General features: G+C 45.2%; 1 protein-coding gene across 1 annotated transcript; it reads left to right on the top strand.

Moving 5' to 3' along the window:
- Window positions 1-22,827: 22,827 nt before the first annotated feature.
- LOC115320819 (negative elongation factor B) lies at window positions 22,828-58,453 on the top strand. The gene is made up of 9 exons (XM_029981037.4): window positions 22,828-23,594; window positions 28,323-28,631; window positions 31,610-31,758; window positions 37,185-37,287; window positions 44,793-44,888; window positions 51,328-51,387; window positions 52,125-52,278; window positions 54,274-54,578; window positions 57,883-58,453. The coding sequence occupies exons 1-9, from the start codon at window positions 23,175-23,177 to the stop codon at window positions 58,003-58,005; spliced, it is 1,719 nt and encodes a 572-aa protein (XP_029836897.1). The 5' UTR covers window positions 22,828-23,174; the 3' UTR covers window positions 58,006-58,453.
- The last annotated feature ends 13,636 nt before the right edge of the window (window positions 58,454-72,089 follow it).

Genomic DNA, 72,089 nt, shown 5'->3' with positions numbered 1-72,089 from the left:
AATGTGGGTTTGCTTCGGCATTAAAACCCAAAGCGTGATTCACTTCCCTCTTCTCTTGCGCTTTGCTCCGAGGCTTGTTTTTTTTGTACTGCCTTTGTAGTGTATGTCCGCCTATCACTTGGTCTTTGTTCCGATGGTTGTTTTCTGTGTTATATGTTTTAGGGGGTTGGGGTTACAAGCAAGCTAGCGGATTCCCGCTCATTTCCTTTGACTCTAGTCTGCATACTTCGTTTCATCTTGCGATGGACCGCTGCGGACGCTACGAGTCACCCTAGGCAATCCAGCACCGTGAACGGGACTGCAGGGTCACGCGACACTCAGAAGGCACTGGATTGGTTTCGATGGCTCTCGTGCTGTCTGTTGAGGTCCATCGTAAGGTGAAGTAGACTATCGTCGCCGCTCTTGGTGTGACCAAACTGACTAGACCTGCCGAAAGACCGTCCCGCGCCAGACGAGGCGCGACCGTTGCTGTGAGGGCAACTGAGAAGGAGAGCTGGGTGCCAGCTGCTATTGAGGTTTTGGCTTCCGCTCGTCTCGGCTGTCCGGTCTGCATTCGTGCTGTTGCACGGTGTTGATGAGGAAACACGGGGAATGTCAATTCGAACGGTGCGGTATTACCCCGTTAATTGCATCTTGATGTGAAGAGCTTTGTCAACGCTGACTTCCCGACCCGTCGCCACTACGCGAACAACCGACACCGAGGTAGACGAATGAATCGGTTGGTACCGTCTGCTGCCTGAATCCCCCACTCGATCAGCGCGAAGAGGAACATCACAATTCGGACGAAAAGACAAGATAAATACAAATCGAGTCATGTCATCGTAGAAGACATTTTTCTACATTAGTCGCGAAGAAAAGAAACAAGCTGCACGCTGAAAGTTGTGCAACGAAACTATACACGGTGCAGTCGGCGTATATCATCGAACTTTATTCGCCACCTGAAGAGGAAACACGAGAATGAGTATCCGAAGGGTGCAAAAGGGCAGGCGAACCAGCCAAAAATCGAATTGAATATGGTAAGGAATATTTGAGATTCGTAACGCAAGCGTGAACTTATGCGTTTTAAAACAGGTTTCGTGACATGATCTATAGTGTCCCTCGTGCTGCGCCGCAGAAGTTGCATTTTGTCAGAGGATGTGTTCTTGCCGCTGTGCATGGAGTCGCTTGCAGCAGTGTACTAGCCGTGTTGCTGTATTTGAAAGATACAGTAACATAGCTTATTCCTGCGCCACTCACGAACTGGATATTTTTATGGTCTTATCAAACAAACACGCTGGCTGCGTATGTCTTGAAAGTCAAATGGAGAAAAGTTCAAAAAAGAAAAGAAAATTAGTGGATTTAAGTTTTGCTGCTTGTTGCGAGCCACAAGGTCGCGAGATCGATGTCTTAAACAAGCATTGACATATCAAGGGGCTTTCTCGATGTTTGCAGTACATTGTAAATAAACACTTTCTGCCACCAGCGGTCCGCTATGTAAAACTCAGTGCTTTTTTTAGGAATTTAGCTTTTTTTTCCGATTGTCTCTGCATTTGATCATGTCAGCTTTATGCTGCTTATGCCGGCAACAAAATGTAGCTGTCAAGTGCCATTTTTATGTTTAGGAATTAAAGGAATGGAATGGAACGATTCAGCCATTCCAGGAGTGAGAATGGGCTCAGTGTCTCCATTCCTAGGAATTGAAAGGAATTGAATTATGGAAAATTCTAATTCCCTGGAATGGAATTGGAATGGAACGGGGGTGCCCATTCCGCAACACTGCTACCAGCCATGTGATCTGATCCTAATATATACACCGTCAGTGTTTATCATAGTCATACGCAGGGTTGGCAAAGCAGAGAACATGGGCTGATCTTTATATATAGTTTTAGTTGGGCTATAATGCCCGAGCCCCACTAAAGCGACAAACAGAAACAAACGACAGCGGCTAGCCTTAAGCCAGAGTATTTCGCGATTTGACAGGCTTTGTAGAATAAAGAAGGCTATGCTCAAACACGAGTATCATGCACACGATGGTACCATTTTCAGGCTTGTAAACGCTCGTGCTAACTTCGCGAGCACCGTACAACTCAGAGCCGTATAAAGGTACTATCGCGAACATGCTGCATGTGTCTGAGGCTTGTCGCTGTTGTTTGTTTCTGTTTCTAGCTCTAGTGGGACTCGGGCCCATCATAATCTTTGAGTTGAACACGAGCCGTTACCCGAATGTTTGGCGATGCTGGTTGTCATGAACCAGAGCATTCAACTCGGGATCATGACAATCGGGTACATCATGGTGTCACGTGACTCTCAGTGCGAAGTTGTGATGTCATGTGACTTCACCCACGTTAATAGATCTAGCGACGTCCTCAATCTGAATCGACTTAACGCGGTGAGTCACGTGACGTCACGGGGTCACGTGATGTGACATTAATTGACAGCATGTCTTGACATCATGACGTCACGTGACGATGTGACACATGGCTAATCATAGTGCCAATAAGAAAGCGCCGCAAAAAACCAGGATTTATTATACATTGCAATTCTGTATATGACGATTTGATCAATACCTAGAGGAATACACGTGCCAATTTTTTATTCCCAAATAATAAATTTGTAATACCCTGTTGGAAAATATTGATGATGGAAAGATGACGGAAAAGGCTCATACAAGCGTAACCGTAATATGGGACATCCTATACAAGCGAAAAAGGCGGCTCCAGTATAGTGGAATAAGGCGGAACGATACAGGTGGGCGGAACCATACAAGCGTGTCGTATTATGGGGCATCCTATACCAGCGTAGTGGATTAAGGCGGAACTATGGAGGTGGACGGAACCATACATGCATAACGTAATATGGGACATCCTATACCAGCAAAAAGGCGATACCAGCATGGTGGAGCCATATGGCTCCAGCATGTTGGTTTCGCCTTTTCACTGTTGTACAAGGCGATTTAGTTTTAAGCTTTACATATATGTTTAGAAAGGTCGTGAAAGCTAAATTAATGCGGTTTGTGCAGGCGAGTTATACGGCCAGGCGTACGTAGTATAGGGACCTAGTCGTAACGATCAGTCAGATAATTAAATACAATTTGTTAATCAACTTTTTAATTAGTGAAAATGAAAATTTGGTTTCAATTAGAAACTTGCTGAGTCATTGAAAACCACAAAATCAAGTTTTTTTAGAAGGATATAATGCAGGGGTAGCGTTTTATGCATTCTGTAAAAAGCTTTATTTGGATGAGTTTCTAGGGTTCAGTTTCTTATCAGAGCTCATCTCTGCGCCCACGGTCCTGTTCCCCAGGGGCTTAGACACGCAACACACGTGCGCCTTGCTTCCCTTCATCCTACGAGGGAGGCGAGGGGGCGGCTTCGCACTGTGGCCACTGGGCAGCTGGACCGCAGGTGCAAAGATGCGCTCTGGTAAGAAACCGAAGTCTGGAAACGCGTCCAAATTGACCATTTTTTTTAGAACGCCATAAAATGCTACTCTTGTCTTATATCTTTACAAATAAAATTGATTTAGTGTGTTTTGATGATGCTTAGCAAGTTTCTAATTGGAACCATGGGTCTATTTTAACTGATTAAAAATTTCACGAACATACTATACTTAGAGAGAGGCTGAAGCAGTTTTCTATTTGAGAAAACACTTAAATCTTCTTCATTCGACCTCCAGAATCTCAAATATCAAAATGATTTGCTAATTTAATTAATTGAGGCTGCATAGTCATTTTGTGAAAGCACTTCCCCAGAGAGCGACGTCACAAGAGCAGCTTTCAAAATCTTTGTTCACGCATCTTCAGCGCCTATCAAAGCTATGCACGCACATGCTATTTTTTAAAAGGGCAGAAAAATGTGTCACGACTGGTGCCAATGCCGGAGAATATACCTAGAAAACTTGCGATTGGACGAGCGGCCCTTAAAGGAGCTGTGCAACAATTTCAGGGCTTTGCTTAAATAATTGTGGAAGTTGATGCCTGACACTTCTGCAGTGAACTACAGAAAACAGATTTTGCCTGGATACCCTAGTTTTTACATAAAAAAATGAAAAAGATCCAGGTTTTTGCCGCCTCTCAACTCGTGCATCGTCTTCCGGGTCACGTGCACAGTGACGTCACTAGAGTAGGCGCGGAGTTCCGGAAAAGTTCTCTCTTTAGAGCCATCAGCGAGCAGCGAGAACTCATCCGCTGCCGACCGCGTGACCACCCGTCCTTGCCCGTCCGGCGCTGTCCCCCTCCCCCTCCGGCTTCTGGCGGCTGTTCGCGGTTTTGTGGACCTAGGATAGATGGCACCACTAAAACTCCGTATAATAAAAGTTGTCGATGATACCAGGGTGTTGACGCATTTATATATATGTTGGAACGACAAGATTTGTAAAAAGAGTTACCTTTTATCGAGCAGGTATTCGCACAACTTGCTATCTTTCTTACAACGACCCAAGTGACGTCACGCCGCTTGTTTCTCATGGCCGCCGCTCGTGGCTGCAGGTCGGGAAATATTCCAAGTTTTGCCTCGCTATTATGCAACGGAATCGCAACATTGCGATGAAAGGAGGTGTGTTTTCTGCCATTTGTGACACAGTGAACAATATCAAAAGCAGAAAATGCCAATTCTTTCAACGTTAAAATCGTTGCACAGCTCCTTTAAGCGACACACGCTTGGCGGCCGAAAGGTCTTCTTACGATGTCACTGTTGGTAGGATGTTTTTGTGTGTTTTCTGACGTTTAGTTATATCTATGAGGAAAACGAACGGGATATTCAGATTCGCGGGATAAAACTACGCAAGAACGAACCTCCATCTAGTTTTCTGAAAGAAGTCTGGCACATCTCTGTAATAAGCCGACGGATCATTACAAATTAGCCTTTTATACTATGCCGCCCTGGCCATATAACTCACGTGCACAGACCGTGTAAATGTAGCTTTTACGGCTTTTTTAAAAAAGATCTGTAAAATATAGAAAAAAACACTCTGTAGAATGTCCCCCAATACGATACGATTGTATGGTTCCTTCCCCGCTTGCATTGTTCAAGAAAGACTTGTGGACATCCAGCATTTCATTGGAATGCTGGATGTCAGCGAGTCTCTACATCAGTGAGTGGTTTCAAACAAGCATGATGTTTGCACACTAGTAAGCTCTTATCCGAGGCTCACCAAGAGCACTAAGAGCAGAGGCGAAATGTCGTGACCTGGTAAATTTGGTTGCAGGTATTTATTTTTACAAGAACTGCATGCAGCAAAGCTTAACTTTGCTCAAAAGAAGATTATTAAAAATTCAATACTGAACAATGGTGTCCCTTGAGCTGTCAGACCAAACTCCCACTCTTGCCACTCAGGAGTTCCTAACTTGTGCGTAGAGGATCAGCACAACCCAGATTTGTGCTGCGAGTGCACCTGCAATATAAAAGTTTAATAAACATGAGATGAAATATGAGACGTTTACAATTCTCTGTAACGTGAAATTAGAGCACAGATCTTGAAGAGAAGGATGAGAGGGTATGCCCCTCCTCCCCCTCCCCTCCTCCTCTTCTGCTCCCTCCCATTTAGCGGGAAATTTCCCTGAATTTAGCGGGAAAATTTCCCCACTAAATTTAGCTGGTTAAGTTTCCCCCTAAATTTAGCGCAGAAATTGATGTCACATGACCTCAACACAAATGCAGTTTTTCCGCTAAAAGTAGCGGGGAAAATGACGTCGCATGACCGTGTCACGTCATCCATAAAAAAATTCAGTTTCTCAGCTAGACTTAGCGGAAATATTAACGTCACATGACCACAACATTAATTCAATTTCCTGCCAAGTTTAGTTGGGCGGTTACGCCGACAGCGACGCCGCAAAACGCGGAAACGGGTGCTAAGAGCTGCGCTAAAAACTAAATGCATCAGGTGAAATAAAGTGAACATTAGAGATACTGTAAGAAAAAGAAGAGAATCTAAGATACCGTTCTCAGATCCTTCCTTTTGTCCGTTCTCAAATGTTTTGATTTCAAGAAATGTTTATCTCTTTATTCATACCCAGAGAACCCCTCCCAGTTTCAGCATGAATGCAATAAATCAATGCAGACTAGACCTTGTAAACTATAATCCACATGAAAATGAATGTTTGCCACATAGTCATGTATGAGTCAGTAGCTCAGATCTCTAAATACATTTGTATTGAGGAACATTCTTGAAGAAAACTTCTGGGCTTCGAATTCAACAGTTTGTACTTCCATAAGGAACACTGTATGGCACTGATTTCTTTTTTTTTTTGGTGACACATCAGAAACAGCACAGCACTGTCATCCTCGCATACCTAACAAGAATTTGTATTTTTTTTTTAGCATGGCATGTACTATTCTAATGCTCATACAGCATCCTTTAACAAAATTTCCTTTGTAGAGCTTTTTATTGGTTCTTATTTAGCTCGCACGACAGATTCGGTACCTTGAATTCTCACTTGGCATCAACAGTTTTATATATGAATGTAATAGCGAAAGACAAGATGTATGGACTTGAGTACGGCTCAGCAAGCACAGATGTTGAGAAAAGTACTGAAGAAAACTCAAATGTCAAAATAAAAATAAGCTGGAATGTGGATACAATTATGGACATGGTCATGAATACAGTTAGCAGATTCAATATGAAGAATGTGTGTTAGATGCACGCTCAAAGAAACCTGTTGCATCTATATTCATTCAAATTACTTTGCAGAACCCAGCGCTGCAGTCTCAGGTGGGAGTTCGCTGAATGAGTCTACTGAAAATGAGTGTAGACGGAAAAAGCAGTTTGATCTGCGATAATGAGCATTACATAAGTGACATGTCATTATTACTGTTACAGTGCCGAATGTTCCAAACTGTCAGTCGCATCATTCTGTGAGTTCCCTCCGTACATTACAGGGTTTGGCTCTCTCGAATGCTTTGCGAGAAAAATGATGAACTGGAAATATCTAGAGTAGTTCTAGAAAAACTATTTCCAGAATCTTATCTCAGCATCGCAAAGAATATAAAAAGTTTCTAAAGACAAGGTTAGTGCAGGAGTTGAACTAAATACTTTGTTTTTCGAAACCATCTTGCCGTAGTAAACGTATGAAGTTCCCCTAGGTAGAGCTAGTCATTACGGATGATTGTGCCCATTGCGTACCATAAAAATTTAATTTGCGACCTACAATATTTACAAACTCAATTAACTCTGAATAAGTGGACCACTTGGCATTAAAGATTGGCCTCACCATGACTGTCTGCCAACATCTACATAATAATTTCCATGAACCAATGTATTTCAAGAAAATATTTGGTACGAGCTGCTTAAAACACAAGAGCACTTTTTAACAAGTGCTGACTATGTTAGAAAACATGATTGTGCTTTGAAGACGGGGACATAGGAAGGACAGACACCACAGAGTGCTAACTTTCAACTGATTTAATTCAAGAACCTCAGCGTAGAAACACAATGTGTCACCGCACCACATCTCAACCAATCCGTGGCCCTGCCACGGACCGCAAGTACGCCAACTCCTTATCCGCCAAGTCAATTGACGCCACACTGACACAACACATGCCGGAACTATTTATAGCATCAGCCTCCATAATCTCTCTAACAGTCATATCTTTGTGCCTAGCAAGAACAGTAGACTGAGCAAATAATGGTTTGCACTCGCAGTCATGATCTGTCGTGTCACTGTCATGACTGCGGGTGCAAACCATTATTTGCTTCGTCTACTGCTCTTGAGAGGCACAAAGATAGGACTGTTAGCGAGATTATGGAGGCTGACACTATAAATAGTTCCGGCACAAGTTGTGTCAGTGTGGCGTCAATTGACTTGGCGGATAAGGAGTTGGCGTACTTGCGGTCCGTGGCAGGGCCACGGATTGGTTGAGATGTGGTGCGGTGACACAGTCCGTTTCTACGCTGAGGTTCTTGAATTAAATCAGTTGAAAGTTAGCGCTCTGTTGTGTCTGTCCTTCCTATGTCCCCGTCTTCCAAGCACAATAATGTTTTCTACCGCACTTTTTAACACTAATGGAAAGCCTGTAGTGGGCCACAACTTAAGCAGTTTTCACTTCATTATAAAGAGCAATCACACATATGTGAACCATGAATATAGGCCTGCACTAAATTTTTTTCTTAAGCTGAACGTGCTATGCTCTGTTTACTATATAAATCTTTGCAGAGCTGACAATGTGCAAGTTCCTGTTTTTCTATATTTCACATGTCCCGACTGGTGGGTGTGGTAGGGACATAAGATTGATGACACCAACGAAACACAATGATTATTTTAAGAATTTGTTTGGGTATAGCACGAGCAAGGCGATCTGCGAGAAGTTATTTCTGTGACACCGTCGAACCTACATCTGCGGGCTTTAAGTTCACATGATAATCATGTCTGCAGACTCCTTTTTGTAATTGGAATTTCATCCAACCCAAGATTTGAATATGTTTTTTTTTGCATTTTAGGCTTAGTAGTGCTTTTGCTGTTCTATTAATAGGTAAGAAAAATGCTTATTTCAAGTGGCATACCTAACGCCTGGTGGCACGAGGACTCCCCTGTCGTGACGCTGATCGAAAGTCACAGGCAGGGATATACTGCGATGCTCTTGTTGCTGGGATTACCTCCCCCATGGTCCTGGCCAGACCACAGAAAAAGATTGAGTCCAAGCTTGTGGCCACTAGGATCTCCAGATCTCGAGGCACCCAAGTAGCTGAAAATAAAAACAAATCACAATCAAGTACTTGGCAGAGCTACATTAGAATGGCTAGCATATTCTTTCGTGATCAGCACATAGATCCTCTTATTTTAGTCATAGTCACCCACCAGGACAAGGCTACGTAGGCGTTAAAATGATGGGTACCGAATTTAGGCGAATGATCAAATGCATTCATTTAACCCCCTTTCGCCCCAACCTGAGAGACTTCTGTCAAATATTCACATTCAACTGTAAAGACTACAAATAAAACTACTACTGCAATGCAAAGCCGTATAGTGGGAGAGTTTAGCCAGCGGGTGTGGCAACGAAGGCGCCGGAGAGGAGGAAAGGGAGGAGAACGCCGAAGGAGGGATAGAGAAGGCAGCAAAGAGGCAAAGAGATGACCGCCATTTTGACGCAAAGCTGTCGGCACGGAGCACTGTTGAGGCTATGAGTCGTCTGCTACGGGCTTATTTTTTTTTTTTTTGTCTAAATAAAAGTGCGTTCAAACATAGAGGAACTTCTTTTTTTAGGTTTTTAAGCCACCGAGGAATAACACTATATCATTTTATTGCCAGAGCCTGCCAAATAAAAGGAAAGAACCGAAATTTGAATATCGATCCCATGCCGGGCGAATGAATGAAAATGGCGGCCCTCCCCGCTCAGCTGGGAGCAGCCTAGAGTTCACGCGCATGCGCTCACGCCTCTTGCTCTGTGCCGCGGGCTGATCAGCTCACTCGGAAGGAAGACGTTACGGCAGCGAAATCATAGACTGCCAGACTCTCCCCATATATGGCTCTGCTGCAATGGAAAGATTTTCCTACCCTCGTGCTCAGCGAGTGTCGACTGTGGATACAACTCCAGTTCATACACTCGCTGAACATGAGGGTAGAGTGTACCAGCAGAGGGCAGGTGTCTGTATACAAAGAGTTTAGTTGGCACACCAAGAGGCTAACGAATAAGAATGGGTACTACTCTGAGCAAAATGCCAAAAAAGCGTGGATCTCGGCTTGACACTAACAGCGGCACACAGTATCTATTTTACTGACAAAGGGGTACTAAATCATTACTTTCAGCTACCTAACTAAACTAAATATTCTTCCCGGCTTGCTTTTTAGGAAAATCTCTAAATTTGCAAGAACTACGAAGACAACGGCTAAAAAAAAAAAAAAAAGCAATGGCAAAACCAGCAATCGAATTTGCCTGCTCTCCAGTAGCACGACATCTATGGCAGGCAGACCTGCAGATTGAGCAAGCAGTTTAAAAAACAGAGTATGTCCTATGTATAATTTTTTTTATGCTGCAAAGCAAGCGCTTGAAGGAGGTTTCACGACATTAACGAAATTTCTTGCAATCAGTTGAGAACAAATTACAGCAGTGAACTCCTTGCTCCTGGCATAACGTTTTAGTGTTGCCCACGGAAACTCACATAAATTTGTAAATAAAAACAAAAAAGACTAACCTTCATAAAAAAAATCTATAACTGTGGCAAAGAAAAGTTACCTTGAACAAAACATGTATAATACAGTTGTACAGCATCCATTTGTGTGCTTAACCAATTTTGAGGCAAATCGGCGACAATGAAAAGAAGACGTTTGAGTACAATTAAGGGAAAGACAGAAAGGATGCATACCTACAACAAAAAAAATTTAGAACGACCACGGGCAGGAAACTTTGGTGAGGCTCTCGGAGCGACTCCCTGATATGGGCCTGCGCAGACCAGAGAACAAGATCGGTCAGAGCTTGCAGCCGTAAGGTGCTTCATACCATGAAGTTACAGAAGCGGGTGCAATTGGAAGCAAAGTGCATTTCATTTCTCTGAAAAACGAAGAGTTTAATAGCTCGTATGCATTCATAAGGTGATACAGTCATGAATGCACAGACTTTTCAATGCAGTGCTATATCACCAACTTGTTAACCATGCCGGGCAACACTAAAAACTGAGAGCATTATTTTAAAGTATCTCAGCTTAAAGTTAACCACGACAGAAGCTTCAAGCCATCCTTGCAAATTCAGTGCACAAAGCAAGCCATGTGACCTTCTAGTTGGACGCCATGGTACGTCTAGCTTATAATCATGTGTCATGCTATTTTAGCTGCAATGGCTTGTAGTGTCAAAAGTGGTCCAGCTTAAAGAGACTAAAAGTATAGACGTTTATGAGTGGGGCCCTCACCTAGTCTGCAGCTACATTGCGAAATAGGACGTTCCAACCGGGATGTTTGCTGCCTGTAACCACACGATCAGCTTGTGCCCAGCGATTGTTCCGAGCTGAATAGATATCCTCGACAGTGCCATTATTTGACAAGCATTTCTATGAATGTTAAACATGATTGACTTACAGAGAGACTCCACCTCAACGACTAATGACTTGGGATACCTAACTGAATACTGATATATCAACTAAATGCAAAACAATTACCTGGCAAGCATTAAATTTTTCAAGAGGCTGGGTCGACTCTGCATTAAGTTGAAGGAGTCGATGCGTAATAGGACAATACAAACAAAAATATGCCTTAGAATTCCTTTTGCACCCCCAAAATGATGTGTTTTTGAAGGTAAGGTACACAATGTTCTTGATTTAGAAAGTGCCTCAGCTGTACAAATGCATATGCAATAAGGGCACTTGCCAAGCCTATTCTACTCAGCTCTGTGCAGGTTAAACTAAGTTAGAGTATAGAAGTACACGCTCACTGACACCATCAGAAAGGCAGGGAGAAGTCTCCGTTGTTCCACCTCCAGCCCGTCTGCTGCCTTCGATGACGTTTCAGCGCCTGATGAGCCTGGAGCGAGCACATCTGTCCAAAGCGGGGTGAAAAGCACAAGCACGTGCTGGAGCACGCCCAGCCATTCTCTTTTTGTCATCGGCTATACTACATATTTTTAGTAAGACATATTTTTAAGTGAGGAAAAGTACTGCAAATATGCAGTCCACCTTAAAGATAACAACAGTTGCCATTCACCATTTTCCAAGTAAGTGCTCCCACCTATCGTAACATCTACACATATGGTACGTGAGTAGGTTCAGGACTGAGAGGCTAGAAAACGAAGCACTCACAAGGCTTGTCTGGCCCTTCCAACCTGGGGGTACATTCGTTGCAAGTTCCCGATTTGTAGACAAAATGATTTAGAATGAGCAAATCTTGTCTACGCCCGAGGTAGAACATTGAATTGCGATTCCCCCATATTGTGCGAACCATCCTTCAAACTGCGGTACCACCTGCAAATGAACTATGTTGTGCTGCGGCACGCGTCCATGCTGCCTGCTTCAGAGGAGAACCACTGCTCCTGTTGAAGACGACATCCCACAGTGTACAGGCAACAATGTTTAACGAACTAAAACAAAATTGATATCATTCAATAGACACAGATAGGCTCACAAAGTGTCGACACCATGATTGTTGTTGTTGGTTTTACTCTTGCATACAAACAAAAGTGACTTTCTCTCTCCTCCGATGTACAGTAAAACCCCCTTATCTTGGTGGCCCCTATTTCTTCTCGAATCAGTCACAGAGGACATAATCACAGCCACTGAATTCCGCAAAATTAAAGGCCACGAAAATTAAAGGGTCGCCAACATTAAGGGGTTTACTGTTCTTCTGAGTGTCACATGATGTTAACATTTCAAGGAGGCTGAAGGTATTGCTTTAAGAAAAAATTGACCTATGAAAAAAAATGTCCTTCTCCAGGTTAGGCACACCGAGGTTCTTTTGCACTACCTATAAGGCGGCAAGTTTGTTTCGGCAGAGCTTTTGGTAAAACGGAGTCACAAAAGCAGTTATACTTGGCGTCAACTATTTTGTGCTGCATTATTAAGCTAGAGTAAATTCCACAGTGTTTCGGCACGGCGCTGTTTGTTGCGAGAGCATATGTGGTTTATTGCTGCATCCCATTTGCATGATCTAGAGACACTAGCGCTGACAGAGTTGGAGCACTCCAAATATTAACAGCCGACTGTAGAAGCATTGAGAGATGCACACATGCAAACTGTGCATTACTTAAAGGTGGATTCGAGCAAAGGTAAAAACAATATCTATACTTACGGCGGCCATACTTGCCTTTCCCAAGCACGACCACTTTTCCCTCGGTAGCACCATCCAGTAAGAAGCACCAGCAACACGCCCATGAGACGCCGCCGACTCCTGGATTGAATGACGACCCGCCTGAGGTCTTGGAAGGAGATCCGGAACACTGCTTTAGGTCAGATGTTCTATCTGGTGGGGCAGGGACTAAAAGTAAAAATTAACAAATTTATATGAGGCGCTACATTCCTATAGGATAGCAGTATTTTTTTTAGGCCAGTGCGTTTTAATTAAACACAAATGGTTGGTTTATATGATGAACCAGCAGCCCCTATTTTGCTTAGATGTAACGCAGTGTCTAACGTTACGTCCGACGGAACCCGAAATAAAAATTAAAGTTACGCCCAACGTAACTGTCAAGCATTCGAGTTACGTCCGACGTAACCCAAAATAAAAATTAAAGTTAACATATTTACTCGAAAATAGGTCGAAGCCTATTTGCTGGACCCACCGAAAATAAAAAAAATAAATAGTTCAAATATATGTCGACCTTTTTTTTATTTTTAAAAACGGGGGAAATTTTGGGCAAAAGAAACAAACCTTTATTTACATCACTCTCAGCTAAATCACGGGGCGATGGCAAAAACTTAATCACCGTCAGAACTTCTGGACATGTCATCGTCGTCCGAAGCTTCGTCAGCTTGGTAGACATCCTCGCAAATTCGCAACAATACTTCACTGACACCGTGGTAAAATGGCGACAAGAAGAAACGAAACAAGGTGCGAAGCGACGAAAGACGAACTACAAAGACGCAAGCAAAGCCGCCGTGTCGCCATGAGCAACACGCGAGCCGAGCCGCCTCAAACAACAAACAAAAGTAACTCCTTTTTTTTTTTTTTTTTTTTTTTTTGTGCGCGTTTGCGAGGATGGAGGGCAAAGTGCATGGCGCATCGCGTTTCTTTCCTTCCCCGTTGCCCAGCAAGGGGAACGGTAGTGGCTAGAGGCGCGATGGCGAAACCAGGCGAAACAACGCGATGGCGAAACAACCACCTGCCGCCGCGGTTGTTTTCGTGCACCAAAAGCGTTTTGAAACAAGAAGCGGCGCGGCTCTACGGCAACTCCGGCTCGGTGACCCGATAGCTCCATGCCTCCGGTAGGGTCGCAAAATTTGGTCGCGAATGTAGGTCAAAAGTCCTCGATTTATACTTGAATGAACACGGTAGTCAGCCGCGCGACGAGACACACATTATGACAGCGATTGTTGCGAGCGACCAAGGCGATGAGCGACGTTTTGAGAAGCCCAAGAACCGAGTGGCGCAAGCAGCGAAAGTGAAATCTTCGTCGCTCGGCGCCGGCACTCGTAGCTTCTCGCCGTCGCTCGTCTCGTTGATCGCTATATTGCTTACATGCCGTTCAGAAAGGCGCTCTAAGTGCTTACCATTGCATTGGGACCAGCCTCGCATCCAACCGTAACCAGTCTTGACTTTTTTTTTAAAGCCGCCGAGGTAGAAGTTAACATCGTACATACATGCGTCGTTTTCAAGCATGGCTCCTCGTTCATTGCTCGATTTATATTTTCCGTAAATGACAAACCGCAATGAAGCACAATTATTCTAGTTCAAAATTGTTACGAACACTTGGCACGCATGCTTACACTGTAGCGCACCTAACGTAATTTAAAAGTAGAACGAAAACGGGACGAGATTCGCTTACCGCTTCACGGAGACAGACGTCTTCGGATCCTAGGCCTGACGGCCGAACTGGGAAGTCGCCTGCGGTCCGGCGATCGGACGAGTCGAGCCGGCCTGACACAGGTTGACCACGCCTGGTTGAACTATGAGAGGCGCCGTCCAGTTGAGAGCCAGAGACGCAGTAGAAACGGACCGTAAAACATCTGTCCCCCAAAACGCAGAACGAGCCAGCGATGCCAAAACCGCCAAAACCACTACGTCGCCATCTCCGCGACGACCGGAAGCGTGGAAGCCGGAAAGTCAGAAAAGGCGCGACAGCGGAAGCCACCGGGCGGAAGCTTTACGTTTCGGTTTCGCTTTTCTCCGACGCCGGGTTTGCGGCTGGTAGCGACGACGCGAGGGGCCACGAAAAGACGCCGAGTTGGCCGAGTACGAGTCACGGCCCACGATACGAGCAACGGGCCGTTTGCCGCTGTCGACCGGCGATGCGGTATCCGCGGCTTGGTGTCACGATCGGTTTGTTGCCGTGCACGCTGACTCAAAGCTCGAAGTTAGGCAGTTCCGTTCCGGCACCAGCCGCACCACTTTTTCCGGTGCATCGCACGTGGAGGCCTTTCGACGCATTTAGTGACCGTAAAGATGGTGCCCGCTGTCTTCGGTGCTGTAGAAGAAGTTGCGAGACGGAAGAAGCATCGAAACCAAGGCGTTTAGGACTCCAGGCCTGGCCGCCGGTTCACTCTGAACGAGAGGCGACATGTGTGCGCACGCTTTGAGGAAGCCTCCGCGTTTCGCCGCGCCAGAACTCGCCGATCGCGACCGTACCCCGAGTCCGAGAGGCTCTTGCGCAGCCGGCAACGGCACCGAGGTAGGAGCTGCTCGTTCTGCGCTACCATGCAGTGCTCAACAGTGCTCGGGGCTCTCGGTGTCGTTCGTGCTTGCACCGATGTCTTTGTGACCCCTTCGGACACGCAAGTCGTACTTCGCAAAGGTTTGGACGGGGCCGCCCACACCGAGCAGCTCCGCTATATTCCGCTTAGTTATGATCACAATAAAAGCTTGCGTTTGTTCTCGGGAAAAAAATTGCGGGACCGCTCTCCGCGCCGCCGACGAGATTGGCCGCCTCCATGTTCTCAGCTGTTCACTCGCTCCCGCAGCGAGCGCCTTCCGATAATCCTCCCCGTTCCAAAATGCGATGCGATCTCCGTTTACATGGGCTGAATGAATGCGCACTCGACATTTCGATCCACCTCTGTCTAGCGACTTTAAGGGCTCATTCACACTGGAAGCGGATCCGCGTTCGCAAGGCGGTTGCGAACGCGGTTGTATAAGGATTCAGTACAATTGCACGCGCGCACGACGACATCAAATGCGCGTGCAATTGCACTGGATCTTTATACAACCGCTTTCGCAACCGCTTCGCGAACGCGGATCCGCTTCCTGTGTGAATGGGGGGTTATGCGATGAGCTTTGCGTATTATGCCGTTTACATGACCGCATATGGAATGCGGCAACTGGATTCAATACGACTAAGTCGCATTCATGTAAACGCGGCTTATGTTCTTTTTCGACATGTATGGTGTATGTAACGATACCGGTGGTAAACGATGGACGTTTTGTTGGAAGATGGCGGTCGTCTCTCTGCATGTATGATCTGGATATAACGGTGGTGGTGTGGTATAAGCGTTTTTTGTTGGAAAGATGGCGGTCGCCTACGTCATCGGCCGCAAAATCATACCAGCACACCGAATCATATCGGCAAGCAAACTGGCTGCCAGTATAGACGGACACGGAGCCATAGCGGTGCCGGTATCTCCAGTTATGCAGAAAGCAGAACCAAACTAGCTGCATACATAATAACAAGAAATTATACTGGTGTCAGACCAGAACTGTACAAGCAGCAGGTTTGTTTCTTGTACGTTTTTCCAATAGGGTACTGACAAAAAAAAAAAAATACCGTGAACCGTTTTGAACCGGTTACCGTTATATTTTTTTCCGGTTCAGTTCCGGTTCAGTTCCAAGATGGCGGCGAAGATTTCGGTTCGGTTCAGTTCCGGTTCGGCTAAAAATAACGGTTCTGTTCCGGTTTTCGGTTCGGTTCGGTTCCGGTTCGACACCCTGTTGGGTCCCACAAAGTAGGCGGCGCGAGGAGGTGCCAGTGCAGGTGCACGAATCGCCGTGCGACCAGCGAGCTCCAAACACAGTTTCGTGGGGAAACCGAGCCGGGCACGCCTAGCTCTGGCGAGCATCACGGTCCTCGCGACACCCGACAGAGCTGCTTGAGTATGGGGCAACATTACTAAAACACTCAGTTGGGAAACTCGCCATCGGAACCTGGGCCGCTGGCGTCCACCGAGACCGAGCTAAATGCGACAACAGCGCCACTCTTTATCATTTGTCGGTACTGTGGTCAGCTTGAGCTTTTTGAAAGCCTGTTTTTGCGTAAAAACAAATAAAAAAAGACTCTTTTTGTATGAAATTTATTGGAGTTTAGTACAAAAAGGGGGGCGCGTTATGTTTCTAAAATCTTTAGTTTGCAGGGTTTTGCGGCACAATTAATATTGTTTTTATTCAACCATGCCTCAGCCGGCCTTTCAGGTAGCGCGTCCCGCCCTAGTTGCATTTGGACTTTGATAGTTGAACGCGGCGCGTCCGCCGGGGCGACGGGGGTGGCACCCCTGTAACCTCTACCGCTGTATCTGTTTTTAGAGCCAAAATAGAAGTCACGTGCAGTTCCTCGAGAGGCCGCTGCGGGAGAAATGGTGGCGTTGTGTTCGTCATTAGCTCGGTGCTCGGAGACAGGTTGGGGCCACTTTTTCAAAGCTGTCTTTATGGGAGTTTCCCAACTGAGTGTTTTAGTAACGTTGGTATGGGGCGATTGTATTCGGTGGCAGGGGAGCGCTTTCTCCCGCTTGTGCACGTGGCGTCAGCGGGCGTGCATGTGGGAAGGCGATCACTACCGCGGCCCTTGCGAGGTGCCATTCAACTCGAACTCGTTGTGTGGCATTTGCCAATGCTTTATTGTTTTTTTTTGTCTTTTGTATACGGAAGCTCTTGCGGCACCGTGGATGTTTTTGCGAGCGATCCAGGTCCGCGAGAGTTAAACTGAAAAACGTCGTGACTTCACAAGTAGAAAAATGTGTTGCTCCTTTTTTCTTGTTATTTAGCAATTCCTGCTAGAGGAGCACGTCTTAGCTCCCATGGAAACGCAGCGACGCCACCGGCCTTCAAACCACACGGCGCCGTTTCGCACGGGACACAAGAGATGGCGCAACGAACGCCGCCAACGAACGAGCACACGGCGCCGAAAGCCAGCGTCTTTAGCAGACAATCTTTTCGACGCAAAAGCGCTGGAGCGCGTTCCGCGGGCGGCGACAGTCGCAAAAACAAAACAGGCGCGGTAACAACAAGGAACTGCAGTTCCTTGTCTGCTAAATACGCCGGATCTCGGCGTCGTCTGCTCGTTCGTCGGCGACAGTGGGCGTCGCGACCGCTTGCGCCATCTCTTGTCTCCCGTGCGAAACGGCGCCGTGTTGTTTGAAGACCGCTGGCGTCGCTGCGTTTCCATAGGAGCTAAGCCTTTTTCTCTCTTTACTTTTTCCTCAGGTAAACTCGCTCTTTGCAAATTTTACAAAAAAAAGAAAAAAAAGCACCGTCTGTGGGCAACGCTGTACAAAGTCGTAGCGCGTTAGGTTAAGAAACCGAAATTTCCGGTCGATTTAAAGAGCCTGCCGTCTCATTGAATCACCCAATATATCCTTTCTGTAAGCTCCTGGTGTAGGGCCCCCCTCTCGCACTGCTTGGATAGAAAATGGCGTACAATTTTGATTCATACGATTACCAGTGACCTTCGCGCTTTCCGTATAATAATGTGTTAATAGAGCCTCGGTTCGTTGTGTGTAAATAAATTTCCTCTACCACCCCCCCCCCCCCCCCTCTTTCCCCACCTGCCCCGCCTGGCCCTATCCCATTTCGTTCCCGAATCTGGTACCTCTCGTGTGCGCCTCTCGATGGCCTCCTCTGTTCTTTTTTTTTTTTTTTTTTGTCCTGCTTATTTTTTTAAATTGTGTGAATTTTGCGCATGGCTTGCAGGCACTTTTTTCCGCGTCGCGCTTGTTTTCATTTGGTCCCACCTCCTCTGTGACGGTATGTACATCCCCCACAGTCGTCGCACAGCGTTATGAACGTCGACAATGGCTGTTGCCCAGTTCCCATATTTCCCGAGTCAACTCGCGGCGGCTGGCAGCAGCCAATTGCGTCGTATCAGACGATATCTCGCATCCGATATAAAATCTTGATATCAAGCGCTTTCAAGGTGTTTCTGGCCTTGGTCACTCCCGTTCTGATCGAAGCCGGGCCTCTTCAAGTAAGAAGGTTTCCGCAAAGTGACCCGTCGGCACCTGGGCTTGATTTACGGTGACCACCTTCCTGCTAGTGAAATGCGGGACACGCGGGGCAGAGAGAGGTGCGGGGGGGGTGGGGGGGGGGGGGGGGGGATTTATTAAGACGCACACAACGAACCATGGCTCTGTTAACACATTTATTATTCCGTACTGTTTATACACCTGCTAATTGTATTGCAGTAATTAAGCTCAAATAATTTTCACTACCAGTGATAGATTATTTTGAATGCCAAAGATGGTATATGTGCCGAAGTTGAAAACCTAAAAATCGACTGTATCAGAACTCAATGCATCAAATGGAAACAAGAAACAGTAAATATTTTTCTGGTTATTGTTTCCTGTCAACGCTTACTCCTATCAACATGGTACTACACAAATTTGTAACATTATGATCTTTTTTGACCGTTGCATGTGTGGCTGCATTCAGTAAAAAAAAAACAAGAAATCCACTGCAAACCTTTCGCATTGGCATGGTGCTACACAAATTTGTAACATTATGTTCTTTTTCGACCGTTGCATGTATGGCTGCTTTCACTACAAAAGAAAAAAAGAAAAGGAAATCCACAGCAAACCTTTCGTATTGGCATGGTGCTACACAAATTTTTAACATTATGTTATTTTTCGACCGTTGCATGTGTGGCTGCCTTCACTAAAAAAAAAAAAAAAGAAAAAAAAAAGAAAATCCACAGCATACTTTTCGCATTGGCATGGCAATTTGAAAATAATTAAAATATTTTATGTTTAAACTTTTGGCGAGAACTTTTTCGTACAACATTTTCCCACCAAAGGGAGAGGCAGAATATGGCGCATGCGCGTCGGTCCTCTTGCAAGAACGACAGTCGCTTCCCGCAATGCTTGGATAGATCATAGAACATGGCGTACCATTTCGATTCACACAATTACTAGCGACCTCCGCACTTCCCCCTACCCCGTTGTTCGGCAGCACCGTGAGTTGCGGAGTGAATTTTACGACAGTGTAAAATGCGAGCATTTTGTTGATTTGGGATTTTCTCGCGGGACACGGGACACGAGCCTTCAATGCGGGACAGTCCCGCGAGTCGCGGGACCACTGCGCGGGACGGGTGGTCACCCTTGCTCATAGAGATCATATACTAAATCTAGAGGAAAAGGTCCGCCATTTTCCCATACATTCTGGCTGCCGCTAGAGCACTATATAGCTCCTTCGGAGCAGAGTAGCGCAATCTAGAACGCCGCCTCTCGGCGACTAGTGGCGAACGCCCAGAGGTTCCAAGTGCGGTCAGAAATGCATGGAGAACGTGAGAAAATCGTTGTTTCTTCAGTATTGTGGGGATGTACGGAACGGCAATCGTTTTTGACATAATAATGGAACATTTTAGAATAATTTTCGCTAAGTTTTGTGCCCCGCAAGGACGTGACTTTTTAAAAAAAAATTGCCTGAGCGGCATCATGCAGCAGACGACACGGCGACGTCACACCATTCACGTGACCCGCTCCGGCCAACCCGAAAAGCCCATCTCCGCTGCGAGCAAAAATCGTCTGCTTCAAACGCCATTGACTTGGAAATAACCTTCTCAAAATTTGCACACGCATCCGATATCATTAAAACTTTGGTAAAATGTTTAGTGCTTTACTAAATTCACGACAGACTAGTTTTGAAAAGTGTGAACTCGGAGTACCACGTGACTCGCGCCGATCCGCTCTGTCGGCCATGTTGTCGGCAAAACACGGAGTTCAAAGGATTGCGCTACTCTGCTCCGTAGGAGCTATATAGTGCTCTAGCTGCCGCAAGCGGCGGACCATGCAGGCAGACCCTCTGGGTCCCAAACACGGTTACATCAGCAGAGCAGTTTCGTGAACTTCAACAATCCACGAACTTACCGGTGGAAAGATACTCGCGTTCTTTTCGAAGGTTTCTTTTTGCATAGCGCGCAGATGTACGGCCTCGCGTTAACGCTAAACTAAACCATATACCCGGCTTCGCTGGTGGGGCGCGGCTGGGCGCGGTTGAGGAATACGAAACTGCGCAACCACCAGATTTCCGAGATTTCGACAGAAGGGAAGTTAATGCAGCGTAATGACTTTATTGCTTTTTATAAGCGTTAGAATAGCTCAGAATTTAGTTTACAACGTTAAATTATCACTGTTTATATGCTGAGAGTTTTCACTCTTCGTGTTTACCATGGCAACGTTGCTTTCTTTCTCTCGTGTTCTGTCGCTCTCTTTTGCGATCGTTCACTCGGGACCCAGGATGTCGGCGCTAGAGCACTATATAGCTCCTACGGAGCAGAGTAGCGCAATCCTTTGAACTCCGTGTTTTGCCGACAACATGGCCGACAGAGCGGCTCGGCGCGAGTCACGTGGTACTCAGGGTTCCAGGAGGCGGCCCGCCCTATGGGAGAATACATGGAGATCGACACAACACGGCTGATTAAAAAATGAAAGGCGAGTTCACACTTTTCAAAACTAGTCTGTCGTGAAGTTAGTAAAGCACTAAACATTTTATCAAAGTTTTAACAATATCGGATGCGTGTGCAAATTTTGAGAAGGCAATTTCCAAGGCAATGGCGTTTGAAGCAGACGATTTTTGCTCGCAGCGGAGATGGGCTTTTCGGGTTGGCCGGAGCGGGTCACGTGAATGGTGTGACGTCGCCGTGTCGTCTGCTGCATGATGCCTCTCAGGCAATTTTTTTAAAAAAGTCAGGTCCTTGCGGGGCACAAAACTTAGCGCAAATTATTCTAAAGTGTTCCAAAATTATGTCAAAAATGATTGCGATTCCGTACATTCCCACAATACTGGAGAAACAACGATTTTCTCACGTTCTCCATGCATTTCTGACCGCAGTTGGAACCTCCGGGCGTTCGCCGCTAGTCGCCGAGAGGCGGCGTTCTAGATTGCGCTACTCTGCTCCGAAGGAGCTATATAGTGCTCTAGTCGGCGCACGGGATTAGAGCACTATATAGCTCCTTCGGAGCAGAGTAGCGCAATCTAGAACGCCGCCTCTCGGCGAGTAGCGGCGAACGCCCGGAGGTTCCAACTGCGGTCAGAAATGCATGGAGAACGTGAGAAAATCGTTGTTTCTCCAGTATTGTGGGAATGTACGGAATCGAAATCATTTTTGACATAATAATGGAACACTTTAGAATACTTTGCGCTAAGTTTCGTGCCCCGCAAGGACCTGACTTTTTTTTTAAAAATTGCCTGAGCGGCATCATGCAGCAGACGACACGGCGACGTCACACCATTCACGTGACCCGCTCCGGCCAACCCGAAAAGCCCATCTCCGCTGCGAGCAAAAATCGTCTGCTTCAAACGCCATTGCCTTGGAAATTGCCTTCTCAAAATTTGCACACGCATCCGATATTGTTAAAACTTTGATAATGTGTTTAGTGCTTTACTAACTTCACGACAGACTAGTTTTGAAAAGTGTGAACTCGCCGTTCATTTTTTAATCAGCCGTGTTGTGTCGATCTCCATGTATTCTCCCATAGGGCGGGCCGCCTCCTGGAACCCTGAGTACCACGTGACTCGCGCCGAGCCGCTCTGTCGGCCATGTTGTCGGCAAAACACGGGGTTCAAAGGATTGCGTTACTCTGCTCCGTAGGAGCTATATAGTGCTCTACACGGGATTTGCCACTCCTCCTCACCCACCTTTACTCCCTTGCCCTTGCTTGATCTCGCAGCGCCCCCACAACGCTGATCTTCAATCTCCTCGGCAGGCTGCATCTCCACATAACGCGCGTCTGTTGTCCGTTATTTTAGTTTCGCTTTACGGCCTACAATACGCCTGAATCACGGTGGCCTGATTTCACTGATTCTACACCTGCGATCGTGATTGCTGGTTCCCCGAGCTCGATAACTGCCTTAGTTACTTTGCTTAAATATAATTAATCTTATAAAACACGAAATATCTTACCGCACAATGTCGAAAACTCTCACGCAGCGGTTCGCGTTCAAATTCTAAGGTGCAACACGACAACTTTCGATTTCTAGGCTAGATTGGCTAGATGGCGCAAGCTACCGCCTGTTATGAAGGCTACAACCATTTGCATTAATCGGCTCTGGCCTCTGGCCGCTCTGGCATTGGCATTTAGCCAATCTAGAATCTAGACAATCCAATCCAGGGAAGAAGACGCCTCGTGTGTTGCACTTTTTTTTTTGCTACGCGTGTGTGGCGTCGGTTGCCGCGCTTGTGTGCCTTTCTTTCAATCAGGGCTCGCTCGCTGTTCTACTCCTGTTCTACGATGCTTCTGATGTACTACCTGGACGAGAGCGGCAACCGTGTTTACACGCTGAAGCACGTCTCCCCAACTGGGAAGCCGACACTGTCGGCGCACCCGTCGCGCTTCTCGCCGGACGACCGCTTCTCCCGCTACCGAATCTTGGTGAAAAGGCGCTTCAACCTGCTGCCCACCCAGCAGCCCAAGGAGGCCTGCTAAGCATGGCGGGCCTCGAAGAAGTGGGAATTCCCGGCAGGGAGTTTCTTCGCGAAGCTCTAACGAACTGTTCCGATCCCCTACGCGCAATCGAAGAGTTTCAAGAAGAAAATGGCATCCTGTTGCCGTCTCTCCGTCCGATGTTGCCTTTGCTCGACCTGCACGGGGTCTGCAGGCTGGAATTCCACACGTCCGTGCTCGACGAGCTCAAGGAGCGGCTGCTCCAGCAGATCGAAAACTTGGGCAAGCAAGAGGGCCGCGAGAAGAAGCTACGCGAGCTTCTACAGAAAAGCTTTCCCGTGATCCGGGTGCCTGCGCTCAGGCCGGTCGTCATGTGCATCCTCAAGAACATGGAGCACGTCGACGAGAAGTACCTCAAGCAGCTGGTGAGCGACAAGACGCTCTACAAGGAGTGCGACGTCCAGGTGAGGGCTCTTGGGCTTCGATGGCTACTCTAGGAGAACGTGTCGGGATTTTCGCGTTCTCCCCTTCCCGCCCAGCGAATACACGTGATTCACGCTTCTGGCGGCAGTTAGCCTGGGCGTAGTAAATATGCCATTTACAGCTGGTCACGAGAAGACACTCAGTAATGAGATTACCGCATTGCCACCGTTGTAGGCCACGTGGCGACGTCTCGACTTTTTTTCTCTCCCTCTCTCACTGGTTTGGTGCTCCGAATATTATGAAATCTACAGGATTCCTTCCATATCGCACTATTTCGAAAAAGGATGAGGCAGGGTGGTGTATATATTGCCCATCATTTGCGTGTCTAATTACATGCATGGTGCAGAAACCATCACGCACACAGGTAGACAGCTAGCAATTGTTTGCCTACTAGGCAGTAGATGTCTGCGCACTCATCTCTGTTACATCGACAACGCTGCACTCAAGTAATTCCATGCGGACGGGGCGCTGTTGTCAGGCGCTCACAAGCTGTCTTTGGCACATTTTTTAACGAGGGAGCCTACCCTTTGTGTCAAAGTAAACTAATTGAATTGGATATCTTCAGAAAATTTAATGACTGGAGACATGAGACCGTGCACAATATATATGTTCTTTAAATTCATGACTAAACAGATCAAGCGAATGTTTATACTGCAAAAATGATTCCCCCATATAATCAAAAGCAACTGTTTTGGATTTGTTATGAAGGCAGGGCACAATGCTTTCAAGAAACACACATAGTGACTACTTCTGTTCACTATATCTTCTATAAGATCATAAATGCATGATCATAAATATATCTTGCTCTTGGCCTCTCAACCCTCATCTGACTTGGAGACATCTACATACTCAATGTGCGCCACTGCTAACGCTGATTCCATCCCTCAAGCGTATCCGGTACGCCGACGATGCAAATAGTCATACCCTGTTATAAAAAGAAGTGCAGACGTTGTGCACATAATGATGGCATGCAGTTAATTAGTAAAAATAAATATTAGACGATTCTTCACAAATCAAGACAAAAGATTTAGTGATGGACGGAACCTGCCGAACGCCGAACTTCAAGTTCGGCACATGCCAAACTTTTGAAGGGAAGTTTGCAAAGATTTCGCAAAAATAGGCAAATGTTTGTGCACGCGTGAGAACGCGATGGCGCCATGGATTGCAAATGGATGCCGTGTGCTCATGCGGTTATTATCGTACAGTGTAGTGTACCAGCGGTTATGGTGAGGTGCAGAGTAGGTGACATGGTAACTCTGTGTGTGTCAGCCTTTGTGAGTGTAGTTATCTTCATTATTTTCTGCCTCAAGAACACAAGATTGACCAGAAATTGCTGCAGAAACGACATGGTCCATTGTGCAAGTGACAAATGATGTGGTACATTTGAGATATGATTTTCATTTGATCTTTCCAGTGATGCACGAGGTAGTTGTAACATTGACTGACAAGAACTTTAAAGCTCCCCTTGCCATTGTAGCAATCTTGTTTTCGGCTCGCTAGAAGTTTGGGCCAAAACAAAATAATATTGCTTTTCAATTTGCAATATTTCGCGGTGTTGCACATCCAGCATTCCTAACTCTTCCCATCTTCCTAATTGACTGGTGTGTCCCAACATCAGAAACCGGCATCTTAAAAGTTAAAAACGAGACGTTGCGAATAGGGGACGCGCACTTTCATGCAAAGCTGAAGTGACTCAAATGAAAAAACATGCATATTTGCAATAATACTGTTATCTATTCTGATGAAAGCTCAGCAGCCGTTGCATTCATTTTCGTGCCCGAAACGGTAACTCGCAGAAAAAATAAAAACACAGTGTTGCCACCTTTATTTCAACAATACACACTTGCAGGCTTGCGCTGATGAGGCCTTAAAACCGAAATTCATGTATCGTTACTGCGCCTGCCACTACCCAACTCTATTGTCACACCACTTCTGCAAGAAGTCACTTTAAAATTGCCAGTAAACACACCAGAATGACACGGATGCAATTAGCTTGTAGAATATCACCTTATTTAGTAATACCTGCATCAATATGCATTAAAAAAAGAAAAAGACCTGAAAACATTTTTGGCTTGAATAAAGCATTATGTCACCTTTTAGGTCTGGCAACAATGTATTTTTGCCGAATCTCAATGAGGGAACGAAATATCTAGAGGAACATGAGAATATAATTAAGAAAGGGAAGCTGATAGTTTTGTGGACCTAGGATAGATGGCGGCACTAAAACTTTGTATAATAAAAGTTTTGTTGATGATACCAGGTCTTTGACGCATTTATATTTATGTTGGAACGACAAGATTTATAGAAAAGTTACCTTTTATCGAGCAGGTATTCGCACAACTTGCTTTGTCTTTCTACAAGATTCCCCATTGACGTCACGCCGCGTGTTTCTCATGGCCGCCGCTTGCGGCTGCAGGTCTGGGAATATTCTAAGTTTTGCCTCGCTATTACGCGGCGGAATCGCAACATTTCAATGAAAGGGGGTGTGTTTTCTGTCATTGTGACAAGGTGAACAATATCGAAAACAGAAGATGCCAATTCTTTCAACGTTAAAATCGTTGCACAGCTGCTTTAAAAAAGGAAAATGCGCGTTATAATTCACTGAGAAGTTTTTTTTACTGTTTGAGGCGAGAACGGGAGTTTTGAGGACGAAGACATATAGGGCTAAATTTCAAAAGATATGCACATTATGTGCTGCCTGCCATTGAGAGTAAGATAGGCATCGATGCACAGGAAAGAACAGAAGGATTTCATTGTTCACTGACCACACACGAGGGGTTCACTGTAAAGGGCAAGGAGGCAAAGGAATTGATCAGATGCTAAATCGAAACAACATTCGCAGAACTTGAACTGAACGAGATTGGACTACGCGCTGTGCCCATATGCCAAGGGGAAGACGAGACAATAGAACATGTTGTCTTGAGGTGCACAGGGCTTGCTCCTGCCCTCCCGGAGGGGGCGACAGATTTAGCCGGAGCGCCGGGGTTTGCAAACGAGAATGGAAGGATGGATGATGAGTGCATTTTAATAACTAAGAGGAGATTGAAGACTGGTGGATATTATCTAGGGAGAATTGAATGACGTTCAATTCACTGACATAGCTGGGGACAGGTGGGACAGAGAAAAATTGGAACTCCCTCTTGCGTGGCTCCGGCCCTAAGTGTCCACCCTGTCTCCCAGTGGGCCTGGTGCCGGGCTAACGCCAACTAGGCTTGACCAGAGGAAAATCGGGGACTTCCTCGCCGGGGGTAGAGGTGGGGGTTGATGTTTTTAGTTTTTTTGTCCGATCCTCCAAAGGCCATCCTGGTGATATCCCACACTGCCCGGTGATAGTTCCGAAATTGCAGAGGGTAAGCAAATTGGCGAAGTAAAGAAATCATACTTATTGCTCTTAGCTTCTAAGCTATGTGGAGCGAGCTACCGCCCGTTATGAAGGGTACAGCCATCAGCATCCATTCATTATTTGTCGAATCTTTGGAAAAGTTGGGCAAAAATTTGGCTTTGCTGAATCTCGAGATTCGGCAAAAGTTTGGCCCATCACTAAAAAAAATTGTTGTTAAACACAATGAAAAGAAACGAATACAATTCCTTCACCAAGGCGCGGAGGGGAGAGAGGAGTGGTGATTTGAAGGCGGCGTCACGTGGTTCCAAGATGGCAGCGCCCGTGCGATGAAGGGTGAAAAGGTCTGTAGCAACCACCGACATCCACTCTGTGTGCGATCTGTGATTCGCAACTGCCGAGTCACTTCTCGGTAACTCTTGGGAGCGGCCATCGATTCCGTTCATCCCGTCACAGCTCAGATTTACTTTTTACTGCTTTCTCATTTTCGTTGTCATAGAGCTACACATTTGTTGCTTTTTTGGCGTAAGATAATAACTACCTAGTAATTTTGCCTAGGTCCTTTGAAACCTTACAATGAAAACAAACTGCTACATCAACATGCACTCACTCAAACTTGCATGGTACAGTTTGTACTTGTCAAGCCAAAAGAGGCACAAATTTGCTGCCAGGCTGTCTTGTTTTCAGGTGCTCGTTCGAATCGGGGTGCTGCTTGCTATAAAGAAATGGGTAGTCTCAAGCGGCATTGTTCAGAGCCGCTGCGTAGAGCTCATGGCTGCTGCTGCAAACCGAAGCATTGGGCTGACATGTAGGCTGCATCTTACACAAAAATGTAGGAGTGCCAGATGTATGCCAGCCCGACACGCCATGCATCACTTCCTAGAGGTCACTGATTGGCTTGTCAACTCAGCGACCGGTACGAAAAATCGGTTGGAGAGTAATGGCTGTCGTTTGACCGCCGTAACTCGCAAATGTCCCCCCCCCCCCCCCCCCAAAAAAAAAAGACCGTGTTTTTTTTTTTGCATTATCAGTGTTGTGCACTCAATATTAGAGTTAGCAATGGTGAACACCCCCCTTACTCCCCCCCCCCCCCCCCCGACCAAGCCCTTCGTCAGCTTCCTTTAGTGAAAAAATTTATATACACCAGCCAAACGTTTAGTTTTTGGTGACAATCTAGCCAACATCTCAGCCGTAACGTCATATATCACCCCCCCCCCCCTCCTCCTCCCAAACCTGAAGCATAAATTCACCCCTGACTCACCCTCTCAAGTATCAAGACTTCTTGGAACAGCATTCACTCTTCATTTCCACGATCACCTGCTTTGCATCTGTTTTGTGCGCTGGAACTGACCGAGTGGCCCGTGTGCAGGTGAAACGTCAGATCTGGCAGGAGCACCAGAGCCTGTTCGGGGACGAGGTGCTTCCCCTGCTGTCCCAGTACATCCGGGACAAGGAGGAGGCCCTGTGGTCCGGGCCGGCCGACGTGGCCTTCTTCGGGCCGTCACCCAAACAGCGTCGCCAGGGGCCCGTCCTCCAGAAGCTGCTGGTCATGGTGGGGCGCAACGTGGTGCTCTACGACATGGTGCTCCAGTTCCTGCGCACCCTCTTCCTCAGGACGCGCAACTCTCACTACTGCACCCTGCGCGTCGAACTGCTCATGGCACTGCACGACCTCGAGGTTGGAACTACCCTCTCGGCTAGTGGGGTTAACTCTGAAGCCGTTAAAAACAGCACAGAGCTGAAAGTAGGACGAGCCGAAATACACAAACACAGCTCTGTTCGCGTACTTCTGCTCTTCCTTTGTCAGTCTTCGTGCTGTTTTTAGTTCTTTAATACATGAACAACTCGGCCATATTTCAACAATAGTATAACACTAAAGTCACCGGGTTTTTGTCTCATCCTGCCAACTTGCTCATGTATACCTTGTTTCACCTGAATGGTGCATTCACATTAGAAGCAGATCCGCTCATTCTCAACCGCAAAGCGGGTGGGATCGAGCGGTTGGAGCGCGTTTTTGCCGACCGCTACAGGACCGATTTGCCCGAACCGCGAAATGGCAACCAATCGCAACGCGACGCTGACATGATGTCGGTGGCTTTTGAAACAAGATGACATCTGTTGCTGGGGAGGCGTCCAAGCGCTGTAGTCCTAACGTTACAGCAGACAAATCAGCAATGAAATGTGATGTTCACGTTTGTCACTTGAATCTGCTGCGAAAAGAATTGATTCATAATCTTAATGGGATTCGCTTCAGTGATTTGGTTCGGGTAAGTGTTTGTTTATTATTCCGGGTGCCACAGCCCATTGTTCGCTGCCTTGTTAGTCTTTGCCCGTAGAATGTCGGAACCCGCCTTTGATCGACTGAAATGTCAGCAGGAAGGGTCCACTTTGAAGAAAGGGTTGGGACATTTACTTCTGAGTCAGCAAGGCACTCCCAGCTGGGCTTTGCTTGTAGGCGAACTCGACGGAATCGCAGGCGGGTTTTGTGGGTGCATGTCTCTTTTTTCGCTGCCTGAACTCGTGATGCGTGCGAACATCCTGAAGAAAAATCTTCAGAGTGCCAAAGTAGCAATATCTTGGCTTTGGACAGTGGATTAAAGTGGACTTTGGATGGTGAAACAGGGTTGCCAAATGCAAGTCTCGAAAGGTCACGCGTAATCGCCACGAAACCGCCAACCACCTCTAGGTGTGTCTGAACGGGGTACTCGCGAACTGCATCTGCAAACGCTTCGTAAAGGCAACTCAACCGCTAGTGTGAATGCGTCATAAGTTCAGATGCAGCCGACGCCATGAGCTGATGGGACCAATCAGACAGCTTCTAAAGCGCCCCATCATGGTGTTCGTCATGTTTCTGTATGTGGTCTATCATAGCTGGACCAACCATATACAAAAAAAGCCCGGTGACTAATGCTTTTGATGCTGCTTGATTGGTCCCGTTAATTTGTAGCTTCGGCTACGTCTGGACTTAAGCTAAAACGAAGTATAGCACCGCTGTCGAGCGATGTATTGTCAGGTCTGAAGGAAACATGGGCAGCAGAACACGTCGGTTTCTATTCATGCTGCGCACCCGGAGATCTGTGGAAACTAAAAAAAAACGCTCGGTTGAGATGGGGGCTGAGAGGGTGCGAGACCTACCAGCAGCTCTTGGGCAGTGGGGCTGTGGCACTGGTTTTCACGTGTTTCCTACGACCGACCAGGGTGGGATAGAGATTGGATACGACTGCCGAGTTGGCATTTGGCTGGGACTGGCATTCGGTCAGTGGGAACGTGAGTCTCGATTGAAAGCTGACGCAGCGCTCGTGTATGGTCTGCGTCAAGCACTCGGTGCTTGTAGGCAATATAGAAAAACCGGCACTACGACCTTGCTATCTGGAGGTCTACAGTGATTGGTACGCAACTCCGGCTGGTGTGTTTGGCGTCCTATTCCATTCGTGCCTCGAAAGTGGTCCCAAAGTTGCAACAAAGGATGTCGCAGAAGACTGAGTAATATGCGATCGGACGTTGTGGTCCTGGTGGTTGGCGATAGAAGGTCTGGTGAAAAACAAAAGGCGGGGAAGAATAACACAGTCGCCGTCGTCGTGCTGTCCCAACTCCTTGCTGCCGAAGCTTAAGTGCTCTGTCGAGCTTGAGAGCAACCTGCTGCATGACATCACCAGGATTGCAATCGGCAAGAGAAATTATGACGTCCACGGGCGGAAATTTGGGGAACCACTTTTTCGCATGCGGTAGACATACCAATCGGAGATGCATTTCAGGCATCATAGCGGTTCCCACACTCACAGCCACCATCTCTGCTGAGCATTTTTATCAGTTCCAAGGAAACTCCAGGAGGCAGAGCTTGTATTAAAAGCCATGCGTTCTGCCCTTTGCATTTCATTTCGCCTTAATAGTACCTGCAGTATGTGTGGTGAAGATGGTTGTCCTTGTTAATCGAGTGAAACATGGCTGTGTATTTTGCCCAGGTGCATGGCAGGTGAACCAAATCTGCCAGTTGAGTATTGAGACTTCCAGGCACAGGGCTGTGCTTTGTACAGCAATAATGTAAAATGCACTTTTAAGTAGATCTCTTCCCAGTGTCTACAAAGTCAATCATGTGATCTAAGATACTCCCTCTATGTGCATAGGCAAGAATTTGTCACTGGTCGAAATTAATACGCATTAGGGCAGATCGACCCCGATAATCTGAATTAATCAGCAGTTCATTGCAGAGGCATACCGGATGTCCTTTGTTGGTTTGGAACATAAAGCCTAGAAATTTATATTTGTTTATTTTAGGCAAGACATGGTAAACAACTATCTCCTGTGAAAAATTTGATATGTCAGGGCAGAGCTTGTCGAGTTCTTTCTCTTCTTTCTGATTGTGTATGCATTTGCGGCACGGTCGTAGAGTGTCTTAACATACTGCAGTTTTATACTCTGTTGCAGCTTAAGAAACGCAGGACAAGATCCTCGTGCAAAGCCCTCCTCTTTTTCCACTTTAGCAGAGTGAATACTGGAGAGGAGGTGAGAGAGGAGGCAAGTTCTCACTGGCGTTCGCTCTATGGAAGTGGAAACAGCAAGTGCTTTGCGGGTGGAGCTCGTCCTGCTTCCCTGAACATGCAACAGGGTATTGCAGACGAGTTGCACTAATGCCCCTTGGACTGTTGTGTGTGGCAGGTTCAGGACATCACCGCTGTGGACCCGTGCCACAAGTTCACCTGGTGTCTGGATGCCTGCATCCGAGAAAAAAATGTGGACACAAAGCGATCCAGGGAGCTCCAGGGGTTTCTGGACAGCATCAAGCGGGGTCAAGAGCAGGTGCTCGGGTGGGTGCCGTAACACGGCCGCTCCCCTTTGTTTGCTCACTGAAGATTCTGCCGCTAGAAAACTATTGCCTTGGTGGGTTTGGACTGGGCAGCAGACTTTGCTACATTTATAGACCATTCCATGAAATGCTCTCAGGGCAGCGCCATTCTATTACTTCCGGGCATTGCAAGGAATTGGGCAGGGTAAAAGAGGGAGAGGGCATGGCCCGATCCTGACAGCAGGTGAGAAACCGGGCAGTTCTCCAAGTTTGGGCAGTACCCGTGGGGTGTACCGAACGTACAACGCTCATTTGCTGCTGCCGCTGTGCAGTCTTTTGTGATCTTTTGTCTTATTTCAGTAAACAATCAGCTAGCATACTGTTGTTCGGTTACTTCAATAGCAATATCATTCAGCAGCAGTACCACCCTCATCTGTTGCATCTGTTGCGTTGGCAGAAACCACGTGGAATCCTGTTTGTACAGTTCCGAGTTCAAAAAAGTCTTGCTTGGCTTTTGTTAAACGCCATGCAAGTGTAGATTTTTTCTCACTCCGGGGGGTCAGAGACATTAAAACCCACTGCAGTTTTCCTTGTGTGTTCCCAGCCAAATGTTATAGAATTTTGTAAGCTAAGAAAGCACTGTCACCTTGAGGTTGGCTGTTTTACTTTTATTTTTTTTTATGAATTACAATAAACAACCTTGCACAAACCCCACTGCCAGCGCACACGCATCATTGTGTTTTCGGTGGTACATTCAAGTCAATAACGCGCTCATTAGTCGCTTTCCACGTACCACCTACGGTAACCTTAAACATCACAAAAAGTTATTTTGGTTACAAATAGACCTCTAGAAACATTCACGACAATGCCAAATTCTCCATAACACCATCTAATTTCTTTTTTTTCTTCACAACAATGTAAGCCATATAAGGTCCTCATATCCAAGTTTAGCAAACAATGAAATATGTGCAAATTCATTGTTCGTAAAAAAGAAAACAAAAACTCACTTAGGTGTTGTTTTATGCTTAATAAGCATGTTTTTCTTGTTTTTTTAATTAAGGCTTTTCACAGATATCATAACTTACAGCACAACTGGGACAAGGACAGACAGAGGAGAAAACACAGGACAACTGCTGAACTAGCAACTGATTCTATTGAAAAGAAAAAATACACATGATGCTGCTGCTGCTTGTTCAAGCATGCCCTCCGTGGGTCTGGCTCTTCTTTCACTCAACATGAAACCGACCGAGTTATCCAAGACCCAAAAAGCTGATCTCACGGCTCGTCAAACCGTGTAATATAAACAGACTGGTCCTACCTTTCCAGCTAGAACAGTGAACGTAAAGCAGTGGCCCTGCTAACATGGTTTTCACATTGTCATCTCTGACATGGCACAGAAACTGTCTTCCTGGACATGCACTAATCCATATATTGGATAGCTTGTGTGGGGCCCACATAAGCTATCTACCTAACAAACCTGCTGTGAGTAAGGTCTGTAGTAAAATCTTTATTTTTTTTTGTAGCCATTTTGGTTTACCACATACCCAATCTGCTTCAACTTCAAAAAGTGCTTAATTTAAAGAAAAAAGATAAAATAATAATTTATTGTTTTATAGGTTATATACAAGGTGGTCATCTTCAGCACCCCCTCAGCACAAAGGCCCCTCCAATGCAATAAGGCTTTTTTAAAGGGCAACTCCGCTTCATTTTTGATATTTAGAAAACTATGCACTCCTCTTCAGTATCATATAGGAAGACCACATGTAAATTACGATCTAATTCCGTCTATATATTTAATAAACTGGCCAGCAAACTTTCAAATGAGCCAAGTCGCCGAAATCTGCCAACTCTAGCGTGCGCCGCGAGGCGCAATCATCAGCGCAGTCAATGCCACTGAGTTGGAGCAGCCAACATTGAGCCACTACGTCAGAGGCATGTCTACGTCATTTTCACGTTTTGTTTGTTTTTACTTCTCGGAGCGAAATTGAACGATGAATGACGTCATGAGTTTCTCCTCCGGGTGTTGGCTCAACGGCGTCCACGTGATCACCGTAATACGGATGCACTAGTTTGCGCTGCCCTGCGCGCTCCTTGGGGCTGAGAGAAGTTTGTTATGTCTTGCCGCTGCTCTAGCTTGAGAAGGACGTTTTGTTTACGGTGTGAGCCCGGGCTGCATCTGCAATGCCTAGCTGCGATGAATGTCGAAAGATCCAAAGTCTCACGATGTTGTGTTGCTGCCTGCTCGGATTACCAGTTGACCAGCCTGGGAGGTGTCTTTCACAAGTTCCCACACGAGGTTGTAGCAAACTCCATTGGTGAAAACTGAAGAGCAAACGACACTTGCGCTTTGCTCTACGTTCGCCGGCCGTTGCATAAGGATACTGTGACGGCCCCCGTAGGGGAGGCACAGACGCGCTGTGGTGGGCCCACGCTGAGGTGAGGAGAGATGAGGCGAAAACAGTATTTACTGTTTAATAGTAATAGCAGTCGGTGCTGGTGCCACCCGCAGCTCACCGACCGTCGTTGCGTTCTGAAGGGTTGGTGTCCCGGGCTGTTCGTCACTGTGCTGGTGCTTGGGCGAGTTGGCTCCGGGGCTCACGGAGTTCAGGGGCTTGGAGCGCTCACGCCAGCGGGTGGCCTTGTGGTTGAGGCGATCCGGGCTTCACAGGTTTTGGGGGCTTGGGGCACTGACGCTAGTGGGTAGCCGTTGTGTTTCTCTGGTCGGGCTCACAGGGTTCTGGGGCTGGAAGCGCTGACGCTAGCGAATGGCCTTGCGGTTGAGGCGATCCGGGCTTCTCAGGGCCCGGGGCCTAAGCGCTGACGCCAGCGCTGAGGCCTTTCCGTTGTGCTTCTCTGGTGCATTGTTTCTAGCGCTCTCTCCAGCGCACTCCCTGGCACTTTTTCTGGCGCGGTTGCCGCGCGGACTCGCTTCCCCCGACGCATCTTCTCCCAACTTGTTCCCCATGTCCGGTTTCTCCGCCCTCCCTCTCCTCTTTAGTCTTCTCCCCTTCCCCCTCTCCCCCGGGCCGTCACTTTTTGCGCCATCCCAAGCGGCCTGCCCGCGTTACGTGTCCTGTACCTTGCCCCCACGAACGTCACAAGACCACGTGGTTCGACGTGACGTGGCCATGACTCTGACGACACGAGACCAATGTTGCCTGACGCAACCGAAGTTTCGGTATCTGCTGATGTTTAAATTAAGATTACACAAAGAATATTCCACATTTCGCGAATCCGAAGACATAGAGCTGTTTAGTAGTGCTTTGGGAAACGGAATCGCAAATAAGCCTAAAATTTTTGGAATTGAGTGAAGTGCCCTTTAAGCAAAAGGGGGCCATTGTGAGTCAAACTCGACACTTAGCCTAAATCTTGCTCCCCGATGTTATAAGAATGACCACTGGACTTCTTGTTACCACAGTTTCTAATAGCCTGATGGAAAGGAAATTCTATGGACAAGTAATTGAGTATCTGAAAGAATAAAAGCTTGAACTGAAACAAGGACAAAAGAAGAAACTTGTACGACAAGGACAGGCGCCTTGTTTCTTGTTTCGTTCGTGTTTCACTTCGTGCTTTTAACCAAAGGGCGATGCATCAATTTTTTTACTTGGTGCGATACCGCTTAGATTGAATCCCTGATTGTTTATGACCTATGAAACACTCATTCATTTTTCACCACACGCAATTAATGTTGCAGAACATTTTTTTTTAAAAAAGTGAGTAGAGCTCACCTTTTCAACTTGCAGCCAGAACAAGTGGCCACGTTATCTGGAGCCGATTAGTATATGCCGCCAATATTGATCACAGCCACGCGCTGGGGTTGGCAAAGCATGGGACACATGCTGAGTTCCAGACATTGTTATGGTTCGGCTATTGTCATAATTTCCTCGATTGGACTCGGGGCACAACCTGAATGCTTGTTCAACTATTGATTATCACGAGCCCGAATCGAGTGCTCATGCAATGCTCGGGTTTAACCTATGAGCCACATTCAAATATCGTCACTGGGCGGTACTGCGACTGCCCAGCTGCGTCATAGAGTTTTGCGAAGGAGAGATTGAACAAAAACACGCTTGCTTTTGTTCTTGGAATCATACCGCAACAGAGGAGTTCCTTATGTCAGTGACATTGCGTGCGAGTATACTTGGGTCCCATTAGTGTCAGTAAACTCGTAGACAGTGAAAGACATTCCAAGCAAATATCATTGCACGGCCTCTTTAAATGATATGAACCAACTGCACATAACATAAGTTTTATTGTATCTGAAAGAGGAATGGGCATTTTGTTGAGTTCAAGTACAACGACTTCCTTAAAGGGGCCCTGCAACAAATTTATGACTGGTTTTTAATTTGCACCAAACCTGAGTGCACTGAACGTAGTAACTTAATGAAGCTTTTCTTTTCTCAAATTTCAGTTTATTTTAAAAGTTATAGGCAAATTAGAATTACAAATACAAGCAAAAAGTAATGTGCTTCATGACGTATGTAGGTCCTAGCTTGAGTGGCCGTGAACTAGAGGAGAGGTAGTGAGCTCATCGAGCGCTCACGGCTGTCGCACTCCGTGTCGACAGCTCGAGAGGGAGCCAATAAAGCATGAGTTGGATAGGCTGTATGAAGCGGACGGCCAGGGCGGCTCACATTGCATTTGCTGCGCGATTAAAGACTATTTCGGCATAACACTTCATTGGCAACAAACGACAGCGAACAGGGGGTAAAGATCAGTTCAGAACGGGAGCTACTTCGCGCTGCCATACTGCCAAATGGCCAAATCGCTAGCAGGGCCCGCGCCGAAGGCCTTCGGAACACTCGGAACTGGTCGGATCCTCGAGCCGGTATACGACCGCAGCGCCGCCGCGTACACCTGGTACCTTTGTACGCTCGCCGTTCGTCGGTGCCCATCCCACTAGCCCTTTCTACTATGCACCGTTTTTTCCGCCGCTTGGTGGCGGGTATGTCGACGGGTCATTTCTTGTGTCCGTACTTTATGAACTGGATTTGTTTCTTTTGTGATCTAAAATACTAAACAAAAACTACTTACATACATAATAATTGAAACGGTTCGCAACACTTATATTTTGTATGCTTTTAGCGGCTGTAACCAGTAGTAAGGCCCGGACCTAAGACGTCACATATCGTGCTCTTTCGCAAAGCGGGTCACCCTCGTAGGTGGAGGAGGTTTCTGCGTTGTTTGGTTAAAGTATGACGCACTGATATTTGGTTACTCTCCGTGCCCGCTGGCTCGCCCGAACCCCAAGAGACGTGAAAACCACAAAAAGGTAGACGCTTGAATATGATTGCAGGGCCCCTTTAAGTGAGGTGTTCAGTTTTGTTTTTTAATTTTGTTTTTAAATTGCCTTTTATGTTCATAACGATAACTTGTTGCAGATAAGCATAAAGCATACCTTTCAACATTTAATGACTGGGGCTTGGATGTCCGTCTCCTTTTTCACAGAGACCTGTCTATGACCCTCTGCGATCCGTATGCCATCAACTTCCTGGCCCAGTCATCTATGAAGATCATTCACCACCTGATCAACATGGAGGGATTACCACGGGTGAGGATTTGAAAGGGAACTGGCTGGGTTTCACTGTCTGCTGCACCCAATAGTTTGCACGAGCAATGTGTTGTGATCTTTGACTAGATACGGCCGTGGGCGTACCAACCGGGGGGGCAAGGGGGGCACTTGCCCCCCCAGTTCTCAGAGTGGGGGGGCAAGGCATGCGTTTTGCCCTCCCTGAAACGGCCGCCACTGGGCAGAGCAGACACAGGCCGGCGGCGCCAAGGAATATTAAGGGCACTGCCCCCCGACCCGCGCGGGCATATTTTTAACGCGCAGGCGATACAAACCCTAGCAACGGTGCTCACGCACGCCGGATTGGCTGGTTTGTGGAGCCTTGCCCCACGAACAAGGCTACACGGTAACCTAACGGAATCCATCCGCGAGACATGGGCCGAACGGGCCGTCCAGACCAGGACGTAGGCCCTTACACAAAATAAAGTTTTGCTTGCTTGCTTGGAGATAGGCGCTGCCGCCGTCAACATAGGCAGCGGATGCAATGCGAGTTTCCGAAGAGGTAGCGTAACTTAGTGGTGAGATGTCTGCCTCATACGTGTCAGACCCGGGTTCTATTTATGGTGTGGGCCGGCTTACTTCTTTTTATTTTTTTTCTCGAACATTTTGTTTTGTCGAGGCATTTGGCGATATTTACATTTCTTTTTTACCATTAACACTAAAAAAACGAATGTTGTTGACGAAACATCGCTAAACTAAATCGTATCGACTCTATTTATGGAAGTGCATGGGGGGCAGCGGGCTTGGGTTGCCGACCGGACGCCGCAAAGCGGCGTGTACGGGGGGTGGGGGGGCTAGGTGGGTTAATAGATTTGTAATTAGCAGCCGCACACCGGCGCCGCGAAGCGGCGTGAACGCTGGCGCGGGGGTGGGTTAACGCGCTTCGAGTGATACACGAGCAGCCCATCCGGCGTGAGCGTCGTTGTTAGGGGTTCTATCGCCTGCACCGTAAAAGGAGCAGTGTGTGCACCTCCTGTAGTGGGCAAGAATTCCTACATTGGAGAGAAGCGGGGACAAGCCCTTTCTTCAAATGCGTCAAGTCTCCTTGAGCTTCGGAATACAAAGAAACGCCACTATTCGGAGCTAATCCCACAGTTACTCGACCTCTCTTGCGTCGTGTCTGTTCGCTCCCCGCGCCTCGTAGCAGTGTTGCAGTGGGGGGGCTCGTTAAAATTTTGGGGTTTTTTTGGACTATCTAAATCACTTTCTTCCTTCCCATCCCCCCCTTTTCTACTCCGCATGCTTCCCCCTCTGCAAATATCAGCTGACCTTCTGACATCTTTTCTGTGTTGATAGGCAAAACAACCACTAAAATTAGAAAGTAATTTGTAATTTGAGTGGAAGTCACTCGGAAAAGTAGTTAAAGTAAACTACGAATTACTAGAATATAAATGTAATTAAAAGTTACTAAACTACCCAGAAAAGTAGTTAAACTACAGTAACTTGAGTAAAGTAGTTGAACTACGTACAAGTCTGGCCCGGCAGGCGCTCTGCGTAAGGGTTTTCACTTATCTGCCTAGCCCCGCACACCATCACATGGGCCAAGAAAGGTGTAGTTTTACTGCAGAGGAGAAATCAGCAGGGTCCAAGATGGTGACAATGGAGGATGGGGGACTGTTCCAGTGGCTGATGGCTTGAGAAAGGAATGACCAATTGAAAGCGTTAGTAGAGTCAGAAATGTGCTTGATGGTGCAGACGTTGTTGAGGCGAGAAGATGTTCGGTCGGGGGGTAATAACAAAGTGGTTTTGAGGTCGGGAATGTGGTAGTGGATTTTGTGAATAAAGCACAGCTGAGAGACTTTTCTGTGAAGCTGCAAAGAGGACATGGTTAGTTCAGTTTTTAGCGCTGAGACACTGAAAAAAAAAGTCATAAGTGGATGAAATGAAGCGAGCAGCTCTGTTCTGAACTGCCTCTACAGGGTATTGATGAGGTACAGTCGATGGGTATTCCAGATGGTTGAAGCATATTCTATTTTTGGTCTGACGTACGTGTCCAAGGTTAGCTTACGAACAAAGGGTGGAGCCCTTTTTAAGTTACGTCTGCTTAGTCCAAGAGTTCCAGATGAATCGGCAGTAATGACTTCAATGTGGTTATTTTAGGGAAGGTCAGATGTTAGTCTTACACCAAGGTATTTATACACAGTAGCGGTCTCAATCAGATCGGAGTACAAGAAGTAATTAAATGACAGTGTTTTTTTTTTTTCTTGGTGAAGTGGATTAGTTTGCGTTTATACTTGTTTAATGACATAATCCACTCTTTGCACCAATTGTTAATTTTCTCTAGATCTTCCTGAAGCTGGTTATTATTTTGCACACAAGTTACTTTGTTATGGATGACGCAGTCGTCGGCGAAAAAGCGGTTTTTTGAAGAAATCCCAATGGGGATGTCATTAATAAATATTAAAAAGAGTAAGGGCCCAAGTACGAACCCCAGGGGAACACCAGGAGATACATTTATTAAGGAAGATTCATGATCATCATGGACGTGACCTGTACACGGGAAAAAAGAAAGTCACGAATCTATGCAAACGGTTATTTGGTCGAGGCAAAAAGATGATAGCTTACAAAGAAGGCGTTGATAAAAAACACAACCGAACGCTTTGGAAAAAAAAAAAAAAAAACTGCGTCAGTTTTTTCATTTCAAGGTTCAAGGTTAGTGTGCAAGTCATGGATGAAGTCGCAGAGTTGTGTTTCGCAGGAAAGTACAGTCTCCGGCGATATGAAAGACCCACTGGGAGCGCGTGGCCGAGGCGGTGGCTGGTGGGGGCGCTGCGAGCGCTCCGGGCAGTTCCATTCTGCTTCGAGGGGAGGACGCTCATTCGGCACTCGGCACAAACTGATAAGCGCGTTTCGCTTTATCTGAGCCCGAGTGAGCGTCCTCCCCTCGAAGCAGAATGGAATTGCCCGGAGGGCTCGCAGCGCCCCCGCCAGCCACCGCCTCGGCCACGCGCTCCCAGTGGGTCTTTCATATTGCCGGAGAGTGTACCTTTTTGAAAACCGTGTTGCTGTTTAAAGAAAAGAAATGGGATGATAGGTGCCTCATGATATTGGAGTAGAGGATATGCTCAAGTAGTTTGCAAGAAATTGAAGTCAGTGAATTAGGGCGATAATTAGATGCGGAAGAGCGGCTGCCCTGTTTAAAGACTGGGAATTACCCTTCCCACCTTTTGGTCAGATGGAAGGCACCTTTGAGATAAGGACTGAATAAAGATAAGTTTTAAATACTCACTCGAAATAACACTGGTGTTTCTTTTAAATTTTAGAGTTGATGTTATCGGTTCCAGCGGACGAAGTAAGTTTTAGTTTATCAATCAATGTTATAATACCGGTGGAGTTAACGTTAATAGGATGCATGCGCTCGTAAAGCTCTTCAGGGAGAGTGGGGACGGAGTCCAAGCACTCGTTAGTAAACACTGATGAAAAATATTCGTTAAACACAGAACTATCATGGTCGACGTTGCACATCCGACCATTCCTAACTCTCCCCATCTTCCTAAACGTCCGTGTGTGTCCGAACACCAGAAACCGGAATTTTAAAGGTTAAAAACGGCACGTTGCGAATATGGAACGCGCACTTTCATGCAAAGTTGACGTCAAGTGACTCAAATCGAAAAACGTGCATATTTACAATATTGTTATCTCTTCTGGTGAAGGCTCAGCAACCGTTGCATCCGTTTTCGCGCACGAAACGGCGACTACCAGAGAAAGTAAGAACGCAGTGATTGCCTTTATTTTAACAATGTAAACACACTTGCAGGCGTGCGCTGATGAAGCCTCAAAATCAAAGCTCTCGTAGTGTGATTCGTGACTGTGCCGGCTACTACCCAACCTCGTTGTCACGCCACTTTCTGGAAGCATACACCAAAATTACAAGTAAACACACAAAAGCGACATCGATACAATTATCTTCTAGAATATCACCTTATTTAGTCATAACTCTTTCAATAGGCACTACAAGTTGTATTTATTTTAAGAAGAAGAAGCAAAATTTTTTTCGTGAGAAAAAACAAAATATCAATGTTAAGTCTGGTAACGTTGTAATTTTGCCGAATCACTGCCAAATCTTTAGAAAAGTTGGAGAAAAGTTGCGCCGAATTTTCGATTTGGGGGGGGAGAGGGTCTGGTTTGCCCCCCCACTCAAAAACAAGTTGGTACGCCACTGGATACGGCATGTATTGTTTTAGTAAAGTTTGTTGGTTGTTAGGCTGACACTTTCGTCTAAGGGTCTGTCGCTACCGTGTGCTACGGCACCAAGCATGCGGCTTTGAGCATATGTAACTCGTTTTTATTGGGGCACTACAGCTGAATCTTTCAGGAGACAATTGGATTATTCTTTTGATCACTTTCGGCTGCTGTCTACTGACCTACTGTTTTTGAAAATAAATATCATCTGAATATGTCAGTTCTTAAAAAGTCTCTTTTGACAGTCATGTGTGAAATGAAAGTGAGCACTGTAGTGCTTTTATCTTTCCTTTGTTTATTTATTTTGAAGTGTATCTGATAAAAGGGTCAATGGCAAATGCTAGAGATCCCGATGGGGCACTGCTTTCTTGGACGTTCCACTAAACTATCAGAACTGCTCTAGTTAGTTGAAGGTAACACACTTAAATTGTCCAATAGAAAAATAAACTTCAACCAGAATAACGAGTACAAGCAAAAACAAAAAGGCATAAATTTGGTACAAGGATTCAAAATATGTAGAATCTCGGAAATGCAAGGGGCTTCATTTGTTGCAATTTTGATGGACAGTTTTAAACTTATTAGTAAGTTGTTAAGCTACATAGCACTGGAGACTGCATTATAACTATCTAGGATTCTGTGCTTTCAGAGTTATTTCTTGTGAAATTGGGAGGGTGTTTTTTCGGAGTTTATTTTTTGCTGAAAATTCTGGATTTGTCGGAGATTATTTTTGCTTGATTTTCAGTTCTCTGAAATTCGGAGTTTGTTGTATTCTGTTCCCAAGTTTCAAAAATAAAAAATTGTGGAGCCCATCCACTTCACGTGAAGATGGGAGGACCAGCCAAGCTGTTATCTTTACGACAACTCTATGACAACTATATGACATTTATATGAGTTACATGTGATAGCAATGAAGACACGTACACAACTTCATTGTTTAATTGTCTTTATTTAATTCTTAGTGACTAAAGTGATCATTGCCTTATGGTCACTTCTGGGCAAGTTCTAAACCCAATCTTTCGAGGCACACCTCGAGGACAGTTTTTTTCTGATTGAGGCTAAGTCTCTTTATCAACATAGTGGAAGCGAAAGAAAACAAGGTTAGATTTGTGCATTCTGCCCTCAGCCTCATCACAGCGCACTCTTAGCTGAGATTAGTCCGCGACTATATAACAAGGGATCAGGACCTCACTATCTAATAATGCCAAGGAAGGCTGACTCATGCAGGTTGCCCCCTCTTTTTATTTATACTTGCCACGACCAATTGGAACGAAGGATCGCCATTTAAACGGGAGTTGTCTGTTAACATCTATGGACACATTATTTTCCAGATTCTAGCACATAACAGCTTTACTGTAAAAAATATAATAAAGCCCAGGTATCATACCCCGTTGTCCTAAGGCAGGGGTCTCAAACATGCAGCCTGCAAGCCGAATGTGGCCCACAACTCGCTGGCCACATGCTGCCAGCGAGTCTAGAGAACATAATTTCAAGAAAAAACATTTTGTGGGCTTTGTCATTCTCTAGGCTCATTTCATCAGTCCTAGTAAGGGTATAGAAGAAAAATCAGTATGATTTTAAGTCAGATTATTTAAATAAGATTGAATCAGATGATGATTTATTCAAACCTTTTCCACGAAAATAATCCAGAAGATATATCTTTATTTACCGTTTTACTTTCATTCAATGCTTTTTATGTGTATTTGTTGTCTATTTATATCAGATTCATGAAAGAAAGATATATATATGGCTGAACTTGAGAAAGAAGAAATGCACTCTGCGCAAATCGGAGCATTGAGTTTGATATCTTCCTTTTGCTTCGTTCGTCAGTTATGTAATTATAGTATGGCATCAAGGTCAAGAACGCAAAATAAAGAAACGAAAACTAGAAAAGTAATGTCGTATTGCAATAAAATCGAACTCAAAAAAAAAAAAAAAAAAAAAAGTTTTTAACTAACTAAAAAAATCAAGCTGCTTTGTTGTACTATGATGGAAGTTATGTCAATAAAACATTAAACTGCACTTAGCAATAATCTCCTTACACGTTGTTATCAGTGATCAAACAAATTGATAAATCAATCCACCATGTTTAAAAATGGATCTAGTGGTAAGGAATCGCTATTTTCTAGCTATAATGATTTAAATCAGATAAGACTGATTGAAATAAATAAATCTTATTTAAATCCAATAAATCAGATCTGACCCTTTGACGGTCAAGTTTGTTTTTCTCAAAAGATGTTTCCCAGTTTTTAGGTTTTGTTTCCAAAGGAACAGTATAAAGAGAGGATGAATGCACAGGTCTTTTTTCAAGCAGAGCATGTACAGTGCTTGCTAGCTATTAGGTTTAGAAGCATCAGATGAATACTTTAAAGGCAAAATGTCACCTTTCTTTCATTTGGATCATTTCGGCACTTCCACTTCCGCGACATTCCAGCAACTTTAGATTCCTACTGGAAGTACTATGTGTATGGGACTTGTCTGTAAGCAGTGTGCAATTATTAGACTGACTATAAATAAATAATAAATAAATAAATAAATATTTATTTTCAAGTGCCCAAAAACAACCAACAGGTCTTTTCTTTGGTACACATAATAAATGAGGAATTAAAATAACAGAGACATGGCAAAAATACACAAACGTTACAAATTGGCGACAAGCACTTTCATTTTCATCGCGAACACCCGAGAGTCGCTAAATATATCCACTTCAGCATTGTTGATGCGGTTAAAAAGCAGTTGGCAGCGTGATAAAGGCGAGAGATCACAGACAGACTATAGTATGAAGTGATGGCTCCACCCAGAAAGCTTGTCGAGGATGGGTTTTCAGGCATCTGGCGCCCATCTTGCCATGAAAAAGAAAGGGGTGCATTGCAGGACCCCGAGGCAATTGATGCTAAATCCTGTTTCCTCCATTGAGCTGTGTTGACCTCGATTTAGCTCTTCAGACTGTGGCTTTTGCGTCCACTGTGGATTATCTTTCTCCTTGCCCCCCCCCCCCCCCAAACACACACACACACACACACACACTTTTGCACAAAGAAATCTTTTTCCCCTCTTCCTTTCTTTTTTTTCTTTTTTTCTTTCCAAATTGGGGGTTAGAAGGCTAGCTGGGAAATGGACGTATGCCTGTGATGGTCTTCGACTAATCAAGAGCCTAATCGTTCCGCCAAAATAATGAAGCAGTCCTTTTCTCACTTCCTTTTTAGAGGCAATATCTTCACAATGGCTATTTCAGATGCAAAACGAAATTCTTCTTGCCATCTTTCTATTGTGACAGTCACACATTCTTTCTGTGTACTGTCCCCCAGGACAACCAGGTGCTGGTGCTTCTATTGCGCATGCTTGCCTTGGGACTCCAGGCCTGGGACATGATCAGCGGACAGCAATACAAGGAGCCCAAGCTGGTGAGATGCGCAGAAGTGTCTGGCTACTCTGCTTTTCTGAATATTGAACAGGAGAAAAGGCCCTGTGGGTTTTTCAGGGGCAAAGCGCTGGATGATTTTTATGGAGTACATAAGTACCGAAAATTTGGGGCATGCTTGAGCCAAGAATGGCGGAACATCATTAAAAATGTGGTGTGTCGCTGTCTGAGCGTCGCTGGCAGTGACTGCAGACCAAAAGGAGCGTGCTCGGAAGTGGCGCTGCGTCGCCGGTAGTCGCAACAGGCTAATCATGTGCGATGAGTCATGATCTGAAAATGGCGGAGCATTGGCAGCATCCAATAGGAAAGCCCACAGCACAATCAAACGGTGACATTACTCGGGTAAGTGGGAATATCCAGCGCTTTATTAAAAACGTCCTTCGGCCTTCGCACACTTTACTTGAACTTATTCTGCTTCACATATTCCAAGTTGTGTTGAGGGTATATTCTCTTAATGGTTCGTTAGGTGCTTAAAGGCCAACCAACAAGCAGAAAGAAGGAAACTCTCCCTCAATTCCTCCGTTTCATTTGAAAAAAAGGGACACCCTCCTCCCCTGTACTGGGAGTAGTTCAGAGATCCGCTCCTGTGTGGAGAGGAGGGGAAAAGTGGGCGAGTGGGAATGGAGAGAATGAAACTGGGAACCGGTTTGTTCCGCGGTAGAAGGCGATTCTGTTGGTCGGACTTTAAGGGAAGCTGAAGAGCTTTTCAAAAAAATTAGTTAAGGGTCCCTGAAAAGAAAAAAAAAAAGTTTTTTAAAACAGTCTGGTTGGGACACGCGTGTCAAAAAATGAATTTTACGCGAAAAAAAGAATTTTTAGAGCAATATTGACTGCGCCAGATGCAATTTACTCGGTGGTCACCTCCTTTCCACTTGTTTTGTCTTGGCATTTCGGGCGAGTGGAGGAGAAGTACTTTCCGCCTCTTCGTAGTGGATCGGCTTGGCTGCTTGCCTGGCTTGGTTGCGCCCCGTACGAGAGCCATTGCTACTTCCTGGCCGTGTTCCAAAATGTTCTCGCTCTTACTCCAGGGTAAGGGTTTTGTACCCTTGGCAGTCTAAAACCTACCCGCGTCTAGCTTTTTTCAATCTGTGCTGTCACGTGATACGATCCGCCGGAGTAACTCGGATCCATTTGGGGCATTTGAGTAAGATTTGGAACACAGCCCCTGTGTCTTCCGGTCGCACGACGTACTGTGTCGTACCATGGTCACCGTGGTGGTATGGTACACACAGTACATAGTCGTTGCGATGGACCCCGACCTGAAGCGTCGGTTGCTTCAGCGCTGCCAGCAGCTGAGCCTTTACCCGTACGAGGACACACCTCGCCAGCCGGAAGGCGTTTGCTCCGATCGCCGCAAAAACAACTGCTCGCGAAGCGGGTGCCTCGACGAGTTTATCCGAGCCGCACGACCTTCAAGCCACCACGAGGACACGCAGTGGTAACTGATTTCTTTTACTAAACGTTGAGTGCAGTGCCGCGTGCCTTCACTTAACGCGTTACAAAAACCGACATCTCAAAAAAAAAAAATTGGCACTGGCGCGCACCACCAGACAAACAAAAGATGGGGTAAACCAGATGCACAAATCACGCAAAGAAGAGCAGAAAAACTAAAACCTGTCACCCCGCTCCACTTCCTAAGTACTTGCAATGAAAAACACAAGCAACAAGCCCTTTTCAGGAGGCCTTCACATATAATCGTGATAAAACTATAAAACCACCCGAGGTACATCAGGTACGCGTTACAAGACGGTGACCATGGCAGAAAAAGATGGCGAAGCATTTGTTTGTCGTGGTATCCGAACAGAAGTTACGATTTTGTAAAACGTTTGTAAACAATTACGACGTTCATTCGATGGATTGTTTCCTAAACCTAAAAGTATGTAATTCAAAAGGCGATTTCAAGAGCTTACGAAGATTTTATAACCAACATCTAAGCTGTCACTCATTCTATTGGCCATTGAGGAGCTGACTTGAATGACCATTGTTACGAATGAGAAGCCGAGCTGAATGACATAAAATTTGCGTGCAAAATTTCAAATAAATCTCTCGCCGTCAATATTGCTCTAAAATTTTTTTTTTTTGCGTAAAATTCATTTTTTGACACGCGTGTCTCAACCAGACTGTTTTAAAAAAACATATTTTTTATTTTCAGGGGCCCTTTAATAGTTGATTCTGACGTGTTTGTGCCTGCTGAGTCCAAATATCACAACCGTTTGACCCACAACAGTCCCGAAACGTGAAAAAAAGTGAAAAAAAACAGAAGCGATCACCGCAGCAGCATGCCATTGGCTAGTCACGCAAGACGCGCCACTATGTCATAAAAGGGCCATCTCAATTTTCGGTTTCCCTGGTGCTTGCGGAAGTAGTCGCAAGCGCCAGGCTTGGCCTGGCGCTTGCAATTTACAAGAGCAGAAGCTGAGGCTTCTGCTCTTATAAATTGGGTTTGGCATCCGACTTGTCGAAATCTTTCGGTTGATCCGAAAGGGGAATGTATACAGAGGACCCTCTACGTGACAAAGTATGCGTTCCAGCCGTTGGCAAAGTAGAGAAATGACCCTCCGTGGTAGTACGGACAGACACGAGGAACCGCTTGCGCCGACGCGACATGGCCGGCTTCATACGTTCTGTAACATACTGGCTGCTACTTATTGTAACTTTTAAAGCGTTGACAGTAAACGGAGTACTATTGACGGGACACGTCAGGCTGGATTAGCTTGACCCTCTCCAAAACGGCCAACAGAGGACAAGAATTCGGCACACATTGGCCTTCATGCTTGGCAGAGCTGGACACGCAAGCGTGCAAGCTGCATTACTTACCAAGGCTGAAGTGGTTTGAAGGGATAGTGTAATCGGCTTGGAACGACTGGAGAGCTTTCCCTGAGTTGAGACGGGTGATGAGATAGGGTCGTTGTTCTACCACCGCGATGCCCTTGCGTACTACGCAAATAGCTGCACAGAAGGTTCATCCTTGCGATAGCGGTACCCTGTGCTGCGTTTTATTAGTTTGCCACCAATTGTTACGCAATTAAAGCTTTAGAAAAAGCGGAAATGTGTGCTCGGCAAACCTCAGTTGGATGTGGAATTTGGGAAAGCTTCCTGGCCCTCTACATTCACACGCACCTCCCAAGATTTGTTGACTGCATTAGACCGCCACCGAGCATTTTCATCGTCCGATCACATTTCTACGGCACAAAGAACCATTGCATGATACACGAAATTTATATGAAACACTCTGCGTAACTTGAAAGAAAAAACAAAAAAAAACTTTAATTTACAACAGATTGTCACATGCTTTGTATCTCCAAAAAGCGCTTCTGAAGAGAATATGTATGTACCCAGGGAAGGAAAGTTTAACAAAATTTATGTTCATGTTTAAAAAATATCTGATCTCAAATAGTATCGGCAACTGTAAAAAAAGGGGGGGGGAAAGTCCATGCTAAAACAAGTTGCACCATGAAAGTCTTCCAAGTGACTGGGTAACGGACTAGATTAAAAAATGAAATAAAAAATCTTGGGTAACGGAGTCGGTCCGGGTCACTACAACGATATAAAAAGAAACCAAAAACTAAAACACTAATATAAGGCGGTTCACACAAAAGAGCCAGTGGAAGCCCGCTACTATGCTACATGATCGCAGCTTTTGCTGTACTCCACACAACTAATAACATAATAGCTTTTCTTCTAGAACAGTCTACCTATAATTCCTACCCAGTCTAGTCTCTACTTTGCGTATGCCCTTTAATGCGCTGAGTTGCCTTCTTACCTTTAAAGGTGGTCGGCAGTACGTCGGGTTCAGGCGAGGCTTCTTCAGACCCAATCCCATACGTCCGTTGTTCTCATATGCGCGTCCGCAGCACATTCCGAACAGAAAAGAGGGTACTCGCTCAAACTCGCCTGTTCGCATAGCGGGAACCCATCGTTTTGAAATCTCGGTGTGGGGAGAAAGGGTGGTAAGCGGGAAGAACAAGTGCGACGAGCGCTTTTCGTGCAAGCCGACAGCTACACATGAGTACGGCATGGTGCAACAGCGCGAGTCAGTTGGTTCGGCGCCACGAGAATTCTGCAAAGCCGTGAACAAACAAGAGAATCATCCACACGTCAGACGATTTAGTCAATAGCACGACCCGTCAACGGGTAAAAGCAAGCGCTATGCGGAGCTAGAATGACGACGGCTCGAAAAGTCAGTAGAGCAGCCTACAAGGGAAGCGCGGCCAACCGCGGCGGGGTCCCTCAGCCGGACCTTTTGTGACGTCAGCTGACGGGCTTCCTCCTCTCCCCTTTCCCTCTGCTTCGGAGGGGCGTGGCTTCAGCACTACTTTGAAGGCGCTTTTCCGGTTAATCCACGCATAAAATGACCAAACCAATTTGATATTCGTGATGGCTGAAGTCAATTGACCAGGCTCGGGTGTTTTTTCTTCTATTTAAAACCGCTTCAGCTTCCCTTTAAATTTTTGAAAGGGGAGAAAGCAGACGTCTTAAAACTGATAGTAGATTGTAGTTTTGGAAAAATAAATTTGTTTAGCCTTCTCTGGTTCGCAAAATGTGTGAAAATTAAGACCCATGGAGATAAGCTCATATAGCCTAGTAGCAATCCATTCGCAGTGATTCAGTTGGCAACCAAACAGTGATTAGATGGCAAGCAGGGATTTGGAGAGGCACTAAAAGAACCGGAAGGTGTGCTCCCCTATGCTGATGAAACTGGCGTCTTTAAAACTACACCACAGGCATTCGCGGAGGCTATAGAAAAGAGGTATGACTCTAGGATAGCACACAAAATAATTACATGGATGTGCTCACATCTTGCAGAAAGGATGTCACGTGCATGAAAATTGTATAACACTTTGTTTGATGGCAGATGTTGAAATAGTGACTGTTTTCTAGAAAAGCCTTTGCAGATTTTGAAGGATCCCGGACCTCTCTTTAAAAACTGCTGGTTTGGAAGACCAGTGTTCAAAGCGGGCTTAGCCTGCACTCTGGTCTGGTGGGGATATAAAATTAGAAGCAGAAAGCAGCATAAATTTATTACAGTCAACTCTCGTTATCGCAAACGTCAGATTAACAAATTTTTCAGATTTAGGAAAATTTTAAAAATCTGTTTTCGACTTTTTTTATGGCGTCAATGTAAAAATATTGTAGTAGGAATTTCAAAATACTGAGTATCTCAGAACACCTCAATATTATGAATTCATTTCCTAAAAAAATGAACGGAAGATTTTGTGTTCTCCTGCTACTTGGCGGCTTTTGCCACTAGGAGGCTCCCGAGACTGACAACCATCATCATGAGCAAACATTGGTTGGTGGCAAGTGCGCCCTTATTGCTAAGTGCTAGGCCCTAGGTCTCGTCGCGTTGACCGGTGGGACTTCTTGCCAACTTCCTTGCATCTTGAGCTTTGGTTTTATTTACTGATGATTTCCTCTTCTCAAGACGGTTCTTCTGAAAATGCCAGTCCAACCAGTAGGTGTCAAGCGCCCAGACGAAAGCAATGGGAGCACACTGTGGGGCGAAGTTACCGAGAAGCTTGCCGTGGGACACTCTGGTGGAGTTGGAGGATTACGTGCTGTGCGACGATGCAGCGTGGACGTCGGCAGAGCGGACGTCCGAGGACATTTTAAACAACGTCCGCGAAAAGGATGACTGGAGCGACCAGAACACCCAGAACGATGAAGGTGCAAAGGCAGCGCTTGCGGATCGACAGGAAGAATCTGTCTCCACCTTCGATGTCCTGTGTGCCATCGGATAGTTGTTCATGGTCCTTGGAAGCTGTACCATTATGACCAAGGCGCTTGAAAACATCGACGACATGGAATCATTCATTGTGCAGTGTTTGTGCCGCATCTACCAAAAAAAGATTATGCGTGTCTTCTAATAGATGTGCTGTGTTCCATCGTGTGTACCGTAAAATACTGAGCGTCCGTCCATTCCGCGCCCCACCCTTTAATTTTGTAACATTTGCAATATACACAAAGGACATATGTTTACATTTTGTTGACCTAAGGAGAGCCCATCCCTTAGTTTTACACGATTGTCTCCAAATTTGAATGGGTGCTCGATCGGGATTTTACGGCAATGCTTTTTGATCAGAAACGACCAAGTGAAATCTTGTTGCAGAGGCAGGTTATTTATTTTTGCCCCAATTTAGTTATTATAGTGCCGATCTAAGAATTTTTTTTCACTATAGCAATATTCTAGAATAAGGAGCAATTTTTGGTAGTCTTGTCAAATTCGTTATATCAAGATTTGACTGTATATAGTGTTTTATGTTTGGATGTCATGACGTAATCTTTATAGTGTATAGTCTTTTAAGAGTAAATAGCTTCCCTGAGAACACTTTCGGGCAGCACAATTTTTGGCAGGGAGTTGTATCCGTTATGTTAGCCTATCCTCGCTTGTCCTGGAGGTTAACTCGCGGTGTTTCGTGCAGGACTCCCAGCTGGTGACCAAGTTCCTGCCAGCGCTGATGTCCCTGATGGTGGACGACCAGGTGAGTGTGCCGGCTTGGGGGGGCAAGACAGACGGGCGGCGTAGCCTGGAACGCGTCTTCGACCAGCGCGTTTGCCGTCCCATCTCGCCTATGCATCGAAGATGGTCTTGAAATGGCAACAAATTACATTGCCGGAGCCGGCGTGTCATTCCGGCGGATGTCGCATTCCCGGCGTAGAAATGCTAGCGAAAGAAGGCGACCAGATGCCAAAGTCGCCATCGTCGTGGCATTCCATCTCATATCTGCTTTGGTTTTTGTCGCTCATCCGACTGCGGAGCGTCTGCCACTTCTGCCTCTGCTGCCACGCCGCCGCCGGGATCGCAGCAGGCAACGACGCATGGAGGTGGGAAGCTTCTGGCGGTGACACGAAGCCACCAGAGGTGAAGCCACAAGTGTGGAAGGACACGCCCCCAACAACGACCAAAACCAAGAGACGCTGTTGGACGAAAAGGAGAGCCGAATCGGCGCCAACAGCCATTTGGGTGGGCCTCAGGCATGTCCGAGGATGACCGAAACGGCTGTTGGCACAAAGATGGCTCTCCTTTTCATCCTATAGTGTCCCAGTTTTTGTCATTGTTGAGGGCGTGTCTTTCCGCACTTCTGGCTTCACCTTCGTGACGTCGCCGGGCAGATGTCAAGAGACCACATTTGAGGACGCGGTGAATGCGCCGGTCAGAGAGGCACTCCAGGCACTTTACGTAGCATGGGGCGGCACCGATCGGACTGGGGGTGTGCAGGTGCGGAGCCTGAGTGCACGTCTGCCCCAAGACGACAGGGAGTCAGCCATCACCACCATCGAGCACTCGGGGCCTCCTCCGGACGCCTACCAGGCCTACGTGCAGGAGAACTCTGTGGCCAGTGTGCTGGCACTCTACTACACCTTCTCCACAGGTTGGTGCTCGCTGATTTTGGGGGATGCTTGAAAAGCCGTGGCATTCTTGCCTCCAGAACGATACAGTAACCCCTAACCCCTTGTCGACTCGAGACTGGGTGTGTCGGATCGTCCGTAAATTTGAAAATGTTGGGAATGTCGCCGAGTGAACCCTGTAGTTGCCTCAGATTGTTTTTTGCTCATAGTTTAGGAGTTCGAAAATAGGTCAATGGACCTTTTCCCAGTAACGAGCGCAATCTAGTGGGTTTTCTGAGAACTACAAACTAAGTGCAGCTTAAAATAGACGAACATTTGCTCTTTTTGCGTGCTATTATCCTTCGTAAGTCATCTTTTTCTTTCACTTTCATTATCGTGATTTTTTTGCCAACTAATTGCTATGTCGCGTTTTTCTCAAGCTTTTCATGAGCTACAGACCTCCCAAGAACTACGCAATTTTTATAATTAGTTTATAAATGAGATTTATTGCATTTATAATTGTCTTGTTAAGTCATCTTCTTTCACTTCCATTTTTGTAGCACAATTTGCTTTGGTCTTCAATAGCTTATCATCTAATAAAGTCATGAAAAGAAACATATTTTTACTGCAACACTCGCAATCCATGAAGACTACGGTGAATGAAGTACACCACGATGGGGTGCAAGGTTGGCCGTGGTACGACAGATGAATCCAAAACTCGGATTTTCGTTGACCCTTTTCCTAGAATGCCCCTCAGCAACTAGGGACACTCCAGTTTTGTTTGTTGCAAGTAGACCAATCTCACTTGTGTGACGTTGTCATAACCATAATCCACAAGAGGCAGGCACCTGTGCTCAGTATAGCTTGTGCTGTCTCGTGCAACAGAAAAACTGCAGTTCCCGTGCTGCGTTGCGACATTGGGGGTGTAACGAAATAGACTACTTTTAAAAATCCTCGCATGCAACGCTGTCTGCGTTGCAGTATGGGGACCTCTTTGGTTTTGATTTTGATTGACCCATTGACGAAATGATGCATCTCAGCACTGAATTAAAATAAATTCAACGCTCTCTTGCATTGCGCCCATTTATTTTTGAGTCAGTTGAAACACGTACCTTCAGCGGACGTAAGGACCTGCCTAGACTTAATGAGGAGTAGGAGTAAGGCCTGCCGCGTCCTGTACCCTTCTGGCAAACTGGTTACCACTCCAGAGTGCAGCGCGACCCTGCCGGATCACGGATCATTTAAGAAGCCTAGGACATTGAGATGATGAAACAGGATGATCGGCCCAGTTCAAGTCTTCTTGTACCTTTGTTTACCTGCGTACAAACTCTGGTACATCGGGAGCCCCAAGAAACGTGTCCCAGCTTTCTATCAGTCTTGGTAAGCGACCGCATAAATTTAAGGATAGTCGCATATCTGAAAATGCGTGCACTTTATTCAGTCGGGGAGGGAGGTTGTGAATTGAGGTTGGCAAACCAAAACGGTGGCTAAAAGGTACCCAATATGCTTTGCGCGACACTATGCCACTAGTATCACTTCAATTTTGTTAGAGGCCTATTGGCCAATGAGATTGGTCTATTGCACTCACTCAGCATTAGACTTCAAAATGGCAGCACCCATGCAGAAAATGGGGAATGTAGCACTGACACTCTAAGCCGGGGTTTCTCAAGCCTTGGGAACACATATCTCTTGAACGGCAACCGAGGAACCTCCCCTGTTCTTGGCATTAACGCAGTAAACCACTGCAAGCCTACAGGCCTTGTAAAGAATAATGCAGATACCAGGGAATATTTGCCACACAGTTATGCATCAATGGATGGCTCGGATCTTCTTCGATAGTGCTTAAACTGGGAGAACACTATACTTACAAACAGGGACGGTCAAGGAAATTTGGTAGCTCAGGGAACCTCGGAGGGTTCCTGAGAGAACTCCCGTGTTCTTAGGAGCCGAGTTTGATAACCCAAGCTTGAAGCGTAGCCTGTTTATTTGGTCCAGAGCTCGAGTTCAATGTGAATGACGGAAGGGTGTTTGTGTTGCAGCGCGTCAGCGGGATCGCCTGGGCCTGATGCGGGTGCTGGGATCGTTGGCTGGGGCGGAGGGCCAACGTGCCTACCAGGACCCCTTCCTCCACACCCTGGTGGGCCACCTGGTGCCCCTGGGAGAGGAGTTTGCCCACGAGGACTTCTGCACAGTGGTATTTGACGAGTTCTTCCTGAGTGCCCTGAGCGGGGCCTCGGCCCTACCTGCGGCCAGGCACCTGCTGCGCCTGCTCTGGCACATCCACCCGAGGCTGCCTCATGCCCGCCTGCAGGGCTTACTCAAGGCGCTGCAACCTCTGGCTCAGGTGAACACCTTGCTGCTGTACTGCTTCCCTCGAGGTATGCCGAGGAACACTGTTAAGACCTTTTCACACACACGCCACAGTGCTATTAGTCAGCACTGGAAATATTGCTGATCTAACTGATGTAGCCGTAACTTGTCACTATATTAGTCATACAGTGTGGATACAGCACTGCATCCGTGTATGTTCAAGTCAGTGCTGAATCATCATTCCTTGTGTTGATTTAGCACTGCGATGTATGCGTGAACAGGGCTTAAGTGTGAACTGAGCATCGACGTGGACCAAGCTTGACCAGTTGGGTACCTACCCTGAATGAGGATTTTCTGCCACACTTATTGTTTCAATGGCCACCATCAAATTTTGAGGTAAGAAGAGTAAAAACTGGAAATGGCTCGTTCGTACTAACATTGTCGCACTCTATACCGCGTCTTTTTTCCTCTAAACAAACTGTGGTGCAGTTTCTCAATCAATGGTCATGGATTGTTTTCTGAAGTAGTGGTTGGGGTGTTCTTGGTGCAGATATATGCATTCATTGAAGTCAAGGGCTCTTGAGCCCCCCAAGCAGCATACTCGCGTGGCTTGTACCGCAAAATCTCAAGTTAAAAATTCAAAAAATTATTTCTTCTATGTCCATGCTTTCTGAAAGGTCTCTAGACAAAACTATGTTCAGCAGTGCCTGCACTCAGCGTCTCCTGCTAAATCCGTCAGAATGTTTCTCCGACCGTGATCTTTGGAAATTTATTATTGTTGCCACTAGTCGCACTATGTTTTGCAGCGTAATTTGCACAGGCCACTACCTCGGGTCAAGTTCCAAGTTTATTCAAAGACAATTCCACGCTTTTATATGCTCATTTTGTGTTCCTTCATCTAGCACCTCATATCAGTTGTATGTGTTAACTTTTAACGCGATAGCATATGTCGCAGAAAAGCTGATGTCGGTGGCATTGTGACAGGAAAATGCAGATTGGTCGATAGGGTCATGAAGTCACAGCCACATGACCTTGCGCGGTAATTTCAAACAACCCACAATGTCACGTGAAACGTGATGTCACACATGGAATCAGTAATTGAAACATGACATAAAATCCAAATTCAAGGTTGCCGCATGTCTCAAATGATTTCACTTTATAAAGTAATTCATTTGCCTTAAAGGAAATATATAAAGAATTTTAGGCTTAAGCGGGATTCAAACCGACGACTCTTCAGTTGCGAGCCAGCCACGCTTGCACGGCTTGGGAATGACCGAAGTTTATATGTTAAGCTATCGCATTCCACACTCAAAGGGCAGCTCCGGTTAAATTTCAATGTCGAGAAAACAATGCACTCCTGCGTCATATCATCTGCAAAGCCTACCTGTAAAATAATATGACGCAATTCTGCCTAAAAGTTTATTAAACCAGCCAACGAAGTCGGAGCAGCTCCACGGCCACCAAAATCCGCCCAATCTAGCTGACGATGCGCAGCGCTTAGAGCAGTGCAGTCAGTGCCGGTGTGTGGACACAGCTAACACTGTGCTGAACGTCAACAACTAGGATTGTCTTGTTTGTTCGTTACTTTCCGAGGCGCGGAGCGTAATGGCGAGAGAGAAAAGAGAGATTGGGGGATGCCATCTGCCACTTTCATTGAGGACGTAGCCAATGTCTCCGTACCACGTGATGTCCGGTAGTTGACAAGCAGGACCAATGTTGCCAGCCGCAGGCAAAGTTTCGGTTTTGCTTTGTGATCTTCGTTTATATATTTATTTATTTTATTCGTTCAATACCGCAACTTTATTGAGGCTTTAGCAGGGTGGACACTGTGGTACAGCAAGATACATCAATCATCACGCAAAAAGTACATGACAGTTTTAAAACACATGCTGCAAACTATGTCCCAATCGCCAAGCCGGTTCGCACAAATGATTATGATACACTTATAAAAAACATTTCAAAACTCTGTTGAGTAATTGAAAAACATATACTTTCATCACACTAACAAAAAGGTAAAAAATATAGGTATAAAAGCAATATTCAGCAGTGCTCTTGGTGACATGATCACCTATCAATGGCCAAAAAAAGGAAAGAAAGGAAGTAAGAATTCGGTCGTTATGAACACACAATAATTCAAAAACCTCATTTGCTTTATTTTCGGCTTGGGGAAATATATGTGATACTTATCTTTTATTCTTAGTCTGCTTTATCAAGTTGTGATAGGAAGGTTGCCAGAAAATCATTGCCTACAACTTCTGGGTCGAGGCAATTCCATTCATGAATTATCCTAGGAATGTATGATTGCGCTTAGACATTGTTATGGCTGGAATATTCTTTCAATGAAAGCAAGTGAGAATGTCTTGTAGTGCACGGTTAGAAAAATGAAATGTAGTCAGTTTTATTTATTGTTAGCTGGTTATTTACTAGTAGGAAATAGATTTTAAGTCGCTCCCATTGACGTCTCAAACTGAGGCTTTTAAGATTGGCAGCTGCTATTGGGTGGTTGGTGATACCGATCCACTATACGAGCTGTACACAAATCATGCTGCCTTTTGTTGGATATGCTCCAGTCTATCTTTCGCTGTTGCAGTGTAAGGGTCCCAGACTATTGCCGCATGCTCAAGGATAGGCTGTACATATGTTTTAAATGTGAGGAGTCTTACTTCTGAAGGTGGACAGTCTTTGAGAAATTGCCTTAAGTATCCCATTTTCTTAAATGCTTTCTTTAAATGAAGTTTGCAAGAAAACTATAAAAATTTTTGGAAAACTAATGACATTGAACCGTTTATTCATTGTTTTGACTTGATAATCACCTGTAATCCTAAAATGTTTGGAATTGATCAGAGTTACCCTTCAAAGGTGGAGCTTAAGCGTCCTCCTGTAATTTATTTTTTCCTTTCATATTTGAATTTTTTCTGTTTCCACCTTATTATTATGTGCTTCTATAATGCCCTTTTGGGTCTTTTAGGTTAGGTTACCATAATATAACCATGATCATTCACGGGTTAAGGATTCCGTAGGTGCCTCGCCTCCAGCACAAGCTTGTAGCTTCCTGCTAGACGTTGGCTCCATTTGCGTTGAAGTGCTATCAAAGGCAGAAAGTTCTCACTGAAGGTGTAGCCAACTACTGAATTCTTAACCTGTCACCAAGTATAGGCTTTTTATGCAGTAGAAAGAGAAATAAAATAGAGCACAAAGGGAGAGAATACGATGAAAGAAAGATGTGTTTACAAGAGCAGTGCATTGTCTGTGGTGCATCTGTTGGTTTCTCCTGTACCATTATGCTTGGATTAGTTGTTGCACAACTCGTAGTTGACTGGAGGGTGTCTCTGATGCAGGCCCATGAGACCCTGCAGCCAGCAGTGCAGGCCTTGCAGGAGAAGGTGAAGGAGCCTGCCATAGTGGAAGCCCCAGCCTCGGACTCACCCCTGCTGAGCGTGCCAGCCCCCACCCCCATCTGAGGGAAGGCAGCGAAACGGCGATCCTTTGCCACAAGTCACAAAACAGCCGCAGACCCCAAGGAGACCATTGCAGACGGAGGGGGACGAACTATATGAATTAATGCAAAAACTATGCATGCAAACAGACGAAACTCCACGTTGGGACAGTAGAAAATCAGATGGAAGGTTCTGCTGGAAATTCGAACTTCTTGCCTACGCATTAAACTTGTCCAATTTTTTGGTGGAACGAAACTTCAGGAAGAGAAAGTGGAGGAAGACAGTGAGCCAAGGGTGTCCTGACGTATTGGGGCTAATTGCAGGAAGCACGGAATAGGAGAATAGCAAGCAGCTAAAAACAATGTCATATAATTGGATTTTTTTTTTTTTTTTTTTTTTTTTTTTTTTTTTTCAGTTACAATGTTGAGATGGGTTATGCGCTTGAATTATTAAAAGCATGTTGTGGTTCGGACTATGCTGTCATTTTCTGGCATTCAGACATTTTTATACTCTATATAGTACCATTCTCTTTGGGGATGATATGTCATGCTGTGGAAAGTTCAGGCATGAACCTGTAGCCTTAGAAACCACTTTTGTTTCCCAAGTGCCGGGCATTAAATAGAGAGAGGCATTGATGTAGAACAAACTCTCGGAAACATAAATATTTAGAAGCTTGCCCTACTGAGCTAAATACATCATCACAATTTTTCTTTTTTTAATTTGTTTTAGCAAGAAATACAGATTTGGTTCAGGTGCGTCAGCAAATGTGCTCTGTAAAAGATTGAAATTAAAAACATATCAGCCGTAATAGATATGTACTTTTCCACATAGTCTTCTTCAAGTGACCTGGCAATGAAAGGTGCACTCTGGCCAAAGCAAGAAATTAATTGCTTCTTTTCAGCAATAGGGCATAGATAAAAACAACATAATTAATTATCAAACTATATCTTAAGAAGTCAAGACTAACCAATCCACTGCATGAGTGCCAAAAAATCGTTTTCACATTCTAGGCTCTTGCACAAAGGGGGGGCAAAGAAAAGTCAGTATTTCACAGAAACAATATAGCAATATCCCATCACTGAACCATTTTTCCCGACATTCTTTTCAAGTCCCATTATGGCTATTATTCCTACTAGATTATTCTGTGTCGGTTTAATACAACAATTCATGGGCCCCCTGTCTGAGCAAGCTCAAACACCTGAAACATCGCCTTTTCTTTAGCTAAGGACATTTCCAAATAATTTGTGTTGTACTTTGTACATGAGCAGGTCAAGGCACAAACAGATTGTAATTAGTAATTTAAATGAGCTAACAAACAATCTACTCTTTATAACCTTTAGCTGTCTCTATGCAAATGTGTGTTTCCGTAGTTGGTGACAGGTTAAGAGTTCAAGGGAAACGCTCCCACCCCTTCGCACTTTAGCAAAGCGAACGTTGGAGAGGATGTGACCTCCTTTCCCACATTCGCTCGTCTAAAGTGTAAAGGGGTGGGAGGAGCTTCCCCCAAACTCTTAACCTGTTACTGGCTGTAGTATGGGAACATTGCTTGTGACGTGTTGGGAGTAGTCCCCTTTCTTCTCTGAGCGATGTCACGGAGGCACTCGGCCATGATCCAGAGCCTGTGGAAGCTGCGTCCACACTCGCCCCGTTGGTCTTCGTGCTCCACGTGGAATGCGGCAAAGTCCACGTCCATGCCGCGCTGTTGCAACTCCCTCAGCACATCGCTCATCTGTTTGGTCAAAATACTTCGTTGAGTCTTGTGCTTTCTTCACTGATACTCCTGTCAGTTAAATGACTGCTTACAAACAAACTTTTAGTATACAAATATCCAAACACAGCTAGGTGACTGGTGCATGATCCTGTCGCTTGACATCATAACTTTGAGTTAGATACTCTTGTTTTCAGCCCTTTACTCAACGCTTCCACTAAACTAGGACAGCAGAGGTGTTGGAAGAAATTATTGCAGATCTCGGGTAACGTGCTAGTTCTCAACTCGTCCATGCTTTGTGATAAATGAGGAACAGCACACATGCCAAGTGTCTGTTAAATCTGGAGGCTAGTTCTCAACTCGTCCATGCTTTGTGATAAATGAGGAACAGCACACATGCCAAGTGTCTGCTAAATCTGGAGGCTAGTTCATCCTATAAAACTATGGTCTGAAAGAAAAAAAAAAACGCCTGTCACCTACCTTGAGTTGGATGATTTGGGCTGTTTCGAATGTGTCCACCAAAGAGTTTCTTTCATTATAACGGAATGTTCCCATCTGGAGCTCATCTTGTAAATCTTCGCTGAATCCAATTGAATTGCAATGCTGCAAGTGTAGGAAGTATATGGAACAAGCCACCCATGTTCAAATACCACATACGAATACAGTTCTGGTTGAGACTTAAAGTATAAGTATGGTAACTCTATGTAGAAGGCAACCCATTGAGATATCCTTTTTCTTTATTCAGTTCCCATGCAAGAAGAAAAACATTTATACTCAACATTTCTTCCTCTTAAGAAACGCTCTGCTTCCAGGGCTTGGTTAAAGTGCGATGCTGTCTCACGGCTCAATTGGGCTGTAGATTGTCCGGTGATTATTGATAAGGGAAATTTATATATTTTTTTTCTGTATCTTTATTTTTGAAACATTGATGTATTTTAAATGTCTGCTTCAGACGGATGCTAAAAACTAATTATCGGTGAAAATAACTCGTGAAAAACGAAAAGCTTATGAGTGGATTATTTCGACATAAACTTTCCAAGCAAAAATAAAAATATAAAAAAATTATTTTGCCATTGCAACTGTTTTTGTATTTTTGATGCCAAAATGGATGCTTATTGGTGTTTCTCGGTTTTACCCATTTTTCTATTTTTAACACTGTCTGATGATTATCGAAAGTGTTCTGTTAAAACTGGAAGTTCTATGCTCTACATATAACGTTTTGGCGAAAACATGATATTGTTGCTGGCACCAGGGGTGGGCGATCTGTGCGGTCGCCCAGGGCACATCAAAAGAATGGTGACGCCGCGCCTCCCCTTTAAATATATATATATATATCAGTGTGTCGAACCGAAAAACATACGGGTTCGGTTACGGTTCAGGTTCAGGTAAATTTATTTTGTTCCGGTTCAGTTCCGGTTCGATTAATTCGATCCGCGAACCGGTTCGGGGCGCTGAACCGGTTCGCGAACCGGTTCGGAAACTATAAATGACAAATTGCAACATCAAAATAAATTACAAATAAAACATCTGAAATCAGCACATACGAAACGGGATACATCGTAGTGTAAGGCTCGGGGATTTCTACCAGGAATGGTTTCTTTATGTGCACTCAAAGGTTATCTCACCGACGTTTACGCATTCGGACTTCATCTAATTGGGTCCGACGCAGTAGCTGTAAAATCCGCGACCTCCTTACAAACCCACTTACAAGTAGAACTCGCTAACTATCCCGCCACCTCGGCGTGTAAGCAATTGGAGGAACAGTGGGGAGAAAATACAGCTTTCTTTATTTGAACTAGCCTTCGGTAACTCAAATTAGACCCTTAAAGAAGTTTTCATTGAACAAGATACGGAATATGAAAAACACTTCACGAACGCAACGCCAGAAGGACGTAATAGGATAAATATTAAAATAGAAGAGTTCGCTGTCTCACAAATATGTTAGCTTCTAAGTGCCTATACGAAACCGGATGCATTATTATCAAACTCCACAGCCTTCTCTTTTCTCATTCCGATGGAAGCAAGCTTCAAGAACTCGCTCGTTCTAGAAACGTGTTATGAAATGAGCACACAGCAGCATTTAGGATTTACGAGGTTGTAGAAAAATAAAATCCCGTGACGCGATTTTTTTTTTTTTTTTTTTTTGCACAGCCTTTTAATTTTCTTTTTTCCGTGCAAGCCGCGACCAGCGCAATACTGGTTCCTATGTCAAGATTCATGGATGCAGCGTTTATATTCCTAAGACTGAGTGGAGAAGAAAAATATGTAAGCGAGGTGTGTGTCAGTTGCAAATGGCATTGATAGCACATTCATTGTCAACAGCGCGTGGCCGAACCATTTTGACATGAGCCGGTAACCGTTATTTTTTTCCGGTTCAGTTCCGGTTCGGGTTCATCGTGATAACAATATAACGGTTCGGGTTCAGTTCCGGAAAAAATACCGGTTCGGTTCCGGTTCGACACCCTGATATATATATATATATATATATATATATATATTTTTTTTTTTTTTTACTTTTTGATTTATTTGAACACTGCGCCCGACACTCGAGCGCCGTTCGTTTTCTGTGAATCTGGAGGAAAGGTGAGTGGGCAAGTTCACCACTTTTCAGGTAAAACCGGAGAGAAGCTCACCACATAGCCAACAGATGTGAAAGAAACCGTACCTCGGACCTTATTTGTGTAATATTGTGTGTGAAATGGTGGCAAAATAATTTATATATTTGTAATGTTCTAAACAATACTTGAGACGCCCTTTCGTCGACTCCTTAAATCCCTCTCAATTCATATTTTTTTTCACCCTTTTAATGGTTTTACTTTTCCTGATCTTTTTTTTTTTTAATTTGGTGATTTCTTTGGGATTGTTTTGAGACTCGTATAATTCCAGAGTGTGTGTGTGTATTGGGGGAGGGGGGCAGGGGCAGGTCGCTTCATCGAACATGTTTTATCGTTTCCGCGTACTTTGGATGCGTGCCATCAGAAAACGCGGTAGCACAGCAGAGAATTGGACTCTCGTCGAACATTGTTTTGGAGAATCCGCTCGTAAAACCGTTTGCACAGCGACAATCACAGAAGAAAACACTGAAATAAAGATGGTTCCTGACAATCAATTTTCATTCGTGTTCTCCACCTTAAAGTTGGAAGAGATTTTATGGGATTCAGGAGGTTGCAAATGGAAAGTTCTGTATGTGTGATGTCGGTGTCCGATGGGAAAAGATTAAACTAAACACAGGGTGTCACAAAAAAAAAAAAAAAAATACAGGGTATTTTTTTTTACCGCAGAAATAAATTAGGCATCGCCGAACGCTCATTCTCCGCCCAAAGGTAGCGCTAGAGGTCACAACCAGATGCCATAGTTTCAGCCCGATCCGATACCTTATTCAAAAGAGTGACTTTCTCAAAATTTCAAAAGGAAAATGGAGCCCACTTTTGCCCGTTTTCGGTTTCTGGTGCCCATGGAGCCCCATGTATTCGAAAACTCCGTCGGGGGCCATTTTCCCATTGAAATTTTCAGAAAAGCACTTAAAACTTTTGATTAAGGTATCAAATCGAGCTGAAACTTTGGCATCTGGTTGTGACCCCTAGCGCTACCTTTGGGCGGAGAATGAGCGTTCGGCGATGCCTATAGTTTATTTTCGCGGTTAAAAAAAAAGGAAAAAAAAGAAGCTCTGTAATTTGTTTTTTTCTTGTGACACCCTGTATGTTTTCATGTTGATACGTGTGCTTTACTTTTGCAACTGGCGATTTTATGGTGAGCTCTCCTCCAGTATGCTTGTTTTCCTTTTTTTTTCTGTCGTTTGTTTTACCATTTTGCCGGGGGTCAGTGTTTGGCAACAAACAAGTTATAGATGGTGTTGCCGCTGAGATGCCTCGGTAAAATCGCGATTATTGACGCGCCGAAGCGTTGTTCAATGAATGCACCTCTGTGAAAGGTAGCAGCGCCATGCTCCTGCAGGGTCTGCGTATCTCTTCGATGTCGGGTCCCTTCATGGTGAAGCGCAGCAAGCTCATGCTCAGCGACAGAACCAGTCGGAACTTGTTCCGTGCCCCGATGGGCGGGCTCAGTATCCTCAGAGCGTCGTCCTGGCAAGGGAAAGTCATGACTCCATGCGTGCTTTAGGCTTTGGTTTCAAGTATTAGTAACACAAGTTTCAATGGAGCTTCCGCAACAATCCCTAAAGGCCGCGCATCTCGCACCGTGCCCCCGCATTATCTACCGGGTAACCAGTCACCAGTGTGGGTAAAGTACTTCTAAAAAGTACTTGAAGTAAAGTATCAAGTAAATGAAAGGTTATGTACTTCAACTAAAGTAGTAAGTACACCGGGCGAAACATACTTTAGGTAAAGTACCATAAATACAATGTTCTTTCAGGGTGCAAGTACTTTTTAATGCAATCTTACATTCCCAATACAATTTTTTTTTTTTGTATGAATTGTGTTAGGAGTAATTGGGGATGCATCAGTTTCGGAAATTGCGGCGAATTACGGATGAAGTCATATGGCCACATAATAGTTGTTTTACTCTCGCTAACGAACTATTTTAACTTATAAGGCATTTATTTGTATCGCGATTGCTTCACTGAGAAAAATGACTAGATGACGTCCTGAAAGACGATAGAGCATTTTCGGATGAGGATACGCAATTTTTTTAAAATGCTTAACGAGCGCTTTGGTAGTTACAGCAACAGCAGTAAAGAATAAACACGACGGACGAGAAAGACGAACGACCGCATTTTTTCGTATGCTCGTCTGTGTTTCTCGTCCGTTGTGGGTTTATTCTTTCCTGCTGTTGCTGCCATTTTTTTTTTTTTATTTGGGGAATGTACTTTGAAGTTGGAAGTTGTACTTCCCTCGGAAAGTACCAGAAAAATACTTTAAGTAAAGTACAAGTACATATTGTGAGAATGTACTTCAAGTAAAGTACAAGTACATGTAGAGAGGATGTACTTCAAGTACAAGTACATATTCGGAGAATGCATACTTCAAGTAAAGTACAAGTTGTCTAAACCTACTTGAAATAGCACTTTAGAAGTGCAATGTACTTCAAATACTTCCCAACACTCCACGTGACACAGAGGGTAGCCGGTTTCCTCGCCTGCGTTTCCGCCGTCGTCTGCTACAACCAATTCTGTACCTACCGTTCGCGGCATTCCTTTGGGTTGCGCAGACGGCGCTGCACATTTCGCCACAGTTTAGAGCCCATATTAGAATTTTCAACAACTAGATCGGGGTCACGTGGTTCATGGGCCGCGTTTGCAATACGAACTGCGAGGAGGTGGCAAAAACGTTGATCGTCTGCTAGCGATTTCTGCCTTTCCGCCTGCTTTCCTCCTCACCACGCGAAAATGCAGCGCATGCGCACGTGCGACCAATTTCCGCAGGAGGCGTCAACTGCAAACGCCCTCCATGGGCCCTTTCTTCAATCTAGGCTCTCTACAGCAGTTCGCTGCCCTCACGATTGTCTAGGAAACTTTGAGACCTTCTGTCTACATTGTATTTTTAACTTTAACATCGTTCAGTTTAGCACCGAGAACACACAAGCGGAATGCAATGCATACGCTCTACGAGCCATCGCGGACAGTCGAGGGTTGTAGTAGACCATTCCGATACCCCCGATAACGGTACCCGATAACGATATGAAATGATGCATGCGCAAGAGAGGCGGTGGAGTATTGGATATCGTTATGGGAGTCATCGGGACGATCTACTAAAACGCTCTAGTATGAGCTGAAAGATCCCTCCATGCTTCCTCTTCCCAAACGGCTTTTTTTTACGCTCCATTTAAATTTAATTTGGAACGCAAAGTTCAGGTCTCCCTCTTTGAAGTTTGAGAGACCACTGAAAGTCTTATGCCCTTGTTCCACGGGCACCCAGCTCCCGCACTGTATTCTCGGACAACTATTTCAGAAGCAAAGAGTGCGCGTGCCCATCTTGGATGGGCTTTCAAGATGCACAAGCGCACGTGCGCCCATAGCTTTGACTGCATAGCCACAGAGAGTTGGGCAAGAGTATGTGTGGCATCTGTGGTTAGGCGTAACAGTTGAGTGTGCCCGTGTAACATGAAATATTAATAGACCGTACGCTGCACTCCACGCTACGAAGTGACGGGACGAGTTCCCGCGCTAGCAACCTAAAGCTCCTAGCGTACGGTCTAAGAAAAGTATCTAATGAACCTTGTGGGAACTGTAGGTAGTGCAAAGGTTCGGATCAGCTCATATTGTCCGGGGGTGTACATCATAATGCAGTATTTGGCTTATCTTGATCTCTATTTCGGTCGATAATGAGATCTTCGGAGTGATGTGAGTTCGTCACCAAAGCGCTTACCTTGCTATACATTATATGCTCTATTTCACGAAACTGTATGGAAGCGTACTTGCCAGCACTGCGCCACATATGTGTTCTTTTTCTCAATGCTCAAATCTAATGACGGAAGGCTTGTGCAAATTTTAATAAAACTTCGGATTATCACTTAGGATATAATGCGCTATTCAACTTGATCTTCGTACCACTGACAGAGGTTCGGAAGTTGCTCAATATTTCTCATCGTTTGTGGTCATTTCGGGTGTATTAGTTACCTCCGTTGAGTAGTTGAGCCTGCTTCTTACCCCGCACTGATGCACTGCGGAGAAGTAACGCCCGCGATAACAAACGTTGCGATCCTGCGTTGCTTGCTTCGCCGCAGCGCAGTCGCGTGCTAAGGAGGAAAGGACTTCTCTATAGCGGAATGATGCCAAAGCACGCGTCAAATACATTTTTAGAAAAAATGAATACGGAAGTGACAATTCTAGTGATGGATGTGGTTATTCAACTTTTGTAGCAGGTTTCGTAGCAGACGATATATTGATTTAGAGTACCCACTGGCGCTTTTGGAGCAGAAGCCAACATCTGTATGCATAACACTTAAAGATTAGGGGAAAAAAAAGAAGAATGGATAGGTTGGGCGAGTTGGTGGGAATTCATCGTAGGAAACAGGCGCGAAAATCAGACCAGGACGAAGAAGAAATACCCACGGGACGAGCGCTGACACATGAAAACACATGAAAGGACCATTCATCTTTGGCAGTACACCCCCGTCTGCTTATCACGAGACAATTCATAGCATCGTGATGGCACGTGTCAAACGCGATAAAAAGTGGAATGATGCTATCCCAAATCCAAAAACGCCACCTCACTGTCCAGAAGGGCCAAAGACGGTTGGCTGACACAGGAGGTTCCCGCCCTTTTTATTTGGTATGCCTCTACCAGGGGATGGGCAGTATTTCAAATACAAGTATTTGAAATACGTATTTCAAATACTTTGTGTATTTTGCATTTGTATTTAATTACAAATTGGGTAATGTATTTGGCGTGTGTATTTAAATACTAAAACGTGAGTATTCAAATACAATTGTAATTAAATACAATTTTGTGGGTGAAAATACATCTTGTTTTTATGCATGTGGTTGTAAGATATACTCCCCATCCTTTATTCGGCCATGGGGCTTTTTTCTTTTTCTCCTCCAGCTTTATTTTAAAGGCCCTATCCAGAGCGGGAAGAAAACTGCGTTCTGCACCGAATGCAGTGTCTCTCAATCAAGCACAAGCGTTTAGTGACTTTGTGATTACTGTGCTAGTCCAGGGCAAGAATAGTGACGAAATTGACGTTCACATACAGACTGGCTAAATAAGTGCCCGTGACAACTTGTGATGCTTTCCAGCCTGATTTCCATCTATATTTTTGCCTGGAACATTCTAAATGTGCGGGTCGTCGAGATTTTCGTAACTGGCGCGAGTTGCCGCAATAAAAAAATTCTCTAGCTAGTGCTGCGCGTCTTGGTCGTCTCGGTTCTTTGTTGGTCCATACCAAAATGTAATCGACAAAAAAAGCTGCTTGAAGCTCTGTACTTTTTTCACCTATTACGTCCAAGCTGATTAAATTTTTTTGTGACTATATTTTTATTACGCTACTAGGAGCCTCGCACACTAACTCCCGAGTGTGCGATGCAAAATTAAAATGAGATACCCAGAAACCCGTTGTGCCCTGAAGCCGCTGACGCAAATTTTGAGGAATGTATTTGGAAAAGTATTTGGACGGGACCAAATACATTTGGTTGTATTTGTATCTTGTACTTAAATGCTTTTTTGGAAATGTAATTAGATTTGTAATTAAATACATTTTTGACGAAGTATTTTGTATTTGTATTTCGATACATATTTGCATGTATTTTGCCCATCCCTGAGCTCTACTATCTCTCTAGACACTTGGTTCCTGTGCTTGAGCAAAACTTCCGTGTCATTCAATCTTGGCTCACACTTACAGTCGCTGTCGACCGCTGCACGCGTTGGCCGGAAGCAGCGCCGATTCCAGACATTACGGCACAGACCAGTACAGTTCCTTACATTCCTCCCAAATCACGTCCGGGTCACCAAATCTGTAGAGACGACCGACCAGGTTAATGTCCGAAATCCAACTGGGCTTTTTATTCTAATCCCCTCGCGCTTCGACCTTCTCTTCTTTTTTTAGAGATCTCTTAGTGGCGCGTGGCCACAGTCGCCACAATGCATCGCAAGATGAGAGAATGCACACCCCTTCAAAGAACTCTGGTTCTCTCTTGTGGGCAGAAATAACTCTGGTGCGCTCTCAAGAGAGCACCAGAGTTCTTTGAAGGGGGGGTACATACTCTCATCTTACGATGCATTGTCGCGACTGTAAGTGTGAGCCAAGATTGAATGACACCGAAGTTTTGTTCAAACACAGGGATCAAGTGTCTAGAGAGATAGTAGAGGCATACCAAATAAAAAGGGCGGGAACCTCTGGTGTCAGCCAACCGTCTTCGGCGCTGCTGGAGAGTGAGGTGGCGTTTTTGAATTTGGGATAGCATCATGTCACTTTTTATTGCATTTAACACGTGACATTACTCTCCAATAAATTGTCTCGTGATACGCAGACGGGGGGTGTACTGCCAAAGATAAATGGTCGTTTTCATGTGTTTTCCTATTAAAATATTTCAGTTGATAGTCAGCGCTCGTCCCGTGTGTTTCTTCTTCGTCCTGGTCTGTTTTTCGCGCTGTTTCCTACGATAAAAAAAAAAATATCGCAAAACGAGTTTTTTTTTAACTTGATTAAGGGTTCGTATGTTATACAAATCATTACTTATTACCTTTTTTAATACGAGTAGATGTAACGGGAAAGGAACACCCAGCCTTATTTTAGAAATAACGTTTAGGTCAGAATAGGTTCTATTTCCAGTAGGTATTTAAAAACATATTGTTGAAAAATTGTAATCATCTAGCTCTACACTTCAGTTGACATAAAGCCTCTCTCTTCTTCCCCCTTTTACACTTTGTATTTATCATATAAAAGATAGTTTCTGTAAAATGCCGGCAAAAAAAAACAAAAAAAAACAGCACATTAGCTAAAACGTCTAACAATAAAAACACGTCCCTCTCTAAGTTTTATGAAACCATAAAACTGAAGATTCTAATATCAAAAACTGCAAAAATTATAACCCACAAACATTATGAAAACCTACAGTTCTGTTTTAAAACTGATACTGTATTTAGCGTTGAAACCAGAGTTGAGTCAAAGTTCGGTGCCCTTTCGATGAACTGCTGCAGGGAAACTACTCTGACTATATGACCTCACGGGGGTCACGTGACGTCACCTGGGTCACGTGACCTCACCCATATTTATTCACATATATATAACCCGCGTATCTTTCCCTTTCCCAACACAGCTTTTAAAAACCAGATCAACCTCAAACCAAGATTTTAAAAAAGATCAAAGGATCAAAGACCTCTAATATTGCACTGAGTACAATTTCCGAGCCAGTCGCATTAACCCAGGCGTTCCCCAATGTCAGTCGCTGCTTCTAGCATTCCGATGCAAAGCGGTGGAGGTCGATGCGAGCAGCGCAAGTGCCCCGCGGTACTCTGTAGCTACTGTATCGAGGCATGTAGCAGACATACTAATCAAGTTATCTCAACAGGAGTAAAATGCATTGGTTCTGCGTTATCACAGTAGCCTGCATCCCACTATTTTGTAAATTTCTCTCGCTACTTTTACCTCCTGACATTGCCGCAATTGTCTTGAAATTAAGACGATGACGGGGCCACTGCGGTTGACAAGCAATATCTGCGCTGCGAGCCAGTGGGGCCAATCAAAAAGTGTAAGATGACCCTGTCGTTCGTCATTTTGCTTTACGTGTTATTTCGTGGGCTATACCAAACAAGCTCGGCGAATGGCACGCGACTTGCGATTTTAGTATGTGTGTGTTCGTGGCTGTATGTGTTCGAGCCTTCGACTGTGCTCTGACTTGTGTGAAGCAAGCATCTAGACTAGGGTGACTATAAGCTGTGTGAAATATATACCTGTACCATTTCCTTTTCTTTTTTTTTTCATACTTCTGTGAAGATTAGAATCGACGAATAACAAGACATTTTATTTTTGGATTTGTTTAAGCCTGCCTCGGCGCAGGTGTGATGCATTTCTCAGCAAAAATGGCGCTTTGGCGCAAGATGTAGCATACGTTTTTTCGTGACGCAATTTGGCGCAAATGGCGCAACACTTCCATCACCGGAACTCTACCATGAAGGAGAAGTTTCCAAATAAGACTAGTCGCGTGCGTCATTATAGTCGTAACGCTTTTTTTATGTTATAGATTTACGGAAATATATTTACACATAGCGAGGTGGTTTATAAATAACATTGGTTAGGTGTAGCTGAACGAATCTATTGGTTGAACGTTTATGTAAAATCTCTAGTTTAATTACCACCTGCATACAGGGTAACTGGCGGAGAGCACAGTCAATAAATTTTAACTTACATGAGTTTTAGCATTAAATAATCAGCGAGCTAAGCTGGAGTTTTGTGCCAGCATACTAATTTTACAAAACATAAACCCCTACATGATATTCCAATTTATATGCGTAATGAATTATCGAAATGTTTAACAGGATTAAAATTGCAGTTTGTATTGCAACCATCACAACTTGGACAAAATCAAGCTTGGTACTGAAAATCATTTGACTGCAAGTATGTTTCAGTAAACTAATATTTAATTTATATTTGATTTCTTTCCTAAAATAACAATTTAAAGATGTTTATGAAGCAATGGTGAGGGTGCAGGCTAGCTGGTGTAAATTGAGCACAGTTGTAAACCCGAGACTGGATATACGGACACCAGACTTCGTTCGTGTTGTTCTGTGTTTTCGTCCCTTGTCCGCATCCCCTGTCTCGGGTTTATAACTATGCTTAAAGATGTTTGTCATATATCGCTTGTAAATGATGTTTAAAAGCTCATGTAGTGGGCATGCTGTGGATTTTCAGTAGTTTTGCGATTGCAACCCGTGTCGCAAGAGGAAGAAAAAAGACGTGAAAGCGAGATCGCGATGACGACACCATCGAACAAACATTTCTTGTATATGCTATAAATATCCCGCAGTTTTTATTAAATAGAAGTGTTTTGTTTTGAGAACGATTCCGCAATTAATCATTATGGCCTTTTTAAACGAAGAAAATTACTCTTGTCACAACATTCTTGTCATCTCTGGTGATATTAAAGCACGGCTGAACAGCTAGTTGAGTGTTTGTGTGAATTAAAGTTATTTTGAATTTGATGCTACCGCGTGATTGTGCAAGTATGGGAAGGTAACCTTGACGTTGTCTTTTAGTTGGATAGGCTAACGCATAAATCTTAGGTATTTGCAGCAAAATAGATGAAAAGATGATCGAAAAATATTTTTGCCGCTCCAATCCATGGGTTTTTGGCTTCTCCGAAGACACTCGGGCCAGTCACATCCCTCTTTTGGCTTCTATGCGTTCTGAACACCAAGTTAGGGTATACAGTCGAAATATACCGATAACTCGCGACTTGCGCAGCACGCGCGCGAGCCTAAAAATGTCGGTTCGTGTGCGAGAAATCCTTGGAAATACGATCTGACGATAGGCCGCTGCAGTGAAGGTTGTGTCGGCACGGCAGCATGCACAAACGTTTCAAATCACGCAAACCTTTTTTTTTTCGCAAGTCCGGGTTTGTCCTAGACCAAAGTTTCCTCTATACTCACAAAGCCTGGCACTTCGACGACGGAGCCATAGAGTGCCCGGTCGCAGATTGGGAGCGCGAGGATCTGGTAGCACAAAGCATCAAAGAGCCATTTCTCGGGGAACCTGGACGTCAGCGCACAGCTTTTGCAGCGGCGAGGACCCGAAACACACTTTCGGGTCCTCGCTCGGCGTCTCGCCGCAGCGGGGAGCCAGTCACGTGGCTCTCCTCTCATCCGTTGTCTGCCGCTCCACCTTTTCCATTTCGGCGGCCGCTTCTCGTGGCGATGGGCCAGGCTTTGCCAGTATATAGGAGGCTATGTTCACACTATAGTGTGGGCAAACGCGGGCTTGTTTGTAAACAGAGCGTTGGTCTACA

This window comes from Ixodes scapularis, unplaced genomic scaffold, assembly GCF_016920785.2.
Source record: "Ixodes scapularis isolate PalLabHiFi unplaced genomic scaffold, ASM1692078v2 PGA_scaffold3__209_contigs__length_174095766, whole genome shotgun sequence".
Classification (NCBI taxonomy): domain Eukaryota; kingdom Metazoa; phylum Arthropoda; class Arachnida; order Ixodida; family Ixodidae; genus Ixodes; species Ixodes scapularis.
This window is presented reverse-complemented; position numbering and strand designations above follow the sequence as displayed.

What these genes read in the sequence shown, in the direction of transcription:
- LOC115320819 (XM_029981037.4), top strand. Translation starts at nt 23,175, where the DNA reads ATGGCGGGCCTCGAAGAAGTGGGAATTCCCGGCAGGGAGTTTCTTCGC. An exon ending in ACAAGGAGTGCGACGTCCAG is followed by an intron (nt 23,595 to 28,322) that starts GTGAGGGCTCTT and finishes GCCCGTGTGCAG; the next exon opens with GTGAAACGTCAGATCTGGCA. An exon ending in CTACTACACCTTCTCCACAG is followed by an intron (nt 52,279 to 54,273) that starts GTTGGTGCTCGC and finishes TTTGTGTTGCAG; the next exon opens with CGCGTCAGCGGGATCGCCTG.